Below are 72,089 nucleotides of genomic sequence, written 5' to 3'. Positions count from 1 at the left end.
TTCCTGCACGAAGTTTCAAATAACAAAAAAGAAAACCTGCCGTTAATTTCCATTTACATTAACAGAATAGACTGCTAGCCATAGACAATTGAAATTAGTTTTTGTGGCAATCAATGATAAATATCATCCTACATTCAGGCTTAGATGGTCTTGTGTGTTGAGAGAGCATGTGGGAGCAATAAATATAAATCCGTGGATAAATGAGTACTCAATGAATACATTCAGAAATTACTCCGGAGATTTCTTCTAAAATTGCAGGAATTTTTTCGAAAATTCTTCAATAAATTTTCCAGTTCTCAAAGAACTTATCAAAGGATGAATCTAGAGTTATTTTCAGTAATTGTTTTTGTAACTTCTCTGATACAATTCTATGTAGTTCTCCTAAACTATTAATCCTGTTTAATGTACCTAAAATAAATAAAAAAACCAAATGAAATTATAACAAGAATGTACTAAATTAAACTTCATGGTAAGTTTTCTGGTTTTGGTCTCCTGGAAACACGTTTGTCAACATCGACAACATCAAAAATTTGTTTCGGTGCAGAGGTTGCTACGATCCAACTATAAAAAAATTATAGTGTGGGCAAGAAATGTCAGAAAGGGGTGATTCAAAATTTATGGCATACTAGCGTAAAAAGCTGGATAGGGTTGTACTACGGAAAACTGCTTCGAAGTGAAACGTTCCGAAGTCTTGATGCCATATGATTCCATAAGGATCATGTAAAGACATTCTACTGATGTTGAAAAATAAAATTTAAAATATGGATTCCGATTTTGGCACGGTTCCGTTTTTGGCAACTGAAAATTTCGACTTTGTTGCCAAAAACGGAATCCCACTGTAGTTAAAATTTCGTCACCCAAAGGCCTAACACATACACTCCCGTGCATAAGTTTGGGTTCACCCCCTCAAAAACATGCAAAAGTGTTCAGTCCATATCTCTGTGATCACACGTCCAAATGAAACTCTCTAAGCTGCATTCGAAAGGCAAAGAGTTATTCTTACTTCGTATGTATTTTTCCAAAAACATTTTTTGAATTTTGTATACTAAATTTTTACTTAAAGTTGTGACATTTTTCAAAAAACACACTGAAAGTTCATATCAAAATTCCTCAGCATTGGATCGACCAAAATTTTAAATCAAAGTTTCTTTGGAATCGTAATCTTATATTCTTTGAAGAGACCCCACGAAATTTTGGCGGAAAAATCTGGAAAGTATTCAAAATCAATGGAACAGTCAGTCAAGTCATCGTGCAAAAGTTTGGGTTCACCCCTCAGTATGGTGTATCGTGCAAAAGTTTGGGTTCACTTGAGCCGCACGCACAATAACTCTTTGCCTTTCGAATGCGGCTTAAAGAGTTTCATTTGGACGAGTAATCACAGAGATATAGACAGAACACTTTTGTATGTTTTTGAGGGGGTGAACCCAAACTTTTGCACGGGAGTGTAGGGGCTAAATAAATAACAAATCGGCTAGCTAGGGCTATACGAAGTACTGCTCAGCAAACACCAGTTGAAGGGAATATCGAGGTAGTTATGAAAATCATTGTTTTCTATGATTCTATATTGAGATAGAGAATATCGAGTTATGAATAGCTGACTGTATTACCTACACCGCTCTCTTGTCTGTCATTTGGAAGCAGTTGGAAATTAATGATTGCTTGGACGGTGCCAAGCCCTATCTTCCAATCTATCGTCTGGTTGGTTGGTTGGCTGGAATGGTCTAATCCACCGGTGTACTAAATTCACTCGGTCTGAGAATTGTGACACTTGAGCGGGGCACGCTCCCGTATGATCCCCACGTGGTCTGGACCCGCTCTTGTGTCAAAATTCTTCGACCGAGTCAGTTTAGTACACCAGTGGATAAGACCATGGACTTATCCACCGCTGTACTAAACTCACTCGGTTCAAGAAATTTGACACTAGAGCGGGTCCAGATCACGTGGTGATCATACGGGAGCGTGCCCCGCTCAAGTGTCACAATTCTCAGACGGAGTTAATTTAGTACACCGGTGGATTAGACCATAGAGGCTGGAAATCAATAATGTTTCAATGATGGAAGAAACGAGAAGCTCTCCGCTCAATGAGCGTCCAGTCAGTGTTATTTATTCAGGCAAGATCGATTGATTACTTTGTGATCATCGCTGATTACTGTGAGTTTTCAATTGTCTGGAAACTGATACAGCGGGAGATACCAACTGTCTGAAAGTTGCAGAGGAAAATTCAAGTTTTGCTTCGAAAATTCATATAAAGATTGTTGCAGCATAGTATAGGCCATAGAATAACTGTACATTAGTGTGGGACAAAATTTAGATTCTCACTCCAGTCTTTCACATTTATAAGGTTTAATCACCGCATGACTTTATTATTATGAAAATTTTATTGGCTTTTTTCGGTGAATAACAATACCTATACTCAGAGTGAAAGGGAGTAACGAAAGTAATGAAATGACAAGATGGATAGAATCGCAAGCGAGCGACGAGAGAAATGAATAGAAGTTGAAAATTTGTTTTAACAGAGGGCCATATGTGTGAACAACACAATCGAAACGACAAATCGTTGCCTAACGTCCTGGTCTTGAACGGCTAGATGTTGTAGTGCACTTTTTGGATTGCGTTTAGGTCCCATAACAACTATGCAAAATTTTCAGCTTGATCAGGGCAACTATATTTTAGCGCCAGCCGTTCAAAGTTTGTATGGGATTTACTATGGGAAAACTTAATTTTACAAAAAAAAAATCGCCAGAGGTCACCCATTATCCTCTATAAAAATTCTGAACATAGACCTCGATAGGTATTTTTACGATGAAGAATATTGCCGAAGACCGCGAAACAATCCGACACTTGTGAAAAAAGTTATTCAATGAAAACCTATTGGCAAGGCGACGTTGATTAACACGTATAGGAATAACAATAATAACAAAATCGGGCAAAATTTCCGAAAAGTCTATGCTTTATAACTTTTTTCATAAGCATCGGATTGCTTTGCGGTCTTCGGCAATGTTGTTCATCGTAGAACTACCTATCGAGATCTGAGTTCTGAATTTTTATAGAGGACAATGGGCGATCTCTGGCGATTTTTCTTTGCAAAAGTAAGTTCTCCCATAGTAAATCCCATACAAACTTTGAACGGCTGGCGCCAAAATATAGTTTCTCTGAACGAGCTGAAATTTTGCACAGTTGTCATGGGACCTAAATGCAATCCAAAAAGTGGACTGGAGCGAGAATCTATTTTTTTCATATAACCGTGTCCCAGGCTACTGTACATGTTAATGGTTTCTACTCCAAGTTTGATCCGAACTGATAAAAATACACTTTGATACAAGTGCTTAAGTACTCTCGAAATGCACATTTTAGCAGAACTCATATTATTGACCAATAACAGCGTCGGATAAATCCTTACAATCAATTGGGATGGGGAAGGAATGTTAGGGTGTAATGATTGTTGCTTATAGAAAACGAGAATACCTCTGCATCTTCACAATCACCATTAGAAGAGTGTTTATTGGTGAGGGAGGAAAACAGAGCTGGTCGGGGAAGCGATCCATGAATAAGGAGCAAAATACGACTCTTACTTAAAACTAGTTTTGCATTTTCGTCTCGAAACGAAAAGATATTGGTAGAAGATGAAAAACCACGTCGACATTCATACTGTCAAACTATCCAGTGGTTATTTTTTAGTATTGATGAAAAGAGAGGTACAGTGACCCCACGCAGTTGAATCACCCACAATTTATGAATCAGCTGACTTCAAAAGACAAAATTATTATCAAACTTGTCACAAAACATCACAGAATTATTTTTACTGATAAGAAACTATGTGTAAAAATAATTCTGTGATGTTTTGTGACAAGTTTGATAATAATTTTGTCTTTTGAAAACAGCTGATTCATAAATTGTGGGTGATTCAATTGCGTGGGGTCACTGTATTTGAAGATTAAAACTATATATGTAAAACAGAAATAAGGATCTATACCAACACTTGTAGTGAAGAACTATCAAATTTTGTTATCATAAGAATGAAACGAGCTCACCAGTAGGTAATTCATCCTCGACTAAGCACGAACAACTGTTTTTTAGTTTCTTCTATAATTTTAAATTTCAATTAATCAATTCTTATATTATACAATTTAATTTTCAATTACAATTACTTACCAAGAATAGAGGAAGATGCGATTGTATGCATTATGAGAGACTTGGCAGAATATAGATAAGGTAAAATATATGTATGCATAAACGAACTTTTTTGTTTGTACAGAAAATTAATTCAATTCAATCCTAGGAGGCACATGATTCCGAAAGTAAAAACATAACTCAGCTTGTTGATGTTTTTTGGGAAGAGTAGATGTGTTTTCATTATGTTGAAAGCAGTTCGTCAGTTAGTCTTTCAAACTCGTTCAAAATTCAAAAATAAAATAGCGTGATCGGAAAAGTGTATTTTGCTTTAGATGTAAAATCAGCTATTTCATAAGGCTGGTCACTGCATAAACGACGATAAATGCACTTTTAGTTTATGTGCTAATTACAACACTACTAAGTAATTCAAAATGCAATTCTGCATGCACATCGAACCAATCAATGAGATGCATCTTGACTGAGATTTCTTCTTGCATGTTGCAGCAAGGCCTTCTTTGCGTGCGATCGTGTCTTGCGTATGGACAGAGAACGCAAGAGAAATCAACAAAAACAACCAGAAAACCCCCACACTTGATCCAAGCAACCACCACCGCGCGTACGGCCTCCTCTGATGCAAAACGAAATCGGCAAACGACACACCACATGAGCGTATTTGCTGTCTGGGGGTGCTGCAAAGCACACCACCCATGCTTTCTAGGGTGGCACATAATGAAAATGGTCCAAACTACAAAAATTTAAAAATACATCCCCTCCCCCAAATTTGTTCATTGGGACCCCCAGATGCTACTGTGAAGAGCGCAATCCGTCAACTCTGCTAAACGCGCTTGTAGTTTGTATAGAGAATATCGACCAACCTTATAAGAAAATATGATCCATCTAAATTTTCAATTTGGTTTTCCCGCAGAGTGAAACAGGCAGGTCTGCAGTAAGGTAACTTAAAAAAACAAACATTGTCCAAAATACTTGGCCGGATACTATTCTTAGCACTTTTGATTAACTTCGGCAGTGGGTCTTTTAAAAGCCACAGTGCTCATATTTGTCCACAACATGCGTCGTATTGAAGTGCTTCTATAATATTGTAATTTTTCAGGCAATTCGAACGATAAAAACCCTCCATGGATGTGAAAATGAATCATGGAGGTGCCCAAGTAGCTCTGCATCTGTATTTATTATATTATTTAAGGTGTTCTTGTATCGGTTTGGGAGGTCAAAAAATTGATTTTTTCTACCCTTTTCACCCTGGTAGAAAACCGAATTTAATTGTACCAACATGGTCAAAATTGAAGTAGTAATAGTTTTCCTAATATGTTTGATCGATTTTCTTCATATAAACTTCAAGCCGTACTAGAGTTGACGGATTTCGCTCAAATTTTGACACCAGCTTCTGGGGGTCTAACATAACGAATTTGGGGGGTTTAACTTAATCCTCTACATAATACCCATTCCCGCCTTTAGATAGGGCACACTTAAAGGGAGCAGGAATAAATTCTTGGCATTTTTAATTCTTTTCGACCGTGGAGTTTTTAAAAGCTCTTGAGCTCATAGGGCAGGCTAATGAACAAACATTGAAAGAAGAGAAATCATTAGAAATATACAATAGTTTGAACAACTTCAGCAATAAAAAAAAATTAAAATTGAATAAAAGCAACGCTAAATTTAAAACTAGCAATAAAAATCAATCAATATTCCCATAAAAAATTGTAAATAAGCAAAAGAACAAATGAAAATTCGCAACTAAATATTCGAAAAAGTGAGCACCAAAAATCAAAAAGTTCAAATTAAAACTGCAAAAAAAATGCTAATAAATTATATAAGCTTGTGCATTTTTTATTTGTTTAGATAAGTGCAATTTATATATATTTTTTTTAATATTCTAGTCGCTTGTTATGATATATTTCATTGGCTGGTTTCGAATAAATTGTTCGGTGTAATATTTGGAATGTTTCTTATTCCTAATGGGAAAATGCAAAAATAATATTCGTTTTCATTGTTTTTGCGTATATTCTTCAAAACAGCACGCCCAAACTATCAAACTTTGTTGAATGCGGCTTGGTTTCCATAAAAAGCGAAAAAAAAACTGAATAATCTTCAATCAACATTTATTAAGACAATTTTACATCCACAAATGCCAAATCATAACAGTGTGCCCTTATTTGTGTATTTATGGCGAGAAAATAGCATTTGTCGATGACAATCTGCCAATTATGGTTCCGCCATATTATTTGCACTCCGGTCTCCACAATTTCACTATTTTCAAATCAAATTATTTCCATGAATTCGCTCATAAGATGCTATGGTATGATGATTAAACTGACTAAATAGGAGACTTCAGAGGAGCACACGCAATTTTACTTCTTTTTCATCACATTTCACAGTAAATCTCACTCGGCACTAAAGATTTGAGTACTAGGGTTTTGTTCTACTTCGTCGTAAGCGCTACTATTCGTCGTATCAAACTTTAAATGTTCCACTACGGCGGATATTCAAACTTACCTGCAACATAGATTCATTATCCAAGTGTAATTTTATGAAAGCTGTTATGGTTTGTACACTTGTACACCAAAAATGCAATAAAACTACTGTATTTCGGTAAATAACTTCTGTTCAATTATCCACTTTACACTTTTTCACCGAAATCGCATGGACGAACACGATTTGAGAGAAATGCTTAGCGATCGACTGAGCCACACCGCTTTCCAACACAAGTTTCTTCCCACCTCCGTGGGTGACTTACTTCGCCGGGCACTTATTTTCACTATGGAAAACCTTCGTACTTCTTCACTGAAGGATTTCATTCCAATCACACGCAGTAAAACTTTAATAAATCACCAAATTTTACGAAATTTCCTCAACCGCCGCGTATTGAGAATGTAAACAAAGTTCAATCCAACGTACTGAGAAAAAAAAGCTTGTGCGCATCAATGTGTGCGCTACGCTCGACGTAAAAATACGGTTCCTTTGATTGTGTTCTTTTCGCTGTACTGTGAGCAAATGCCATAATGCTACGGTCAAAAGGAATTGTGTTCATATGTTCGGGCTGAATTTTGATAACGAACAATTAATTTTAAAGGAAATTAGTATATTCCATCATGCTGAAGGAACGGAGGGAGATGCCCGTAGATCTATATATTCTAGTAAAACATTTTATTATAGCGTTGATAAGTTGTGTTTTAACCACTCAATACACACAGTGAGCCGTAAGTTGTGAGACAAATCTGGAAACTGATTACAACGGAGTTGAAAACGATACGACGGATTGAGTATACGATAAGATGCATTTTCTTTGCATTATTTCCAAAACGAGATCAACATTTATCAAAATGTTATTGTACAATGCTAAAGCCGTTTTGAGAAAGAACTGTTTGGCATCGGTTTGTATCAGCATCATTCACTGCAATACTGGGAAAATTGCAGTTCTCACTGATCAATGCTTAATACGATGGATACTAGCACATCACCCTATATCAAAACAAATCACTTCAAATATTTAATAAGCACTGCGAAACAAATTATCACAGACGAGTTTTCAATCTTATTTTGTTTTGTTTACGTTGGAATAAATCCGACAAGAACGACGTTATGATAAAATCATTTTCAAGATGAAGCGACGTTCATCTAGAACAGGTGGCTTATTTGTGTGACATAAATATACACTTTATAGCTTCTTTTAGTACTTTTAGGGAGTTGTCAAATCGACATCGGATTACCTACATACGTCATTTTTTGAATTGCTAAGAATTTCTCATTGACGGAGTTAACTGAATTCTGATTCTACATCCATTTGACAAACCGGATTCGAATCGTAAAATCAGAAACTGCAGAGATGCATTTTGACCGCTCATGATCTGTGAGCGTTCGCCAATGTTCATTTTCTTGCTCTCGTGTTCATGTTTTGAACACACGCGACACCACGAGGAACCGACTTTCATTATCAAATGAGGCCTGTTTTCGGAAATATGCCTTGTGACCATGTGATTAAATAGGTGTTATATTTTGCATATTAAATATACTTAATGTTGTGACATTCATTTTGAAACTTTTCACTGTATATATGGTAAAAAAACAGGTGCATTTCGTAACGCGACACCATCGCTGAAATGCACTTTTTTAAACATCACTCTATAATCGCCTATATCTGCTATAAATTTTACAATCCGGGTTTGTTCTAGGCAATCCTTCTATGTATTGATTTGAACTAGAGTATGAGAGTGTCAGATTGTACGACATTTCCCAGAATGACGTTCCCCAGAACGGCATTCCCCAGAACGCCATTCCTAGAATGGGACATTCCCCAGAATGGGACATTCCCCAGAATGGGACATTCCCCAGAATGGGACATTCCCCAGAATGGGACATTCCCCAGAAAAATATTCCCCAGAATGGGACATTCCCCAGAAAAAAAATAACAGGATAGTTTTGGGGTGTTAAAATCCAGTTAAATGGTAAATAGTAAATAATGAACGCATTTAACTGGAAAATTCGAGGAAAACCAGATTAAAGTTTTCATAGGTAAAACATTTTCCTATATTGTTTAACGACAGGTTTTTTGCAGTTTTTCATTTATTGACTGGGGAATCTTTAAATCAAAATTCTAGAAATTAATCAAATACAGCGCCACCTATGGTCGGAAATGTAATTCGAACCGTTTGGACAAATTTTATATATTTTAGTATTTTATTGTGGTCTGATTAATATGGGCCACCATAGTACACACAGACTACGATAATTGGTAGCTATTTTGTTTTGCTATAAAAGGAAATTACCAAAGACAATTGAAATGTTCCATTAATCTACATAATTACGAAGACAATAAACCTAGGAAGAATAACATATGTCCAAAAGAAGGGAGAATATGCTATGAAAGCAGAAAAACAAATTCCATCAATTTATTTTGTACATATAAAGAATATTACACTATACAATACACTCTTTGAAAATAAAATTAGAAAGAACAGACAATTTATTTAAAAAAGGGAGAATAACTATGAAAACAAGAAAATCCAACAGTCTGGGTCATGTTTGATCATAAAACATAGTACGACATATGTAAGACCAGCTTATCTTAAACAGTTGTGCTACTTTTCCTCGAATGTCGGTTCCCCAAATGTCGTTTCCCCGAATGCCAGTGCCCCAAACAACCCATTTCCCGGAATAACCTTTTTCTCGAAAAGTTTTTAGCTCTTATAATTGCCATTACTTTTTGTGTTACAAAGTGGTGAACGAACCGGTCATATGATATGCACCCTTGTACACTTAATTGGCGGTTCTTTCGAGTTTCACCATCATCGGCATTTTTGGCAAGATGTATTAAGTCGAGGAAGACGTTATAATCTATATAGTCTTCTTCTTTTAATTGCTTATCATTAATTGTAGTTCAGCACACAGTCCTTAAAGACTATTCTTGCACCTGTTTGAACTGCATCACTTTTCGGGAAAACGAGTCATTCGGGGAAATGTCTTTTGGGGAAACGAGTCATTCCAAGAGGTGGCATTCCGGGAAACTATAGTAGCACAATCATTTTAAGTAGATGTAAAATTGTTAAACAGCATTTTCCCCTTAAGATTTTGGTTGGGTTTGCCGGTGAACCACGTAGTCATTTATTTTGGATTTTCAAAACCACCTCCTGCCCCCTTCGTAATCTTTCGTCAGTACAAACGTTTTGAAATTTGCAAGGGCCGTGGTCTTTGGCCAAACCATGCCCCCCATAGATGATCAAGTGGTTTATGGACAGCCCCTTAGATGGTTTGCCTGAGACAAGGGAAGCAAACATTCGCTGTTTAAAAGGTTTTTTTGAACTCAATTCCTATTTTATTCGCGAGATCCATAATAACGATTTTGGCAACATAATATTTTGGCTTATTTGCCGTCTGTGTCCGGAATTCGAAGCTTCTGGGAATTCGAATCAATTCAGTAGGTACATTTTTCAACAAAAAAAACTAAATAACCAAATTTATCTTTTCCACTCTTTAAAAACGTACAGAAACGATTCTGGGGAATGTCCCATTCTGGGGAATGTACCATTCTGGGGAATGGCTTTCTGGGAAACGTCCCATTCTGGAGAATGGGTTTCTGGGGAATGACATTCTGGGGAATGTTGTTCTGGGGTTTGACTTTCTGAGAAATGTCCTACAACCGAGTGTCAAACTGGTAGGAAATATTGAATAATTGCAGTATCTCATTGTTTTCATTTTATGAGCGCCACGTTACGTTTATCTTCCAACAGGGTTCGCACTAAGTGACCAGCCCACTGAAGTCTGCCGTATTTTACACGATTGATAATATTCGCATCTTTGTATACTTGATACAACTCGTGATTCATGCGTCTGCGCCACACACCATTTTCGAGTTTCCCACCGCGTATTGTCCGCAGCACTTTACGCTCAAAAACCCCGAGAGCTTTCCGGTCTGACTCTTTCAACGTCCACGCTTCGTGCCCGTAGAGAGCCACCGGAAGAATCAATGTTTTATACAGGGCGAATTTTGTTTCCGTTTGCAAGCTGCGGGACCTAAGCTGGTTACGTAGTCCGTAAAAGGCCCTACTCGCAGCCGCAACACGTCTTCTCACTTCGCGGGAAACGTCGTTGTCACATGTCACAAGTGTTCCAAGGTAAACAAATTCTTCAACAACTTCAAACACATCCCCATCAAACACTACCTCAGCACCTACACCACCATGCCTGACTCTATCTCTACCTGCAACCATGTACTTCGTTTTGGTAGAATTAATGGTCAGGCCTATCCTCACTGTCTCCCTCTTCAGAGGCACGGAGGCCTCTTCCACTGACCTGCGATCGATTCCAATTAGATCTATATCGTCCGCAAAGCCAAGGAGCATGTGCGACCTTGTGATAATAGTGCCATTTCTCTGCACGCCAGATCTCCTAATAGCACCCTCGAGTGCAATGTTGAACAGTAAATTCGAAAGTGCGTCTCCCTGCTTCAATCCGTCTAACGTCACGAACGAGGTTGACACCTCGTCTGCGATCCGAACACTTGATTTCGAACCATTCAGCGTAGCACGTATCAGCCTAATTAGTTTCGCCGGAAAACCATTTTCAGACATTATCTACCAAAGCTCATTTCTTTTCACTGAGTCGTACACCGCCTTGAAATCAATAAACAGATGGTGAGTCTGCAAGTTGTACTCCCGGAAATTGTCTAGGATCATTCGCAAGCTAAACATCTGGTCCGTTGTCGAACGGCCCTCACGAAAACCAGCTTGGTATTCACCGACGAAGGACTCCTCGAGCGGTCTCAGTCTGTTAAACAGGATGCGTGACAGAATTTTATACGCCAAATTCAGCAGGGTAATTTCTCTGTACTTGGCACACTCCAGTCTGTGCCCTTTCTTGTAGATAGGGCGGATGAGGCCATCCAACCAGCCGAATCATTGGGTGAATATTTGTAATTCAATCTTTGTAATTATCGTAAAAACCTTTAAGATTCCGTTGATCTCCAGTTCGGTTGAAATTTCAAAGCACAGCTTTAATATAAACCACGGTAAATATTTCCTAGAATTCAATGGGGTTTTTGTGAAATTGATAAAAACAATGTAATAATTTTAAAGGGAATCCCGCTAACGAGTACCAACGGAGTCACTACAGTTCCCATAAAAATCTCTACATTCCAAATTCTAGAAATTCCAAGGATACTATCAGAAACCCCACCGAAATAACGATAATATCACAGAAACACTTAGAACTTCCGGAATTCAACATGCTGCTAAGAAAACACACGGGGAGCATAAAAATTCTACTACAATTTCACCAGAACCTCAGTACTGGAGCTCAGGAATATGTGGTTTCTAATATGATAGCTGTAATCTCAAGATCTCTTCATAGATGTTAAGCTAAAATTAAAAAAAAAAATCATCAATCACTGGCGTTGGCGAAGACCGAAAACCACCCAGAAAATTCTTTGATGTACCATCATCATAAAATCATACACATAAAGAGAATACCAGACTAGTCGCAAAATTACACTACAAATCTTGTCAAATTACAGCAGCTTCATGATTTTGGGCAAATGGCGCAAAATGGGTGGCAGCGTCTAATAGGAGACCTGACTGTTATTATATATCGTATGCTGAAATGTACAATAATTTGAAGGATCTTTGCACAATTATGGGTAAAGCGAAGTATGCACTTCAACAGAAAAGTAATCGGCTATTTCGATGCGTGGAAAATTTCTTGCAAGAAATGGCCAAGAAAAGCATTTTTCTTTGATGGCAGTACGCAGTTGAAAAGAAATGTCATTTCAAATGGAGCTCACTGTAGAATATTTCTTGACCATTTCTTCCGCAGAAATTTTTACTTTTCTTGGGCGAAACAGCATACTTTAATTACAGATTATTTTTTTTCATATAAAAATGAACCACCCCAAAGCTCCCGATGGGTGGCTCGTGGGGTGGTACGTGGTAGCTGGCAGAAAAGCGCGCTCGCTCAGCTGAGCTGAACCGATGATGCGAAGACGACGACTGACGTCGCGACGGCGACCACGACGGGGAGAGAGCTTTGCGGGAAATCACCTGCGGCGGAGGCCGGCCCCTTGTCGATGGGAGACAGTCTTTGCGCCTCGCCGCCGTCCGTCAGTCAGTCGATTGCAAGCTTTTGTGCGGGAAACAACGCAACGCGTCGGTGCCCACGTTGTCGTCGGTTCGATATATTTTGAACGAAAATAAAGTGCAACATTTTCAGGTTCGTCAAAAAAAAAAAAAAACGGTCGGGAATCAAATCGCGAACAAAAGTCGCGGGTTACACCACCGGAAAGGTCAATTTATGGGAGAAGCCGGCCGCGAGCAATTCCAGATCGAGCAAAAGGTGTGTGAATGTGGTCAAAGTTCTATCATACGGCCAATGTATGGCCTGACATCTCTATAATAGCCCTATGTTAGTACGCAAGGCGAATCAAAGTGCCAATCGGATTCGGTTACTTGGATGCTTTCGGTGATATGTCAATCAATCGATTGGCATTAATAATTATGCTGGGAAAAAGTGAAATGTTCACCGCTGGTCGCAGCAACCCGGGGGGATGGCGTGACTGTGTGATTAGGAGGCGGTGAATAAATAACGAGCATTAGTACCCGCTTACTTTGGTTATTGAAAAATCGATAGTTATGGGAATCCGAAATGTGTGTTCTTTGTATGAACGAGAGACTCATCCGATGCGATGCGATTGGTTTAGTGATCGAGAAACGGTGCTTGGAAAGAGTATTGAAATCGTCCGTTGCAGCCAACGACACTGGCGAAAAATGAAAACAAAAACTTTCACAAAACCAGTTTCTTTCGCGCCTTGGACGAATGCGATCTGCGTGGTGAGATTATGCGGTTGCTTGCTCGCTTGCTTGCGACGACGGTGACAGCGAGCAGTCACGATTTGCATATGTAACAACATCAACAACACGGCATTACGGTTACGTGTAGGAGAATGGCAACAGCCGATCGGTCCATCGATTGAATACCTTATACCATACCATGCATCCGACTGTCTGACTTAATAGATATACCTTTGCGATGCCTATACGTTAGCACCGGGAGATGTATAGCTATTTTGCAATGTTGCCGTGACCGAGCCGCGAACGATGATCATCTTTGGGCTGCTGCACATTGGTTCAGAACCCGAAAAACGTGCATTTGTTTAGTTTTCGATGTCTAACAACTATTTAGAAGGATGATGGCTTCTGAATAGTAGGTGTTCCATGTACTTGATTTTGATAAAAAAAATGATCTATCCACGGACGCATTTACGAAGGGGGGAGGGAATGGTGGCACAGATCATGGGCCTCCACAAATCTAGAAAAAAAAGTATTACTTTATTAATCTAGAAAAACATATTTGCTTTTTGGAATCGCATCATATGAATTGAAAGATTCTATTATTTTTAATAAATACGAAATAATAAAGGAAATTTATGCAAAAAACCTTAAAAAAATTAAGAAGGTATTAGAACAAAAAACAAAGAAAATTAGGGAAGATTCAAAAATGATTTGGATAAACAAGTAGAGTGCCACCCGTTTTTTTTTATTCCTAAAGATTTTCCTTCTGTAACAAATGCTTTCTCAACAAAATTTAAGGCTAGATTCGAATGCAATTTACATATCTGCAGATCATAATTTAATTATTTAAATATTCATTTTGCAAAAAGAGACCGGAAATGGGCCAAACAGGAAACAGAAAAACAATACGTAACCCAACAGAAACCACAAGATAAAAGTTTAATTCTTCGTCATAGAATCAGGTCTAAGAAGAAAATATTCCTAATGAGTTCATCCTAGAATTTTGTTTCGGATATTTCAAGAATATAAGCTGGCTCTTTTCCAAGGATAACCATAGAAATTATCTTAGAGAATTCATCAGGAATTTCTCCAACAAATATTTTAGACATTTTTCAAGGAAGTTCTAAGTCCTCCAGGATTTTATCCGGCGATTTTTCCATCGATTTCCTTAGTAAATCCTTTACGATTTACGTTTAGAATATCTTCAAAAAATCCTTGTGAGCTCTCCTAGAAAAGCAAATGTAGAACTCGGATCAGTGAAAATATATCTGGAGGAATTCCTAGTTTATTCTTGGAAAAAAACTTGGGGTAACTCATGAAGAAATTACTGGAGGTAGTTGGAGTGCTCAAGGATTTCGTAAAGAAAATTCTGGATAATATCTTCTGAGCATCCTTTGAAAAATCGCTGGAAGAATTTCTGGGAGAATTTGTGTAGAAATATCTAGAAGAATTTCTAAAGTGATCCTTGTATGAGATCCTGTATGAAATCTGTGAACAAATTACTAGAAGATTCCTTAAAGTTTTTCCTCAAGAACAGTGGGAATGGTAATAGTAGTAGGCTTGAATTTCACGAAAATCAAGTGGCTCTTCCCAGTACAGTAGTTCAAAAACGTGAATCTCATCAAGTGACCTCTGTTGGGTGCATGAATTTTCTAAATCATCAGAGTCATTGAAGGCCCTAAATGCAGGAAATGCAGCGGAAAATAGAACATTTACTACAGTAATTTTGGGTTGCCCTTAGCAACGGGTGTTTTGCTATTTTCAAGGCTTTTTGCCTACAGTAGCGATAGGCGTGAGTTTCACTGGCTCCGCTGACTGTGATTAGCCTTGCTTGGCTACCGTAGAGTGAATTTCAAGATTTTTCCCAACCCTGCTTGCAACATTGCTCTGAGAAGTTGCTTACTAAAAACTTATGTACATTTGAAAGTGAAAGTATGTCTTGGTCATCGCGAGAAATTTCAAGTTACAAACCAGAATGGCTATTTTCTCTGTATTATACGTAAATTTGGGAAGATAGTTTGATTCTTTTCAAGATAAATTACCAAAAAGTTTTCACATTCTAATGTCTTATAAGATTGCGCTCATTTTAAGCAAAAAATATGTATAGATCTTCGCGATAAAAAGAAAGTTATTACAGTCAAACCTCCATGATTCGATATTGAAGGGACCATCGACTTAGAAATATCGATTCATGGAACAAGAATCCTTTGGAAAGCTGTTTCGAGGGATTATCATAGTAACCATGAAATTTAGTTTTTAGTATGGTTCCATGAATCGATATCGAGTCATAGAAAATCGACTCATAGAGGTTTAACTGTATCAAAAAATTATGTATTTTGTATTGATATTTTTTTGTTTCATTCTGAATGTAACAATTAATTTGAAAACTGAAAATATTGAGTTATAGCGAAGAAATGATCTACCGAAAGCTCAGTAAAATTTACTGTCTTTCAATATTTTCCTATGGTTACTTTGTGTTACCGCACTTGAAGCTCAGTTAGACTGGATTTGCACGACAAACGCAAACAGCAATACTGAAAGTGGTACCCATTCTGAACCCGACTACTATGTTTCGTCTCTGGTCTCCATACAAAATTCTTCGTTTCTCTTATATGGCAAAGTACAATTTTTTTTTGAAAACATCAAAAAATATTTTTTTAGCATAAAAAAATATTGTTTGAGCATCAAAAATATTATGAACTTTATTGATAAGTATTGTTATACACATAAAGTTTGAATTCTATAGTAAATAAACAAAAAAAAACTATCATACAAGCAGACAAACTTGCATACAAGTTAGCTGAAATATATAAATTTTGCATTTTCAACAGTCATTATTTCAAAAACTAGACGTGCTATGATATTTCTGAGAACGATAATAAATTCTGCAATCCTTAATTCAGGAGATAACTTGAGACAAAAACGTGTTCCGCAAGGTTATATGAGCCTTTGTACGTGTCATAAATTCATTTGTTCTTTTGACTTTTACTGTGCGCCGTGTGTTGGTGCTGTCTCGCTCTCTCTCTCTCTTACGGGCATTTTGAAAACAGGGCGCACAGTAAAAGTCAAACGTTTTATAGCAAGCATAATCTCATTCAGTCGTTGGAAATTTTTCTCACCTCTTTCATCTAGGGGAACTTACGTATTGTCGGCAGCCTAAGTAGCTGAAGAGGGCAATTTTACGCAACAATAGAGAACAACAATTAGCACAACCTTAACTACACTTGAGCACTCTTCATTTGTTAATTATTATACACAAAACACTTTTTTTTTCTTAATCTTCTATTTTTCATTACCAAAGTCACGAGGCACTTGTTCTTTTATCGGCAAAAACTAGTGTATGTATTGGTAACATTTCGTATTTGTTGACAAATTCTGAAATTAAACGTCACTCATTATGTTCTACTCGTTAAAAGGGCCAATGCAGAAAAATACAGACTACACTGAGAACAGAATTGCAGTTATAAATAGAATAGCGAGTCCCAAAGAGTCAAATTGAATACACAACGCCACTAAATTTATGCAGACTAAGGCACCGTCCACAAATTACGTAACGCTCTAGGGGTAGGGGGAGTAGGCTCAAATGCTGCGGCTCAAACACAAAATTTATTTTTTTCATGCAAAGACCGTTGCGGAGGGGGAATGATCGAAAATTGTACATTTTAACGTTATGTCATAAATGGACGCTGCCTAATTTCGTCTTAATTTATTTTATCGAATATTTTTTGTATTTAATCTCACTATGGCAGCATTTCGGCTGTAAAAATTGCCATGTCATGGTCTTGCAGCAAGTGCGAATCCAGCCTACAAGTTGCAACGTGACGTCATGGTTAATTAATTCATAATATTGTGCTCTACAAGAAAAATCCACGCAACACGATTATCGGATTACTTGAATTTCAGAGTTGCGTTTGGGTTACATGCATGTCCCTATTTGCTACTCACACTACTGTTTATTAGGGTGCGGCTTATTTTTCAAAACCTCTCAAAACCAACAATTCTTGTACTCTTATGAATTCGAATCATATTAGAAGAGAAACCTCAAAGTTTAAGCCAAAAATATTAAGATTTAGAGGGGGGGGGGGGGCAAGCGTCTTGAAGGTTAACTTTCAAATTATAAAATGGCCTTCAGTGAAGTCACCAAAACTTCGGTAATTTCTAACCAATTTTGAAACTTTCAGCACCATTATCTTAAAAACTAAACATAAGTAGTTTACTCCAAATGTTTCCTCATTTTACTAAAATAATATCTTTGTTTGACCATAACTTCATGAATATTCAACCGATTCCAAATCTTTTTGCATGGTTTAGAAGCTTACTTAATCAATTTCATACTTTTCATTCGACACATTTAACTAAAAAAATTATTTGAATAACGAACAAAAACTGCACAAAACCATGATTTATTAACGAAAAACGTCAGTGTTTTTGTCAGTTTAACAATATTTTTAAAGCTGAAACTGGTTTTGATAAACCTTTGAAAAGGACTTGTCAACAATTTTTAAATAATTTTGAAACAATAATATTTTTGCACATGTTAAAAAGATATATGCACTATTCAACTCGTAATTAAAACAAAATGCTTTATAAACACATTTTTTATAGGAAATATGTAATTTTTGGTGAAAAAAAACATAAATAATCCAAAGAAATTCTTTAAAAAATCATGTTTTTGAGTAGTTTTTGTTAAAAAACTAAGCCAAAACCATGTTCAGAAACATATGTTGTATGAACAGTATGAAAATAACTATTTTTTGCTTCAAAAACATGTACAGTCGAAGCTCGTTATAACGATCACTTTAATAGCGACAAAAGCTCTCTATAGCGACATTTTCGGTCCCTTGAAAAAGATTTTAATGTTATCACTATTCTCTATAACGACATTTCTCTATTACGACGCTCCCTTGCCATGTCGTTATAACAAGCTTCGACTGTACAAATATTTGAAATAGGTTGAGTATTTATGAAGTTATGGTCAAACAAATATGAATTTTCCAGTAAAATGAAGAAAATTTTTGAGAAAACTACTTTTATTTCGATTTAAGAAAAATTTGATGTTCTACAAAGTTTTCATGCATTTAATTTTGAAAACAATGATGCTAAAAGATTTGAAATTGGTGATAAATAACCGAAGTTATGGTGACTTCACTGAAGGCCATTTTTTATAACTTGAAAATTTACCTTCAAGACGCATGCGCCACCCCTAAATTGTTAATAGGATAAGAGATAGAATTTAAGTAAAGTACATAATATTAAGTTTTCAGTCTGTGTGACATGTAGTGAAAGACGGCGAATAAATAAATATATAAATCTTAATATTTTTGGCTGACTTGACACAAAAACAACATCCTCTGATTGCCTGTAGAGCAACAGGAGTGTTGCCAAAATAGTTTACCTATTGAAAGACGTATATTTTATATGTTTCTCAGTATATTGAAGTTTATGCGCTACAATCTTCAGATAAGGAAAGTATTTAAAGGCTCAATTATTACCAATGCATGCTTTGTTGCCTAATTCCAATGAATTAATTAGTTGTGTTCGATTTTTTTCAATGAATTTAAAGTGTGAATAAAAAATACACCGCTATTGAATATGGTTTTCTGGCAACCTATTCCCGTAATAAAAAGTGATTGCCGAGGAAAGCATAATGCATTATTTTTAATTTGTGTTTGAAGCATAAAAATTCAGTATTTTCGAGTGCTATATAGACAAATCAAAAGTTTAATAGTGCATGAGTGATCGGTGCGTGACTTTTGTGACAAATTGGTATTGGAGCGGAGAATTGGACCTTTCAAAGTGGTGAGTTTTTCTTAAGCTGTTCTTGTGTTGTATTATTCGGCAGCTCACGAATGACGATAATTTCGTAAGTAATTATTTCATTCAATGATAAAAACCATGTTATATCATGATTTTGTGAAAGATGAGGTTAACATGGAAGATTATAGTTCAAGGAATATATTGAGTACATTGAAGGTAACTCTTGTTCCGTAGATAAATTTTAACAAGGACGATAAGTTAGTGCTGCCGAAAATACCCTCAGGGTGCCGAAGCCATCATTTATAAGCTGTTTCTGTTGCGTTGCGAGCGCTTCTGTAAGTAGATGTGAGGACAAATATAAAATGTATGCGCTTGCAAGGACGTAACTAGATGTGTAAAGAGGAGTGAGTTAAATGCATTGCACATTTTAGCAAAATATGCAATGTAAGTGAATATGATCATCTTTGCAACTTCACCTACAGTTTGTGCATTAACCCGTATAGGCCTGAGTGAAAGCAAAAATACTAAAACACTCACCGCTCAGCGAATGCTTAGGGGATTCAAATGATTTTTTGTCAGTATACTGGCCAACATTTCTAGTTTGTATAGAAGTGGTGAGAGGAACTCGGAAATATTCATGTGGCCGGAGTTATTCCGGTGGATTACTGGGTCAAGTCAGGTAAAAAACGGCTATTTTTGGGACATGCCAAGTAATCTTTATTTATTTGCAATTGCATTCATTAAAATTTACATAAATTATTATGATATTCAACATTATAAATAGAGAGTTTTGGACCGTTTAGAATGCACCGGATGTGGCCATTCGGATCGAATGCCCGGAAGAACCGGCTATATATTTGTTGGATACCAAACCATTTCAATTCTCGAAAAGTAGAGATTAAGCATAATAGTTCACTAAAACACGTTCCCATAAGCTTGGCGCAGATGTTTACATCAAAATTGGCCATTTTATCATAAATTCGAGGTGTCCCGGGACGCGAAAATGGACATTCATAGGATCAATCAAATGCAATAAATATGGTTATCCAAATCAATCGTTTCTCAAAAAGTTCACACTGTTGCGATTTTGTTTGATTTCCTTAATATAGTGGCCACATTATAGCCGATTCCGGAAATTATCTGTTACTTGAAATTTGCCTACCTCCAGGGGCAGAAACGCACAGCACCCTTTGCACCTGACCTGACCTAGTGATCCACCGGAATAACTCCGGGCATAGGAATATTCCCGAGATCCTCTGGCCACTTTTCGTAACTAGATATGTGTGCGAGTATGCTGACAAAAAATGATTGAAATCCGTTAGGTATTCGCTGAGCGGTGTTACTAGTGGCTTTTCGTACTCATGTTGCGTACACGAAAAATAAGGGACGGCCTAGTGTTCCTGCTGATGCTATACTGAAAAAACGATTTGCTTACTGCTCTGCTAGGTGGATAGGTCAAAAGCTTGTGAGGAATTTTTAGGAAGCCCTCCCGTTGCTAAAATCACGTTTAGACATGGAAAACTAAAAAGGTGCACGTTTTTCAGTTTCTGAACCAGTGTGCGCTGCTGAAAACTCGTGAAGAGACGCAAACAAATAACTAACCACGTGAAAGGTCACACGCTGAAACCATTAGTGGCAGAAGCTTCGATTAACTTATCAACAGCAACGACATTAGTTTTCTTATACCGAGAATGTGGAGAACAATGCATAATTTAATGATTGATATTCTAAGCACAAGGAACTTGGTAAACACAAATTAAGTGACGTACATATAGGCAGCAATTGCACCCTTGCCCGACGACGGAGTAGATTTCCAGGGTAATTATATAGGGGGAATCCTCTGTGTGACGGTGGTGTCCAACTAGCGACGATCGGGTGCTGCGTGTTTAGTGCATGCGTAAGCGGATTCTGGAATTGTTTACGATGCGTCACTCGTCTGAAACGCATCAGCTTGAGCGGTGCGCGCGTTTGCACTTTTGCGGCTCAATGCGACAAAATGCCCGGGAGGCCAAAGTAATTATTTTCAAATTATACTGGTAAACTGGTACGGTGATTTGTCAGACTCTTAGGTAGTAGTTGTGCTGTGGAAATGAGATTCTCCTCTTAATTATCAGGCCCTCAAGTTGAATGTACAAAACTACCGATGATTATTTGTTTTCTTGGTAAAATTATTTATCAGAAAGTAAGTTAAGGTGCCAAGGTTCTCATCAGAATAGGCGATGTTTAACGATCTCAAATGTTTGCATAAGCAATTTATGCCCTATTGAAATGTTGTAACCAAATCTTATCAGATTGATCTGATGAGCATTAGGTTATCTTCTAGTACCTAACTATTTACCAGAGAATGCTTTAGAAGTGATCACTTTAGAAAAAATCTTCTCAAGTGATTTAGAAGGAAAAATCATAAATTTTGGGAAAAATCCATAAAGAAATGTTGAAGTAGTGCTAGAAAAAATATTTTCAACAAATTCTAATGTTATTCCTCTAGATTTTTTTCAATGCTTATACGCATTTAAGTTGCTGGTCCATGAATATGAATAATAATAATTATTACTAGAGCTTATGGTTACCTACTTGGGTTAATCGTTAATATGATTTCTATGGGAGGGTTCGAATCTCGCTCCAATTTGTGCATGTTTTTTGATAATTATTCAATACATGGTTTTTGATACTTTGGCGCCCTACATGATGTTATCATAGATTTTATATACACTTAATATCAAATTATAATTTCTTTTGCAATTTGTACCCAATTACAGTACAAAGTACGTTAGATATCCCCGGTTAAACAACATCTGATAACATTAAGCACCTCCATTTGGAAAGTGAACGCAATAACCCTTGCGGATATTGACATAACCGATAATCAAGCACCATTTTGCTCGCAACCGCATAACCGAGTCTGGGATCGCTCAAATTACACGCTATTTGCCCGCACTGATTACGTTATACTCATCACGCCCGAAACACAATGCCAAGGCAGTTAGTTTTCCGTAATACTTTCCTCCCTTTTTTCGTTCCACAACAACAAGGCCGCAGCATAGTGCCCGAAAAATAACGCAAACAAACATACCCACTTTGGCTAATTTTCTCGAACTTCAAGTGGAACCCGCTCGGAAATTGACCCGACGTCGAATGATGGCGGTGGTGGCGGTTCGCGCATACGTAACCGATTACCTGGTCGCGTCTTCAAAACCCGTTCGCTCCCGCCAACATGAATGCCCATTCACGGCCGAACGATCGATCGATGCATGAATCACAATGACATTACAAATGTCGTGCGGCGATATGTCGGCTCCCACGCGGAATAAGCGCGACACGGAGAGGATTCGCCGTCATGAATAATTGCACAATACTAAACAGTAGGCGACGGCGACGCTGCATAGTGTGTCCTGCGGCATGAATTCGTAGTCGAAATGGTTATGTGTCCGAAAAGATGGTTTTAGAGATACCGTAAAATGGAGTCTCCTTGATAATGAGGGTTGCTTTAATAGTGCGATACCCACAGCTCACTGAAACAAATAACATAAATTTCCTAGCAATACTTTCTTCTCTTTCTGCTCAGAAATAATAATAATACCTCTTGAAACTAATCAAAGTTGTCAATAAGAAAGAATAGGGGTGATAAACTAATTAAAATTAATACATTCTTGGGTTATAGAGACCCTAACAAGGACATCAGTAACCTGTAACACGAGTTCAGACCTCAAGAAACACTGTGCGGGTTATCGACAGTGCAAGCTTTCATTCATTGAACTGTTTCATAATTTATTGGGCGCGAGTTAAGTTTTTTGTGAGCCCACCGTCTCCTACTGTGGGGCGATTGACGACAATGACAAGATAAACACTCGCATGTTTGTGCCGCCGCCAGGGGCCACCGTCAGACAGTGTCGGAAAACCGGATAAACGAAGAAAAAAATGCTCATTTTTGGTGAAGTGTGAGGAGGTGCTACACACGCGCCGTCCTTGAAATACTGGGCCAGCACCGCATAAGAGTACAAGCGTGGACCAAATGACTGTGATAAATGTTCAATGCCTTCAGCCCATCATGAAATATTTATGGAAGTAACAATACTTGAAATTTCAAGGCCAAGCGCGATACTCATCTGAGAGAGACCACAAGAGTGAAAGATGAGATTGTAGTTTGTCCAAAGCCGACTATGATTGCATCTTTAGGTATCGTGATCGCTGTGGTCTAATGTTTCCCTGTTTGTTTCGATTTTCATGGTTGCTGTGTGATGAATAGGGTTCGCAAAGCACGTGCCAGTCTTGACGGCGGAAACGGTCGAGAAGAAGCGCCCGGAAGAGAAGAAGAAAGTCGTCACCTGAGAAGCCGGAAGAACTGTTACTGGCGACGTTCGTCATGAATATGCTGCGGTGGGGTACTTCCAAGAATTTGACCCGCTTTCTGCTGATCCTGCTGAGTGGGGTGCTGACGCTGCTCACGACGGCCAAAGCGAAACCGACGCTCAGCTTCGAACTGTCGAAGATTCCGGGCTTTACGCAGATCGTAGAACGGAGGCTGCAGGATGCGATGAAGAGTTACAGGTGAGTTTGTCATGTATATATTTTGAAAAAGTCACATGGTATCAAATAAGCCAGCATTTGCTCGCTAGTCTAACTAGTCGTTCAAAAATTTCTCCTGGTCAGGGGTTGAATTTTGAGAAAATTGATAATATCTCACTAATCGCTCACTGTAACAATCATAATCTACAAAACATCATGAGAGTCTGTTTATCGTCTATAGCAACTGCCATTAGCGTAGCTAGGATTTTTTTATTGAGGGGGGCTAGAGGGGGCCTTGTTTTACAAAAGTAATGTCGATAGCAATAATCACGATTTTCACAAATTTCGTAAATATAACAGATTTGTATTGATTTGTTATTTTGTTTCATTTTGCGGTACATCAGCGATATTTGTAAATTTCAATTTTCACCACGGAAAAGATTCATTCTTTTTGTAATCCAGTCAAAAATTCTTCAAGAATTCTAGAAATAAAAACTCACAAGAAATGTCCTTTGAGATTCTTTCACGAACTTTTCAGGTATTTAAACATGTGCTATGAAGAGATCTTCTGAGAATTCCTGCGGGGATTTCTTCATGAATTATTTTCGTGGGTTACAGTGCTTTTTCAAGAACTCATTTACCAGTTTTCACGGAGTTCATCCAGGGATTCCCACGGAAAGTCATTCCCAGACTTTCTGAACTCACCAGAAAATTTCTTCAAAAATCTCTTGAAAATATCCGCTAGAAAATGCATTAGAAATTCTTTTAATGATTTCACCTGAAAGGTCCTCTACGTACTTATTACATATACATTCTAACTCTCACATAACTTGTGATCTCAAGTAGCTTGTTGTTTCTACACGTTTTTTGAACAACGCTACTATGAAGAGAAGATTCTCCTCTATCTCCCAGTGGTGATATTTTTCATCCTGGTCCATTAATTTGCTTAGAAACAAGGAGCTACACACTCGGTTACCAATGGCTTTAAGAGTGAGATCACAAGTTATGCGAGAATTGTATGCTTAAAGAATCCTCCAGTAGTTCAATAATAATTTGTTTAAGATTTTCTGGAATTACTGAAGATTTCTCCAAAAAATAGTACAATAAATTCTAGCAGTTTCACATTATTACTTCTAGATCACTAAGCAAGGATTCATTCTACGAATTTGTCCAAACCCTCTAAAATAAACGTTCCTATGAAGTTCCTAGCGGAATACGTTCAATTGTTCTTTTACTCTTCCGCGAAAATACTCAAAGATTTTCCGAGTAATTTGTTCAAGGATTTCTTAGAGAATTATATTATTGTTACCCTAAGATTCTTCCGAAAAATTTACCAGAGATTCGTTTAAATATTTTCCAGAGATTATTTTCTTTAAATTTTAATTAGCGATTGGGAATTTTCTAAAGTAATTTTTCGTCAGAGTTTCAGTTTCATCAAGTATTCCTTCGGGCTCTAGAAAACTCCAATTTTTTTTCGAATGAAAATCTCAGGATTCTTCCATAAATAACATTTGAAAATGTATCCACACTCACACTTGCTTTACAAACTTCTCTATGAATCACTCCATAAAAAATACACAGGAAATGCAGCGGGAAATAGAACATTTTTCTACAGTAATTTTGGGTTGCCCTCAGCAACGGGTGTTTTGCAATTTCCAAGGCTCTTTGCCTACAGCAGCGATAAGCGTGAGTTTCACTGGCTTCACTGACTGCGATTGGCTTTGGTTGGCTACTGTAGAATGAATTTCAGATTTTTTCCCAACCCTGCTACCACATATTTCATCCAGACGATCAATTCATGAAACAAATAAGTTTGAATCTCTTTTGAGTTTTGGTCCAGGTTTCAAAAAGTTTCTGTTTTGACCGCTATAAAACAACAATTTCTTGCCTACCGATTTTATAGTAAGATCTTAGAAGACAGAGATTTGTGCTTGTTGAGTCCTGTCAAGAATTTTCACTTTTCATTCATTTTTTCGTACCTATCAAGGCTCTTAGAAATTTATCGTTTTGCAAATTAATACATTTCTTTTTTGATTTTAGGTTCTCAATCGAAGGGGTTTTTCAATCTTATGCTGCATTATCTTTTGAATAGAAATCATTGTACTTCCAAGTACTTCCAAGATAGAGCATAATATGTAGAACATTCATAATATGTAGAGCGCTGTGTAAAAAATTTCGCAAGGTGTCGGAAGAATATGTGGTCAGCATTTTAAAATGAGCCTCACCGACATATGAGGTTTACTTTTGTCAGGGTTACGTCAGTTTGAATACAGGTTAAAAACAAATTCAATATGTGGGGCTATTCCGTTAGTCGCTTAACCGTCGAATGACATAAAGCGAGTAATGTTAATAAAATGGAAGCAAGTCGACTTTATCACCTCGTCCTACAACTGAGCCAACCAACTCACAGATTAGCTAGCTTTTGGCCAATATTTTCCCTGCATCAAAACAATTTCTAGATGCATACATTTAATAGTCCATTGCAAATCATATATCTAAATATGTCTCAATTTAATGTGCCATATCAATATGGACGACGAATGCTTCAATAAATTTTTGCACCATTCTTTTCACCAACTTCGTATTTTTTGTTAAGCGGTTCTAACTGGCCTGTTTTCCAGTATTCCATTTGTATTTATTTCACAATAAATCAGTTTGTAGATTTTATTTGCCTGGTTTAGCAACTCTAAACTCCTAGCTTATAAACCTGAAAAGAAAGGCAAAATGTTATAAAATAATAGTTTCTAATTAGGATCACTTGAAAGACAAAGTTGAAAACATCTGGCATTGAATAAGTTGAACTGAATCACAAAGCTTGCTTCGATTGAACTATAGAAAAATATAGTGTAGGCTAGAAATGTCAAAAGGCAGTGATTCAAAATTAATAGCAAGCTAGCGTATAAAACTGGATTACCTGTTAGAATAGTAAACCATAGACAAATTCAAAAGGCTCGTTCACTTTACACTCCAAATAACGAGCATTCCATTTCAAAATGTTCAATTACTGTTTCGGATTCATTAGAGAAACATAATCCAACAACAATTTGATTTGTAAATTTCACGTACACATAATTCGTCCGTATCCGCCAAATTCAAGAGCTATATAATGAATTTTGAATAATTTTGTTGTATTGTGAAAAAAAAATCAAAAAATACACAGATAAAAATATTTAAATTTCAATGTACCGTAAACACAAGAGAATTGTAAAAATAAATCAAATTAATTTATTGTTACAGCATTACGTATAATTTTGAACTAAAGATGCTTGAATGTTACATGATCGTGTAAATTTAAAGTGGATTTGATTGAAAAATAAGCTATTGTCGTTGACATTTCAGTTTATTTTGATGCTCCAAATATGTGCATGAAAATAAACTGAAATTTACAACATATTTTTAGCTGTGTAGGCTGAAAATTTTAAGAGTGGTGCTATAAGATTGTGAATTTTTGTATGTTCAAAATACGTTGAAGACGCAAAGATTAATCATTTATTTGTAACATCTTTTAGCGCCAAAAATGGGGCAGCTTATTATTTCTTCATTGATGAAATGTTTCAATTGCAATCGGAGTGCATAGCGGAGATGCATATCTGTTATATGATAGATTTTTTTATTTAGTTCATTCACTTGAGGATGAATCGTGTTAAACGCTTTACAGAGCCGAAAATATTGTTTGTACTTAAGGTGAAGATGCATCGAAGCCAAACCTCGAATTTTCAAGAGCACAAATCTAGAGAACCTGACAACCGTTCGTGCTGAAAATCTAATCGATTGGTCACCACCAGCGAATGACCAGTGAGTAGCAATTTCAGCACAAACGGTTGTCTGGTTCTCTAGATTTGTGCTTTTGAAAATTCGAGGTTCGGCTTGGATGCATCTTCACGTTAACTATAAATAATTTACTTCTAATGTACTAAATTTTGTATTGGATGGAGCCAGAGTACTCGTATATGATAGAATATTATTCCAGCCTTAAAACTTTTATGTTAACCTGATTTACAGTTATGCGTTTAATAACATTTGCACTAGAAAAAAAACCTTTCCCACAGCAAAATCCAATTTTCCGGTCGTTTACAAATCATACGAGGAGAAATGTCTAGGGTCACATCCGACAACGACATCGTCGTCATCGTCCTCCATCTATCTATCCGTGAAGCGTGAATTGTAAAAGCAGCGCCATAAAACGTCAAAAACGAACAACGACCGCAGGGCATTCGTTGCCGTCGGGGCTCAGCTTCCTGAAACTGCCATAGACAAAGTTCAACCATCACATAAAAGCACCGCTTAATGGGGGGCGCTGTTTTTGTTTCAGTTTGTTGTCGATGAGATCGCAGTTACCTGCGGTGGTGGTGTCTTACAAAAAGATCGCGAACTTATCCCAGCCTTCGCCGTCGCCGCCAGCTTGTTCGCGGTCGCCCGGTGGCTTGCTTGGATGGACCCCATGAAGGCATAAGCAAAAAGGGGAGAAAAAGCGGTATAAAACCGAAAGTGATGGGTGGCAAACGGTAATTACAAAAGCCATCAAAACAAATGCAGTCGGTAGAGGCGCTCTACTGAAAGAGCATCTGCAATCTGCAAAGTTGAATCATGCGCCAAAACAATTGAGGTAACATAAGTGTAAACAATGCGCAGCATTGCTCATGAGCGTAGCCAAAGAGGTCTTTGATGGACATTCTCCCTGGTATTTCAGCAAAGATTTGAGTTCATTCACAAATTTCATAACGCCGAAAATCACCATTTTTGACACCCACCTACCGCTTTTTGTATGAATATTTTACGAATTTTGTATGAGCTGTAACATTCTTAGGACACATACTCACTAAGGCGGTTCAACATTTAAAAAAGTTTGGAAATCCAATCTCCTATATGTTCCTTACCATCCTTACCATAAAAATAGTGTTCTGTGAAATTTTCAGCTTTCTAGGTGGTGATTTAAAGGTGGCCCAAAGACAATGTAGGAATATGGAACAATATGGAAATTATTATGGAGAAATTTTGAAAATTGTTAGTAAAAACGCAAACACTGGAATGTACAGTGCTGTTTTGAATAATAGCAGCGCATGTAGATTTTCATACAAAATGCTCAACTTTGACATGCTGTAGTTTTGTTCCCTTTCAAGCAATCGAGCTGAAATTTTCTCCACAGAACTACAAATATGATCAATTTTGTAACTACAAAATTTCAGTTTTTTCTGAGTCCCTGCCGAAAAGTGAGACACTAGGTGAAATTTTTCGAAAAAATAGCAGTTTTTCATTTAAAATTTTTCTTCTACAAATATTTTAAACATTTTCGGTTTAGGTGTAGGTTTGATAAGTAGGAGGAGATTGTTCCAATGGTAAGTGATATACAATTTAAAACTATAATGTCAAGCCGAAATTCAAATTTTTAAAACTGCTATTTTTTCGAACAATTTCACCTAGTATCTCACTTTCCGGCAGGGGCTTAGAAAATTTTGAAATTTTGTGTTTACAAAATTGGGCATATTTGTAGTACTGTGGAGAAAATTTCAGCTCGATTGCTTGAAAGGGAACAAAACTACAGCATGTCAAAGTTGAGCATTTTGTATGAAAATCGACATGCGCTGCTATTATTCAGAACAGCACTGTAAGTACGAACTAAGCATCCCATAGTAAAAGTTCATTCGTCAAGCCACAATAAAGAAATGTTGTGAAGAGGGAGATTTAATCCGACGGATAGCAGAAGAGAATGAGTTTGTTTTCTATTATTTGGCTTAATATGTGATAATAGCCCTGCAAACATCTACAAAAATCGCAAACAAAATTATCTCAAAAAGGATTTGTTTCTTTAGCAACATCCTTCATTAAGGTTTGAAGAATAAGTTTTCTCTATGGGATGTTAAGTTTGTACTCAAATAACAATACTAGCGTATTTGGAACATTTCTCAAACGTTCTCCATAATAATTTCCATATAAACCTACATTGTCTTTGGGCCACCTTTAAATCACCTCCAAAAAAGCTGAAAATTTTACAGAACACTATATTTATGGTAAGGGTGGTAAGGAACATATGGGAGATTGGATTTTCAAACATTTTTAAATTTCGAATCATCCTAATACTCACCCACTTCAGCGTTATAAAATTTGTGAACAGGTCCTTTCTTCATAATCAACTTAACGGATTTCTTCAGGAATTTCCCAAATACCGTTTTGTCTCAAATTTTGAACATTACTTATATACGGAACACTCGACTTGACCAATCTTAGAAATTTCTTCACAGGGTCATGTATAATGAACAGAAGCCCAGATAGTCGTACCGGTGAATGCGCAGATATTCAGCAATACCAAGCTGAGGGTCGTGGGTTCGAATCTCACCGGTCGAGAATCTTTTTTGGGTTGGAAATTTTCTTGACTTCCCAGAACATAGATAGTATCTTCGAAGCAGGATATCGTACCTGCATGCAAAAATCAACTCAATTGGCAAATAAAGCTCTCAGTTAATAACTGTGGAAGTGCTCAGGCTTTATCCCAGTTGAGACATAACGCCAGAAAGAAGAAAAAGATAATTAACAATACCTATTGAAAATATTCGATTTAATCTTCAAAATCGTTCTAGATTTGAGACAAAACGGTACTTCATTAAGAGGAAAGTAACCATCATCGTTTTACAACTTTTCAAAACCAGTTTTTTTTTGCTCAAAATTTAAGCAATGTTCAGGAAAATCTATCATTGCATTACACTGGCTATCTGGATCCCAGACAACCAGAAGTCGCATGAAAGTTCACGTTATAACTCGTTTATTCATACTAATTACATCAAACCCGCAAAACATCGTGGATAAACTCGTCCGATTGATGAGTTTCCTCGCATAAAACACTTTTTTTCTAAGTTATTTGTACATTTTGTTACGTCTCGTACACTCGTACAAAGTAAGTCGAATCAATCCGTAGCAGCTGTCAAATCAACATTTGTTATCATAAGTTATGTCGCATAAGATCACAGGTTAGTTCGGTTGAATATTTATACACTCGCATTGTATGTTATTATTCATCACATAATATATGCACGCATATCGCCTCCACTCTTGTACGTAGAAGGCCTTTTCGAATTGTGAAGGCCTTCAAAGATCAAAACTGCGTCCTTTGAAATGCGGATGCCTTGCAGTCATCCCATAGTTGTGAATCCTTTGTGATCAATTTCTAGGAGAAAACTTGATTAAACGATCAGCATAACAATGCCTTAAAGCGCCTTTATTAGCTTTATGTCAACTTCTGCGACCATAGAGCAAAACCATGCTGATGGATCATTTCGTTTTCTTCATCTTCTTGGCCATGAAGCATAATTGTGTATCGTGCACAAATGAGAATACAAAATGGCTACTTTGGCAAAGCAAACTTTTGGTTAATAACTGGTGAAGTGCTCCTAGAACACTAAGCTAAGAATCTAAGTTGGGGCGTAACGCCTCTTTTGTATTTTGGTTGTACAAATATAATTGGCAATTTTTCATTAGAGATTATTCCCTCATTGAATTGAAGGCTGTTATTTATAGTTATAATGTCATCAAAATAATTAGAGTAAGTGCTTGGGGTATACTCTTGCAAAGCATTGGCATGGGTGTAGCCAACGCACAGTATTTCGATCGGCCGAAATCGTGAACTTAATTCTGTAGCACCTTTAAACGTGATTTTTTCGGAATGGTGTCTTCGGACGAAAATTTTCTTAAAATATAGCCCATATATTGACGGTAAATGTTAGTTCACAACTTTGCCACAGGCGCCACTATCTTTAAATATGATGTCTTCGGCAAAGTTTAGCCGCATTTCCAAAACACGGGAGTATTTTATGAACGACCCACTCAAACTAGTTTTTCTCGTATATTTTGAAAATGCGAAGTTTTCGGTAGCAACAATGTTCTACAAAATTGTGAAAACGGTCAAAATGAATCATTTTCTAGAGACACTAGGTATCAAAAGATCAAGGAAAGCAGTTGTAACCATTTAAGTGCAAATATCAGTCAATTTTGGGATCCGTATATTTATTCGGGTGGCAGGTGGTGGCAGATGAAACCTAGTAGGATTCATAATTGTGCTTATTCTGCACGGCGTGTGAGGTGACGTCTCGACTCACACGCCGCGCAGAATAAGCACAAATGTATCATTAGTAGTTGTAAATGTCGATAGTGTTATTAGTATTGTTAATCACGGCTAGCCCCGTGGCTACACCCACTCAGGGTCGGCGTTTGCTTGCTTCGGGAGGACACACTAACCTTTTCACCGGGCAGACCCACAGGCAGGCAGACCCACAGGCAGGCAGACCCACTGAAAGGGAAACCAAGGCGGTCTTCAATAGAGTAGAGTGGCACAGAACACAGTGAAATTTTACTTAAACATATGTTTTTTAAAGAAGTTACATTGATAAGGGGGGGGGGGGGAGAGCGAGAGAGAGAGAGGAGAGATTTTTTTGGGATTACTCGCCGAAGCGCTATTTCGTCAATCAACGTGCTTGGTCCTGTGGGTTCTTCGGGGCGTCATCTTGGCTGGGCGGGTTCGGTTCCAGCAGCTGGGACTTCAGGGCTCGATCTTCGTCGTGGGTTGAAACTTCAGTCAGGGACGTTCGTGGGTTTTTCCCGGCCTTTGACCGACGTCCGAACGCTCACCTACGGGGCTGTGACTCATCGGATTTTGAGCTACGGTAAGCGGGGTACTCCCACGGGTCTCACCGTCGCTCTCACCTCCAAAGCATCCGTCACTGTAACCCTCGTGGCGTGTGATCCAGTGATAGCGTGGCTCACTGACCACCAGCATTGGGCTCGCCGATATCCAACGTGCTGTCTCGTCGCAAAGCTCCTGCAAGGTTGTAGGTTCGTCGGACCATCCAGGGTAGTTCCAGGCTTGTAGGTGGATCCCGTGGACACTTATCACACTTATTTCCGCGTACTTTGTACTTGTTTCTTTCACTTGCTTGCAGAGGCGCGTCCACGTTCGAAACCATGGGTAGGACAAACGTTGGTAAATATTTTGCCTTAGGATACCTCAAGAGTTCAGGTTAGAATTTCTCAAAAAGTACCACAGATATGGAATTTCTTCAAAGATTATTTCGGAAATCATAAAAATTTCTTCAAAAATTCTTTGAGAAATTTTTCAAGAAAGTCATAGTTTCTCCAAAATTGTATCCAGTGATTCATCCATAGATTTTCCTGGGACATCCTCCAAGATTCCTGGCACTTCCTGTTCAAAACATCTTCTCAAATTCGATCAATAACTACTCCAGAAATGCCGTCAAGAATTTCCAGAGGTTTCCTATGAAATTGTCTTTCAGGATCTATATAAAATGTCAACTAAAAATTTTCTGTAGTTATCGTAATCCGCGGGCAAATTGATCACTGGGGTGAATTTGGTCAGGTCGGTTCCAAATAACATTTCCTTTCAAGGATCCTTAATACTTCGTTGCCATCACATTCCATGTTTTCTAGTGAATAGGTGTCTTTGGATGGTTTTAAACTATTTCATTTTTATTAAGGTCAGTTTTGCATAGAAATATCCACAGTTTTTGAAGGTGTTAGCAATACTGTTGGAAATGTTGGTAATAAACAATCCGCTGGTGCAAAGCCTTCATGTAAACTTTGAGTGTTAAAAATGTTGTGTTAGCTTCAGTGTGAACTACTGAACTCATTTTTGAAATCGCGCAGCTTTACAAGAATAGTTTTTTTTTTTGCTCATAAAACCGTTTATTGTTGAATAACGTGCTTATTTCAAGGGAACTTGCATACATTTAGGTGTATGAGTCAGATTTACAAAGTTTAATTTTGTAAGAGTTGTAAGAATTTTGACATCATTTCCAGATTCAGGAGACCCAAATTAATTTTACATATTAAAATTTGATTTATTATGTAGTGATCAATTTCGCCCCAAATGCGTCATTTTCAATTTTTAATAAAGATTAATAAAGATCAATGAAGTACTGATTTTACCGAAAAAAAATGACAATTTTTGGATTCCAAAGGAAATTATGGCAAAAAGTTGTGAAAAAGTGATCAATTTGCCCCCGGATTACGGTACCTTCAGAAATTATCCCAGAGATTCCTACTACGATTTCTACAGAAATTCTTCCACTGATTCTTTGAGATTTTTTAAAGTAAGTCTTGAAAGTTTTTTTTTACTCTTCTAGGAATGTCTTCAGGAAAACCTCGGGAAAGTATTTCGCATGACTTTCTCAAGGATTTTTTCGAAAAACATTGGACAGAATCTCGAAAGGAATTCGTGCAGGAATGATTGGGAAAATGACTGTATACAGTACTATAGTATTAACTGGTGTAAAAACTTAAAACCCATTTTGACGATTGTATGGAAATGTTTTGAAAAACTTTTAAAGAAATGTTTCGAAAAAAACTGCAGGGGTGATATTTGGATAAAATGCTGGAGATATTCCTAGAAAACAAAAATCGATTTGTTTGAAGAACCCCTCAAGGAATTCTGGATTCATGAGAGTAAACGTGAACGAATTCTAGAAGGAATCCACATGAACAGACGGAAGAACTTTTGTTGGATTTCTAGAAAAAATCCTTAAACTAAAAACTCTGGAATAAACCTTTGTGGATTTCTTCGAAAGAAATTCTGTGGAAATCTTTGGAAGATCTCCTACAGTAACATCTGGTGAATTTGGTTGAAGAATTGGTGAGAAAATATTTGGATGAAATTCTAGGATAGATTTTGACAAAATGAGGAAATCACTGGAGGCCAAAGCTTTGGAGTTTTCATTTCCGGGAGGAAATTCTGGAGAAAATTTTCTAACCATGATTTGTAAAATAGCTGGAAGAATTTCTGGGATAATTGGAAGAGAAATCTCCAGATGAGTTTCAGAAGAGATCCTTCTAACAGACCCTGAAAGTATAAAATAACTATGATAATTTCTGAAGCTTTTCCTCGGGGAATTTGAACCGAAATTCTTGAAGACTTTGTTGAACCCGATAGAGTCCCTGGAGACTTGTCTGGAGTCAATTTTGCATCAGGATTTGATGCAAGCATAATAAGGTAAAACAGAGACTTTAAAGACCATTTTGGTTTAAACAGAGACTTGCAGAGATAAAGTAGAAACTTTTTAAAGACTTGCATTAAAATAGAGACCAGAAATCTTTTTAAAATAGAGACCAGGAATATTATGAAATATTTTTTTTTTAAGAATTAACTAAGGACTACTTCCACAAATTTCTACGGCATTTGTGAATCAGCCAAGAATTCCATGGCACTCTGGAACTTCTGTATAGGAATTGTTCTGAAAATCATCAAGAGATTCAGCAATGCTTTGATAATATAATCTATGAGTGATCGAACGTAAAGAAATCGCTAGCACACTCGTGCCTTAATACAAAACAACAGGTCTTAGATTAGTCCATAGCTTCTTCCAAAGATTCTTCAAGAATATTTGATAATTTTATATGGATGTTCCAAATAACTTCTTATAAATTACTTCCAGAAATGCTAACGAAAATTTCTCCCATATGTAGGGTTGGTCGTTGATATCAGATTCATTCATTCAGATATGCTATAGAAGATTGTTCCATATTTTTTTCCAACGATTAAAGAAGTTTCTAATAACAAGTTTCCCAAGATTTTCGCTATAGATATTCTCAACCGTTCTTCACACGAGCCAGACTTTGTTGGGGGTCATGCATAGGCATGAGAATAACAATAACTACGACGTTTATCGAGTTTGTATGTTTATTGATCAGTTGATAAACAGTTTACTTTATTTTTCGAGCTTTCTGGTGATTTTGTTTTTGTTGAATCGTGGGTAGGACAATCCTTTGACTGTCCTACCCAGGTTTTTTTGTGCGTAGTACATGTCCTGCCTGTCCTACCCACTTCCCGCGCCACTGCTTGCTTGTATCTTCGACTCTCAATCTATCCCACTCACAACCCTTGTTATATAACAATCTGAATCTAGGGTGACTCGGCCAGATGGACCTTGTCACCGGGGTACCCCTGACTTCTGGTCACGGCCACGGAAGTCGTCTGGGGCGGGTAACAACCACCACTTTTCCCAGGGCCGGCTCTTCACTTTTTCACTGATCAGGGAACAAAGTAACACAATGACACTGTTAACTTTTATACAGATTTATTACCTTCTTTTCGTGTGTCGTGTGTGAGGTGTAGTGTATGCTGGCCAGCTATGACGGGATCTTCGGGGCGATACGGATTGGTGGGCGGTTCGGCGTGGGATGATGCTGTCGCGTGGTCTCCAGACCAAGATGGCGGGTTGGGCGGCTATGCCTATTGGCTAACCGGCGGCTATGCCGATCTACTTGGTTGGCCGATCTTGTGCTCTGAACATATTAGCTGACCTCCCCAGATCTTCATCCTCTTCTCCGAGCTCCCACTGTTCCACAAACCCTTTTCCCATATCCTTTTCTCAATTCCAACGCCCCCCTAATCCTTATGTCATCCCGCTGTTAGTGTTGTCATGTAAAGTGTTGAATATGTGGGGTGTACTAATAATAATTACCTAGTTTTTGATTTGGCGGTTGTCTTACTGGGAGTGGCTTACCTATATATTTCAATTTTATAACTGTTATACATATGTATCCTTTATCTGATACATTGCGAATTCTAGTATGGCAACACACATATTTTCTCTCCTACTGTTTCTCTAGCTCAGGATTGATGTTATAGGGTAAACGTACCAGAATGGTAACACCCTTCTCGTTCATAGCAAACGCGGACAAGAAACCATTTCCCTATGCTTTAGCCTATCATCATTATAGCACGCCTTTTCTTACGCCTGATACATAGGCAGTCTGCTAACCAAATAGCAAACCTCTCTGCCATGCCTTTCCTCCAACCCATACATTCCCGCATGAACTGGAGTTGACGTAGTGGTATATACGGTCTACGTTGGAGCCAGTTTAAGGTGATTATATAACGAAGCCAAACTTTGAATTTTTAATTGCACAAGACGAGAGTATCTGACAACAGTTCGCGTTGAAAACCAATCAACTTGCTTGCTGGCTGGTGGTGACCAATGGGATAGATTTTTAACGCGAAGCGGTGTTTGGTTCTCAAGTCTTGTGCTTTTGAAAATTTGAGGTATGGCTTCGTTCTATAATCACCTTAATGCATCATCAATTCCTCCCCCTTTCCCTCATTTGTTGTCTGCATTCTGACGTGGCAGACGCCATTGTTGCCTAAAAATATAAGATCACCAGCACTTATACATTGAGGGTGTCTGTTGGTCCCAAGCAGTCATTCGGTTGGTTCCTTGTGTAGGTGCAGCTGATCTGGCTATACTGGAGTAGCAACCATGGGCGGCCAATCAAGCTCAAGCTCAAGCGCAACTTTGCCGAAGACATCATATTTAAAGATCGTCTTTTCAAAAAAATTAATTTCGCGGCGCCGCCTGTGGCAAAGTTACGAACTAACATTTACCACCAATATATGTGCTATATTTTAAGAAAATGTTCGCCCGAAGACACCATTCCGAAAATATTACGTTTAAAGGTGCTACAGAATTAAGTTCACGATTTCGGCTGATCGAAATACTGTGCAACGGTTTTCCAGACTCTAGAACATGTTGGATTTGAAAAGATGGCGGCTTCGCATACTGGTCCCCAACGCACAATGCAGAAATGTGTTTTTGGTCACCTCATCCTGAGCAGGTGTAAAAAAAGCTGACCAAGATTAGAGTTTGTTGTTCTAAAGTAACTACTGACGATCATAATCAGCTATTGGTTTGTTGGAGAAGAGAGTTAAAGATCAAACATAATATCAAAAATTTATATGGAGCAGTATTGAACAATAACAATAAGATATTATAAGATCAAAACAATATCTGGCACGTTTATGGATTGACCAAAAAATCAATATCAAAATATGATCTGACAGATGGCGAAGAATAAAAATAATCAAAAAGTCGGCAACTAGGATCGAACCCTCGACCTTCAGATCTATATACAGTGATGCTAATTAATCGGCTATGCCATTCAGCTGGAAGATCGAGGAAATCAAAGCATAATTCTTTTCGCTTTCTGATACTATATTTTGCTCCTAGAGGTCTTCCTGATGTTACACTGTTCAGTCCCGCCATTTTGTATTTTGTTTCATGTCAAAGTACTAATTTTGATCTTGTTTACATATTTTCAGATGTTGAGCTATAGCGCTGAGATTTATAAAAATTTCGAACATCTTTTCAATATCAAATTGAGATATGCGATCATAATTTTCAAGATGTGATTTCCATTTTTCCGTCTGCCCGGGGAGGCTGTGTACATTGTGTATAATTACATTGAATTTTACGACCTCTTGGCCACCCCCTCCCCCCTGAAGGAAATCCTGGCTACACCCATGCCACCGCTGACTGAAAGGGTTTTCTTAATGGCTGTTACAGTTTTTCTCGTGTGCTTTGCGATTTCCCACCGAGCAACAGCTGATCCCCTCCCTCGTCAACAACTACTGTTTTTCTTGCTTTGCGGAGGATCACGATTGGAAAGGTGCTATGTAAGCGTGTTATAAGCTGTCCGGAGTAATACGGAGAAACCGCCAGAAAAAAGGAAGCACCTAACAGAGTTCACCCAGCTGGACTGGGAGTGAAGAGGCCACAAATTAGCTTACGTACATGTAGCTTACGGTTACGACGAAAATGCAAAAAAACGAACGTTGAAAGCTTACAGTTGCACTAGCTAGAGGCAACAAACCGAATGACAGAGGCTGAGAGGGTGAAAGCTCAGTCCCTCACGTGTGTCGAGGTTCATTGATCACGGGCGCGTAGTTTTTTTTTACGTAGCTACCCTGAGGTAACTCTTGTGTCTCTAGACACCAGCTGAGACTCCCGTAGACTCAAGACGAGAGTAGCTAAATGTCTAGGAGAAACGATCAATTACGGAGGTTATCAAGCAGAGACCAATGCAAACTCGATCGCGATCGTCAAACCAAATGCGTTGGATCTGCGCGAGCTCTGCGGGCGGTCTACGGACACGCCCTAAGCCCCCTTTTGTGGCGTGATTACTTAATAATTGTGCCCTCTGCGGATAACAGCAGCCTTGCGCTCCATGCTGGTTTTTCACTTTCCCTGCAAATCACTTCGCTGCATGTGACTTCGATAAGTGCCAACTAGAGACACGAGCGATGGGCTAAGCGACGAACGCATCCTGAAAGATCGATCGGAACGATTGCATTTTGTATTTGCTATGTACCTATTTCGTAGATCGAGCTGAAATTTTCAGGTTTGAGTTATTAGGCTACTGAAATTCAATTTATAAGGGGCATAGTGAGCACCCTGCATTATCACCGTAAATTTTCTTCCATTTAGTCCATCAAATTAAATTGTAATTGGTTCAGTATAATCAATGCTATCAATTAGCGTTGGGCTAATTTAACCAGAACATCAATGTTACTGAATCGATTCAAATTCGAAATGTCGAATCGATTCACCGATTTAATCGAATAATTTCAATCGTTGTTTTTGAATCGATTCACTATTCAAGATCATATTAAAATTGACAAAAAAAAACTCCCAAAATAAGACCAAATGCTATTGTATTTAATTATTTAATTCCTTCAATCAAATAACGTTTGAAATTGATTATTAATTCAATGCTTCAAAACTAGGTCTAAGATTCATCAACTCATTGAAAAATTGTAATCAATTTTACACTTTTCAATCGAAACAAATGAATAAAATCGATTCACTCAATTTTGAGTGATCCTTACATCGATTCAAAAAATCGATTAATTGAAACGAAAAAATCGATGTTCGGAACATCGATTCAAAATCGCCCATCACTACTATCAATGGTAGGTATAATTTTCTACGAAAAGTATAATGACACTTCAATGGTTTAATATACCCGTTACATCATTCCACACAGCTAGTAGCAATAAAGCTTTGAAATAAAAACTTTTAGTTTGTTTGTATGTTTATTTAATAAAATCACATATTTGCGCATTTTGTAGAAATATATTACCTTTCAACAATTAACTTGTTATGTAATTGTTTAATAAGTGTTTATTGAAACATTCTCCTCTACGTTAACCACGCTATCATCACCTACTTTGATCTTTATGTGCTTTATTACCAATCCGTACCACAAAGATAGTCAAAACATGCAGACTTGCGACACCCAATCGGTTATTCCACGGGACGACCTTATGCACTATTCACGATACAGCAATCTGAACGTACGTCCACGCCGCACCATAATTGGCATTCATGTCAACGAAGAACGAGTTTTTCAAAATTACTATCAATATCCATATCGACCGGACCGAATGGCACCCATTGCCATCAACCTCCATTTTTAACAGCTTTGCTTGCAGTACGGCTGACCACCAAGCTAGAAGGAGGCCGTACAGCGCTCTTCGCCAGATAATTGCCTGGTGATGCAGTCGAACCACACCCCAATCGAAATTGATTCGCCAAAGTGGCCACACACACGACGGTTCACCTCGACACATTGTGTGCCCCCACAATTGACCAGCGGTAGATATCCATTAGAGTGGTTCAAAAAATCGTTTTTGCTCCACACCGCTTATTCGATTCTAGATCAAATTCTGAGTGTCATCCCAAAATTTGAGCCCATTTGGATGAAAACTGAGACTGCACAAGCCCTTTAAAGTTTATATGGGAATTACTATGTGAAAAGCAACCAATTACTTCAATCGGTCATAGTATTTGCCCATGTGCTCTTGGAGATTAGAACTACATTGATACTGTGAGATACAATAATCAGCTACAAATTTGCCGAAGACCGTTTTCAAATCGGACGCCTCAGTAATTAGTTATTGATTTATATCCAGTCACAAAATCTTCAGCAGTGCTCATTCAACTTCTGAACAGGCAACATTGCTGCACCTGGCGCGAAAGATAGCACGCAAAAACCATGGCTACTATGTTTTACTGCATATATCCAGTGATGCCTGCAGAGCAGCCCAATAATTATAGCCAAAGTTTTACAACTCATTCAAAAATCAATAACTAATTACTGGGGCGTCCGATGAAAAAACCGTCTTCGGCAAAGTTGCAGCTGATTATTATATCTCACAGTAACAACGTATTTCTAATCTCCAAGAGCACATGGGCAAACACTATGACCGATTGAATGAATTGCTTGCTTTTCCCATAGTAATTCCCATATAAACTTTAGAGGGCTTGTGCAGTCTCAGTTTTCATCCAAATGAGCTCAAATTTTGGGAGGACACTCATAATTTGATCTAGAATCGAATTAGCGGTGTGGAGCAAAAACGATTTTTTGAACCACTCTAATATCCATGGCTTGTTTGTACCGTCGTACAACAACTCATGGATGTTGGGCATACTTTTTGAGTTAATGCAACGTATCAAGCTAAAATGCATAAGCTCTGCAGTCAACGATATCAGATTCACTAAAGCCAAGACTTCGTAAATTGTTATACTTAGATTTTTGACGAAGCTCTCGCATTGGGTTGAAACGATCCTATGAAAATAATTGACTGGAATGATAATTTGCGCTGAATTAATTTAAATTTTCTTGAGTTCATCGAGAATAATGCCATCAAACAAAAAGCCTATCATTAGTCATGTAGCATTTGTAGTTCCCTGAATTTAATAATCTGTTGTACCGTGATGCATCAATACCCGGACACTTAAGCTGCCATGAATGTTTAACATCAGTTTTGAATAGGTTTTCTTCAAAAAATATCAATGTGTTTTATTGAAACGAATACTTCCATGTTTAATCTAAACAAAAATGATCAATCTTTCGATAAAATTTTAGATTTTACCATACCGTGCTGCATCAATACCCGGACGCTTAAGAAGAATCAAATGTCCAATCTCTCTTTTAAACAATTTGTTTGCAAGTTAGAACGAAATAACCTTTGGCAACACGCAGTTTTATCTTTATATTTGACGAGAATAACAAATTTTAACTGAAATATTATGATAACATTATGAAAATCATCGAAACAATCATGCTTGTCTTGTCTTTATACCCGGACACTTGTAACATTTGTTGTCTATATTCCCGGACGCTATTGAATCAAAATCTGGACAGCGCTATTATGAAACGAAATATTGGAATAAAATCCATGAAAAGTCCGTTCAAATTTAATCGTTTGTCACATTTATGAACCGTTGATGCAGGTATCTGCTTTATGATACTTTAGAGAATGAAATATTTGCAAATTGGTGGTTCGGTTTCCTATATGAATCGAAACATAAGCGATTTGGTACTTGTTGTTTGTATTTTAGCAATAATTTACTCAAATGGTTTTTCTAAGCATAAAACTACCTTCTAATCACTCACAACACTTAAACAACAGCATTTTCCAGTTTTTTCTTAACACTTCAGTCGTCGCGATGTTGTATTTTATACAACCCTGTTGAAAAAACCTCGCTTTTCGTGCACAACAGCAGCGTGATGGATCTGACGGTGGCGAACCGCGCGACGACTGGAAGGTTAAATTTTCTAGCGTTAGCGTTAGCCTTAGCGTAGTTACGATATACTTCGTAGATTGGATACTAGCTATATTCAGGTTTTTTCTTTGATAAGCTCATCTAGATTGCTTTCAGGAACAAGGCTTGGGAGTTAACCTTTATCCAATCTTAAACAAGAGTACCAAAACCATGAATACTGCTATTCCCGGCCACGCCCATCTTTACCGTAACTTGGGATAGTGAAAGGAAATGTTGATGTAACACTTACTTAATGAGAGGCCACCGACTAAGCGACACCCTCATAAGTGCTACGGAGTTGGAGGTTAGGAGGTGTTTCAGATCAGGATTCGCCTGAGAAGCTAGCGATAGACACAGATCATTGGATGTTTAATTGCTTTTAATTTAATATCTTGAATGCCGACAATCAAGAGGGAAACAATATGTTATTTACAGTAGGTAGTAGTTTTCTGCTTTTTTACCAGTAAAAATAAAACCGATCCCTCAAAGATCATCGAATTAAAAAAAAAAAAAAGAACATTTGACCGACCGGAACGTGCGAACTGAAAAAAGCCGCAAACAGAAAAAAAAATGCTGGCACGAATAACGTGTGGCCAATTCCACGACACGCGACGAGCTACAACGGGTAAATCATCGCACTCCGAATAAGTAAAAAAAAACTTTTCGTTCACAAAGCATAGTTTGCTCCGTATCATCCGATGGCCATACAAGCCTACACGAGAACCGAAGAAACATAGAGCACTCCAAAGCGCGAGAATCTGGTCACAACTCGTTACAACTAAAACAATTTTGAGGTTTCTTTTGAAAAGGAACGAACTCACCAGATGCTTGCAGAATCCTAAAAACTTTGCTCAATCCGTGCTTGTCCGTCGTTCAACTTCCAGCACGCTCTTTATCGAAATACTGCACTGTAGCCAAACATACATACTCCGTTTCCGCTAACCTTATTTTAATAATTTCCACTGAATACCACTAACACGCGGAAGAGGAGCAAGAAGAAGAGTTGCTGAAGAAAATTGCCACGTCTTTTTCACTTTCACAAATCTATTAATTGAGAACGATTGAAACAGCCGCACTATTTTTGTTCGAATAACTGTGCCCGGAACCAAAAAAACGTGACAGTAGGTTTAAGGCGAAGTAGGCCGTCAGTGAAATTTGTACGCGTCGTTGATGATTATTGCTAATTCATCTCACGAATTCAAATCAAAGAAAATCAGTTGGTTTTGTACTGACACAGCTGAAAAAGTATCAGCATACTTAATGCATGTTAGAGCGTACAGTGATACTTTTTCAAGTCAATATAAACTATCAAGACTGAGTTTTATCACTTTGAATTTCATGCTGAAAAATCATCATTGTTGCCAAAACGAATGACGGGCTACTTAGCCTTAAAGCACAACCACTCGCACGCGCGGTTTACTGCGATCCGACGACTGGAAGGTTAAATTTTCTTCTCAAATATTTACTCACTGATGTAAAACAAAGTGCTTTGGAATGATGTCCGGATTTAAAGCCATTTGTTCGTTATCCCGGGCAGTCTATTTTAATCCTTTGAACTCATAATTAAATAATAATTTACGATGGTAGTGATTCAGAATACATAAACTTATAAGTCAGATGTGAAAATATTGTATAATATTGGTCCCAAAATGCTGCCTTGGGGAACACCAGCTCTTACAGGAAGTCTTTCAGATCTTGAGTTCTGATAATTAATCTGAAGTGTACGATTTGACAGATAACTTTGAATTATTCTAACAATGTATGTTAGAAAATTTAAGTTTTTTAATTTTACAATCAAGTCTTCATGCCAAACACTGTCGAATGCTTTTTCTATGTCTAGAAGAGCAAGAGCAGTAGAATTGCCTTCAGGTTTGTTGGAACGGATCAAATTTGGTACACGTAAAAGTTGATGAGTGGTCGAATGTCCATGGTGGAATCCGAACTGTTCATTGGCAAAAATTGAATTTTCGTTGATGTGGACCATCTTTTTGTTCAAAATAACCTTTTCAAAAAGTTTACTGATGAAGGAAAGCAAACTGATTGGACGATAGCTAGAAGCTTCTGCAGGATTTTTGTCTGGTTTCAAAATTGGTACAACCTTAGCATTTTTCCATTTGTCAGGAAAATATGCTAATTGAAAACATTTGTTAAATATTTCAACTAAGCATGATAAGCTACTTTCTGGAAGTTTCTTGATGAGGATGTAGAAAATTCCATCATCGCCAGGAGCTTTCATATTTTTGAATTTTTTAAATAGTTCTCACTTCTTCCAAATCAGTCTCCCAGGAATTTTCGAAAAAGTTCTCTTGATTGAGAATATTTTCGAAGTCCTGAGTAACTTGATTTTCAATTGGACTAGTAAGTCCTAAATTAAAATTATGTGCGCTTTCAAACTGCATAGCAAGTTTTTTAGCTTTTTCGCAATTGATTAGTAATAATTTATTTTGTTCTTCAATGCCGGTATAGGCTTCTGAGGTTTTTTCAAAATTTTAGATAATTTCCAAAATAGCTTAGAGCCAGGGTCCAATTGAGAAATTTTATTTTCAAAATTTTTGTTTCTTAATTGTGAAAAACGTTTTTGGATTTCTTTCTGCAAATCCTGCCATATTATTTTCATAGCAGGATCGCGAATGCGTTGAAATTGCCTTCTCCTCACGTTTTTAGGACGGATCAAGAGTTTAAGATCATCGTCTATAATCACGGATTCAAATTTTACTTGACATTTTGGAATTGCAATGCTCATGGCTTCAACAATGGAATTTGTTAAAGTTTCAAGAGCATTGTCAATATCAAGTTTTGTTTGTAAAGAAATGTTAACATCAAGATTAGACTCAATATACGTTTCATATATATTTCAGTCGGCTCAAAAATAATTGAAAGTTGAGCTGATAGGATTGAGAATCGCTCCATGGGATATTTTAAATGTAACAGGGACATGATCAGACTCAAAATCAGCATGAGTAACTAATTGGCTATAAAGATGACTAGAGTCGGTTAAGACCAAATCAATCGTAGAAGGATTTCTAGAAGAGGAAAAACACGTATGGCTATCAGGGTATTGAATTGAGAAATATCCTGAAGAGCACTCATCAACCTCGAAATTGTGATTATCGCCACTCCTTTAGGTGACAATTGATCAAACAACTTCTACGAATGCGATTTTTCATCATTCGTCAATATTATGCATAAATACTTGAATATGTTGAATGTTGCTTCGTTTTAGGTTATCCAGCTTTTTACGCTCGCTATAAAACAACGAGGGATAATTCATATTTGACATTTTTGGCTTTATAGATACATCTTAGTAGGCTGTTATTTGAGATTGTTGATTTAGTTGTCAAATTTTTTCATCAATGGACCGATGCACAAGTTCACTATTTGACGTTTGAGCGGTGCCGTGTTATTTACGGGACCATGGCAACGAGTGAATTCGGCACCGCTCAAACGTCAAATTAGTGAACTCGTGCATTGATCCATATTGTATTCATGGGTATCTTTAAAATTTCATTTTTCCTTCATTTAATAATAATCATTTGTGTTTTTAGGTACAATAATACTATAGAAATTTTTCAACTCAAGTGGTGAGAGGACTACGCTAACAAAACTCATAGAAAAGATGAAATTATAACGATTCTAAGACAGCTTGCCAATGACGTGCCGCTTCATGCATATCACACGAATTCTCTGCTGTAGATAGTGTCGACTTGGTTCATAAAACTTTGCAAACTATTATAATGGAAAATCCTGACATTTATTCCTTGACCACTGGCCAATGGAATTTAGTATAGCGCTCTCAATAAAGTATACTTTCCCTTGCGCACTACTCAGACGTTTTGATCAACCTAACTTCCAATCTCAAAAACCTCCACATTTATGATAAACAGTACATTAGTTTCAAGTTAAGTTTCTGAAAATTGTTTTCTGAATATTCAATGAATAAATGGTATCCAAACAGGACACTCTTTTATCTAATTTTATCTATTCTATCTAATGACTTAAAGTTCGACAGTCCGGAGATGGTGGCTTTGAAGCCGTAGGTCCAAGACAGAAGTTCTAGTCATATTAAAGGCATAATTTGATCACCTACAGCGCTTACATTAGCAAATAATAGGATAGTTAACTCGAGTCCTGAATAAAGAATCTCGTGTAGAAATTCCTACAACATTCTGCACAAATGTTGGTGTGATGTGAATAACTTTTCCAAGCCTAACAGTCAAATTCAGGCTTCGGTCATAAAATAATACACGATGAATCTCACAGCGCGTAATAAACAACTCTTCCAGGGCTTAAAAAGAAACAATATTTTAATAAATACCGTAGTGAATCAAAATCCAGACGGTACCAATATCCGGACACTTTAATTATATTAATTAATTACAGATAAAATTAAGTGATTATATGTCTGGTTTTCATTCATCCCCTTTTAAATATACAATGCTGATCATTTTAAATTTATTTCTGATCTACTAACCACTGCTAAATAATTAATAAAAATAAAAACAAATTATTTGTTAATGTTGGACGTCATTTCGTCGCGATTTAACTTCAACTCGAGTTGAACGATCGATGCACGCGCGAACAACGTTTGTTTGAAGTAAAAGTTAGTAAAATATATCTTTATAGAATTTTTATCAAAAACTCTTCAAAAGAAGATATTTTGGAAGTTCGGTGACTCCACTATCATTAAAAAAATTGGAAATATACATTTATCGGTGTGCAAAACGACTGTCCGGGAGTATGAGCCAGTGTTTTCAGATCCGGACATCGTGTAATGGACCACTGTTTTACTAGTGTAAGTGAGATTCCCGAAAGAAATTTGAAAATTTGAAAAACAACTGTGGGTAGTGTAGTGAGTATTCGGAGTGCAATTGATTATTGGATATATTGTATTTATCTTCAATAATAGCTGTTCGAGCCGCGTCGAATGCAGTGCAAGCTACGCGTGCTTCAGCTCAGGTAATCAAACCAGTTTAATTACAAACGTGTTATTTGTTTTGCCATTGTGGGACAATCGTGGACATCAAGTTTATTAAAGATTGTTATTTAATTGCGTGTTGACATTATTTTCATTGAAATTTAACGCTATAACACCTTTGTCCGGATTTCGATCCAAATGTGTCCGGAATTAAAGACATCATTTGTCTAAGGTGTCCGGATTTAAAGACAAGACATGCTTCAATATTTGATTGATTTTTGTGTTAAAATCATGATTTTTATCAAAAATTTCATCACTTTCATGAAGATCTGGCTTGAAACAATCTATCAAGTAATATTACATCGAGGATTTTCTAAAACAACACGCTCATATTGAAGTAAGAACATTTGTGGCACCTTAAGCGTCCGGGTATTGATGCACCACGGTAATGAATTATTCAGTAAAAATGCATTCAACAAAGTCATTTTTGGAGAATGTTTTGTAGATTTTGAACGTTGCTTGATGTTTCAATGTTTTCATAATTTTTCCAACTTGTAACAGTTTGCTGAGATGCAACCATAAAAATTATAGTATAGGCAAGGAAAGTCATGTGGGGGTGGTTCAAAAGTTTATGGCAATCTCGCGTAAAAAGCTGAATATTCATACTTCCACACTGATACTATTGCAAAACTAGTACTACACGTACACTAACACAAGCAAACTTGTTAGGGGTCGTCCATAAATGACGTAGCTTTTTAGGGGGGAGGGGGGACTTCACGAATTTGTGACGATGTGTGACGAGGGGGAGGGAGGGGTCCTAGCTAGTGGACGTAGCATTTTGAATCACGTCGGTAATATGAGGGACGCTGATAAAAATGACACACAATTTTTTTTTATCGAACTTCTTTTTTCTTCTTTCTGTTTGACTTATAAAATAATGATTCAGCTTCTAAACATTCGTATTACAAGATTGAAAATGTTCTAAGAAATTTAAGATTTTCTTGATAAGTGCAATCAAACAGATTTTTGAAATGCTGTAAATATATATATATATATATATATATATATATATATATATATATATATATATATTCATGTATTAATAAATTAATTTATAAATAAACAAATTGAAAGTTAAATAAAGTAATTAAAAATCAACGCTTTAACTACTTAGAAAACATTGTTTATGTTTTATTCATATTTTCTGTTAAAGCTTATTTCTTAAAAAAAAAACAGTTGTTCGTTTTGGCACGTATCACATTAAAACAAGATATTTATTCCGTGAATAATGCTTTCAATGTTGCAGAAGATCTCCACCCAATCATTTCATCGATTTGTTTTGATATATCAATGCTCTTAATGGAATAGCCAGAATACAACTTGATGGAAAAGCCTGGACAACAGATTCGAGTGTTATCGAAATTGTTTTACCATTAAATTTTCTTAATAACTCGATAATTTGATGGAATTTTTTTTGTATTTAATTGTTTCGTTACAGGCTGTGTAAGATTATTTCAGTATGGGGAACAATAATGAAGTTAAGCTGAAATCTTAATAAAGATGAATAATTTGTATAATAATAGCTAGGATTTTCTGAACAATCCAAATATTACAAGTGTAATCTTTTTTACATCTGATACTGATACTGATTGCTAAATGGATTTGGATTTGGATAATAATGACGAATATTCATTTCAATTTAAGATATGTTGCTGATCATTTTCCTCGAAATATATTCCCTAACAATGAATTATTAAAAAACAGTCCTCTAATATAACGAAATTTGTTTTCAACATATTATAAAATCTAACCCTAACTCGTTACTCTTAGCTTCATCAATCCAATCCAAGATTTTTCCTCTTTTTTCCTATATTTTCAGCTGTAAACTTGTTTTTCATGGTAACAACAGATAAAGTAATACAATTTAGCCAACAACTTACAGAGGAAAATTTTTATTTAAAACTGTTTTCCAAATTACTTTTGAGCGCTACTGCATTTCAAACTTTTATTCGTTAGATTATCCTTACATTTCAGTCAGTAATTAATATCAAACTTTGAATTGAACTTCTGAATTTAATTTTTTTGTTTTAACCCAATTATTAAGAAAAACAAATAAAAAAAATATGGAGGGGGGGGGGGGTTGCTTGATATGCTACGTATTTTCCAAGGGGGGTATCAGCATTTGTGACGAAATGCTACGAGGGGGGAGGGGGGTGTAAGAAATCAGTGAAAAAATGCTACGTCATTTATGGACGGCCCCTTAGCTGCAAAAATTTATTTATTTGAAAATTGTTTTCCATCAATCAAAAATCCATTGTATCTTTGTTTAAAATCAAATACTATTAGTTTTTTCGACACATGGTGAGCATTTCAGTTTTATTCGAATGAATCACAATGAAAAATATATGATTTTTATAAATAAATGCAGATATATTGTACATGGTACACTTACCCCTACATTTTAATAGGGTGGGTGGGGTAAGTGGATCAAATATTTTAATCATTTATTGACAGACTGCTTACGAGAATTAATTAAAGTTTTAATATGCGCAAATGTTGTTTTCCTCTAACTTTTTTCATTCCCAGCTTAAATTTGTTAAATTGATCATAGAATATTTGAATCAATCCACCTTAATGTTTTTTTTTAACCTTCCTGGCATAAACAAATATAAAAGAAAGATAATTTCAAAATTTTAACCAAATTTTTCGTGGTTTATCTAAGCTGAGTTGCAAAAGAGCAAAATGAACAAATTTTCCAATTGAAAGCATATTGTCGTACCTATGAATTGTTCTAGACAGATGATACAAATATATTCATAAATAGACTAAAAGGATTTCAGTTTGAAATTCAAAAGTAAGTGTAACTAATATTTTTGAACTACGAGTGTTTTTCGAAAACATCATTGGGAATAATCCTACAATACTTCTGTTTAACTTATGTATATAAATGGATCAATTTTCTCCAAAATATTCCAGAAACAATGTTTTTTTTTCCTCCGAATTACTGTACTAATGTATACATATTTTCAATGATATTTTGATTAAATAAAGATATTTTTTTCAATTTTAAAGCATTAATATGTAACATAACTAGCACTAATAACAAGAACGAGAGTGATGTCATTCTTACTATACATAATTACACCACATTTGTTTAGAGAACATTTTATACTTATTGGTGATCCACTTACCCCACCATGGTGGGGCAAGTGGATCATTTGGCATTTCAATTTTTAAGTTCTCCATACTCAATACATAACAATCGAAATAAATGACGGTTTGAAGTATATTAGTCCCTCATAAGTTATCCACAGAAAAAAGTTTGAATTACATTATTCACGTTAGCTGTACATAACAATGAAGTTGACTATTGATATTTCTGTATCCACTTACCCCACGGTACCTTATATGAATAGTTGAAGAGGACTCCTATGTACGTAGAATGGAACAAAGAGCAAAGAAATAGAGTGAAAGAAGAATAAAAAAACACAGAGTAATGTAAAGTGGGGCGGGTTAAACAGGTGGGAGGGTGTTTATAATAATTTAACATGGGGAAACTAGACAACATCTGGGTTTTACGCGTGAGAAAATAAGTTCCTTTAGAAAACGATGATTATGTTAATTGTTATATATCCAATGTTAGCTCTTTTAGAAACATCTTGAGCAAATTTTCTTCAACACTTCAAAAAGAAGTTTCATCACTTTTGGTACCTATGGTAATACCTGCCCATTTGTTTACTCATATATACAATGAATACTGCTTTATTTCGATAATTTCTTGCATTTCCTTAATAAGTGGCGAGTTCAACACGGGCGAAGAGTCTCGTTAATAAACATGAATAATAATAATAATAATTCCTTAATGTTCATAGAAATTCCTCTGAAAAGACCGCTGCAAAACATACCTGCTAGAAATCCTGCATATGCGTAGTATTTGAGGAAACTTTAAACTAAATCGTGTGCTAGTTGGTGCATGAAATTCTGTTGCAGTTCCTATAAAAAGTTGTAAAAGATCTTTGAAGACTTCATTGAGAGATCTGAGGTGCTTTATCTTCTTCTTCTTCTTCTTCTTCTTCTTCTTCTTCTTCTTCTTCTTCTTCTTCTTCTTCTTCTTCTTCTTCTTCTTCTTCTTCTTCTTATTCTTCTTCTTTTTCTTCTTCTTATTCTTCTTCTTCTTCTTGGCATTGACGTCCCCACTGGAACACAGCCTGCACCTCAGCTTAATGTTCAATGAGCACTTCCACAGTTATTAACTGAGAGTTTTCAAAGTTGCCATATTCGCATTCGTATATCGTGTGGCAGGTACGATGATACTCCATGCCCAGGGAAGTCAATGAAATTTACATTACAAAAAGATCCTGGACCGACCGGGAATCGAATCCGGACACCTTCAACATGGCTTTGCTTTGTAGCCGCGGACTCTAACCACTCGGCTACGGAAGGCCCCTCATCTGTACAACTTCGATTATTCTAGTCAATCACGGAGTGCAACTTCCAAGCGGTCATCCATGCTCATGATTATGGTCATGAGGTTCCTGTGTAGGGGTTGTAAATGAACAAATTAAGTCATGCTCAAAGGGGGGGATTAAGCCAAGCGTGACAAGTCTTACAAGATTTTTGGAGGTCTCTTGCTAAAAGTGTGAAAGGGGGGGGAGTCGAAAGAGTTGAAATTTAGCGTGACATGATTTGTGTACCATCCCTAGTACAATAAACTACCATAGCTCGCAACAAGTTAACAAATTATTCTATGTTCGCACGTGGGCTTATCTGCCCAACAACACCCATTTTGATGCTAATGAGCCGCGTTTTGTCCGAAGCATAATGCCCAGACCTTGATGTTGCGGGATTTTTTGAATGCCGAATTCCTCATCGAAATCGTCGTTGTACCGATCAAAACAAAAATACTCGATAATTGGCACATGGTGCTGCTGCCGCTTCGGCTTTTTCTTCTGTTTCTCCTCTTTTGTGCTCGGTTGCGCGCTTTATTTTTTTGGCCAATCTAGGCGAACCCGATTGATTAAATTTGCTGACCTTGCTTGGCTATATCTTCCAATTATAATGAGATGATTGCTTTGTGCTTTTGTTTTTGTGACTATTACACACTTTCCTGTTTCAGCCGATTAATTTCCGACTTTTTCTTATGGATTGTCTATTTTTTTTTTCTCTTATGTTTGCATTTGCAGTCAACGACGCCTTGATACAGCGTCTTTGCGGATGGTCTATTTCCACGATCAGACAGTGGCCGTCGTCGAGCTGGGACCGGAGAAGAAACTGATCGGATGCGAGCTGATTGAAATCTAGTAAGTATTCAAGTTAATCAAGCTTTTTCCTTAGCACAAATAATATCGGGTGTATTGAAAAATTTTCATTTTCGTGGTTCTCTGGTTACTTCTTCAGTTTTATATCCTATGTTAATAGGGTAGGTGTACCAATTATGGATGCAATATGTCAACTGGATGGATAAAAATCAAGTTTAAACCGCGTTTCTAAGACGTAAGCATGACTTGTTGGTGTTAATTACTAGTTTGAAGCCTTGCAAAACAGTTGAAATAAGCAGTTTTAGTACTGAATTGACTTTTAGCTTCTAAAAATTGGTTTTAAAAAACGTTGTCTTTGTACCAATTATGGCAATAGTGTTCCTAGCATTCGACATAAAAGTGTACCAATTATGGACTATCGAATGATTGCACGAAATGAACTCAAACGCCATCCAGAACGAATGATAATGCAACGCTAATATGTAATGAAGTGATTGCACATAAAATTTTCCAAAAAAAATTGTGTTAAATAGATGTTAAATCAATTTATTGCAATGGGTTCATGTGAGCAAATAATTTTTTGAAAATATGTCTAAATGTAGTGAAAATGCAAATTATTATACAAAACAGCATTAATGAACTCATTACCTTTCCAGCGCCTAATTTTAACGAAAAAGTAGGGAAAAATCAAAAATCGAGTGTCGCTGAAAACCCCTTTCTACCATGAAATTAGCATCTTCCGCTTACGAACGTTTTCGAACGTGTGATTAAAAAATGTTAGTAATTGAGTACAAAATATGAAGATAATGCCTTACCGAACCGTCCCGTCGTGGAAGTCACCCGTAAAATAGCTTTACTTCTTTTATTTCACTGATCAAAAAATGTAAACAAACCACCTCCAGAGTATAGCCATAATTGGGCTCTCATACACTCTTTGTACCAGTTATCGACATAGTGGAAATAATACGATTTCCAACTTAAAACAGTAGATGTGATTGCTCACCAGGTAAATCTATTCATTTGTTTTCACTAGGCAACATACGTTTATCGGCTGAAGCAGTTTTTCCGGATGAAAACATGAATTTCGTAACGGGTGTTCTTTAACAAACTGCTAAGAAGGTGTTATATGTGTGAGGCAAAATTTTCAAATGTTCATTTCTCGAAGCTTATTGCACGAATGATCTCATCAAGGTTTAGTTACCATCAAATACAAATAGATTTATCATTCCTGTGAATATTAGCCGTTATATTCTAGTGAAACAATAAGAAAAATCTCTTTTTGTCCCACTATTGCCATAATTGATGCTATAGCCATAATTGGTACTTCTACCCTATATGTTAAAAATTTAAGTAAAAAGTTATGAACAAAAATGATTTTAAACACAAATTTGTGTACCTTATGTTAAAAAATTCGTAACTCTTTTAAAAGATTTTTAACAGTTTTCATGTCTTCTACAAAGTTGTTAAACATCTTAAATCGCGTGTTTTTGCTGAACATCGCACCTCTCTATCTCTTAAAGTAAAATAATTATCAGTCAATTTCGTTTTAATAAGGCTTATTTGTTTGATAGCAAAAACCCATGCAAAGACGCTTAAAGACAAAAGTTTTTACCAAATGCCGAAAGAGGAGATACGGTACTTTCATGATTTGAAAGAGTTGTCTGCGCCATTTTGCGCCGTAGCCAGTTATAGAGGCCTAAATTAGCCCTTGAAAAAAGAGTAATTCATGAATATTACTATTATTATTATTATATTATTATTTTTTATTGAAATAGACCTGTTCATATTTGAAAAAATGTCTGGAAATCTTCCGGTCAAGCAGTATTCCGAATTCTCATGCTAAGAACAATGTCTGGTCAAATTTTCAGCTCATTTGATAAAGATTTCACTATGCTTCAAGTTGAAAATGTGTTTTTATGCTCATTTTAAGGTTTGAAAAATCATAACTCAATACTCATATATCAAAATCACTTGCTATTACCACCAATTGAGAGCTAAATTTATTCTGTTAAAGTTTGTCGAACACGCCAATAAGATTCAATTAAGTTTAAACATCCACAGTACCCAGAAATCACGGTTTTCTGAACATGTATGCTCTAAAAAACACACATTGGCATTATTTTTCCAGGCCCTAGTCAACGGAAAACAAACATAATAAATCTATGAAATCATTAACCATTAACAGCTTACATGTTGCTTTAGGAAATAAATTACAAAAAATGTCCAAAGATCGAACAACCCATCCCAACCTGATGATAGTTAAATCGTGCATGACACATGTACATTCGAATGAATGAATTGAACAAGTTAGCATTGCTTTTTCTTTCCGAGTAGGGTCGGTGTTCCCTTAGTGGACAGTCCCCTATAGTCGCACTAGTGGCTATTTACGGCCGTTTCGCTAGTAATCGTAGCAAAATATTTTTTGACATGCAGGTCAGTTGCTATTTATCTAAGTACCATTGACACACAGCTCGATTTTGTTCAAAAAATTATCGAAATAAATAGTTTTGCTTAAAATTTAAGCTCCCTTGCACCTATAGTTAACCTATTGTTCCTATAGTAGCACTACTAAGAGAAACTATTTTTTATTAAACAAAATAGTTCATAAATTGAGAACTTTTTTACATTAATCGAAAGCTTTTGATCTACACTTTAAAGGAAAAATATAAAAGTTTTGTAATAATACGGTTTTGATTTGTGTTTTGCCTACTCCGTGAGGCTAGTGCTACTATAGGAACAGAAATTAGGAATAGTGCTACTATAGGCACATGTGTTCCTATAGTGGCACAAGCGATAATAAATACAAAAACATGTCTTTTCGTATGTTTTATAATTTTTCCTTAAAGCCAATATAAAAAGCTTTCAGATGATGTAAAAATAATGCCACTGGCTTTATTTTTCGATTTTATACGAATATTTGTTCTTAGCTATGCGGCTATTGGTACATCGACCCTAATGATTGTTTTGATCATATTTCACTGACTATTCAGAACGATTTGAAAACAATCATTATCATCGACTGTGAAAAAGCAGTGCTAACGTGTTCATTTTTTACATTCCTTGAAGCTCACGGTTGTGTTCTTGGGTCACCCACAGCGGATTTACGAATATGCTTCCTTATTACCTATTTGTTACAATTTATCTTCGTAAGATAAAAGGTATCTTTAAACGGGATTGAGTTTCAGAAACACATAGTCATCATGTTCTGGAAATTTAAAATCCAAAAGATTTATATTGATATGTTTTTCAGGGAGAACACTCCCTAAAAATAGTGATTTTCAAGAACCTTGAAGCACAAACCTCAGCCAAACTATAAACTTGCTCCAATCATAAAACCGTGTTCGACAAAAGTTCATAGAATTAAATAAACTACTATGTAGAGGTATTTCCAATAAGTTTTAATGTTCCGTTCAGTAGTTATGAATTTTCAAAGCTTGAAAATAGTCCAAAAACACATAATTGATTTGAAGCACATCTAAATTTTCTCCAAATTGACTGAAATTTTGACCAGAAGTTCATTTTAACATGAAAAATCGAAATTTTGGTTGACTTAGGAACTTCCAGACATTTGAATAGGTCTAATGAATAACTTTGTTTCTTCAAAAGATAGGATGATGATATGTTGAGCCAAAACACGGGGTTTTCGATAACAAACAACTTTGTAGAAAACCCAAAAAATGTTAGAAATCTTGGAAAAATGTTATGATAAGAAGTATGATATTTAGGGGCCATTCACATACAACCGCATATATCTCAAAAAGTATAAGAGATAGAAAAATCGTGTCTTCGACAAAGTTGTTTCAAATTACCAATTCTACAACTCTAGAAAGATTCGCGAATTAGGCGAAACTGACAAAATGTACACAATTTAAGAAACTATAGCGGTGAAATTGTAGCTTGATTGTCTATTCACTGCACTTGAACTTTTCCCCTTTCGATAATTTAACTATTCAAAAAACGCAAATTTGTAGAAGACGAAACTTCACCTGATGCAAAACCACACACTGTATTGGTTACGCCTGTGTTTTTGTTTATCAAAGTGATGGGCGCATCTGAAATCGAAATCAAAACACGGCGAGAGTAAACGGCGACACTGCAAACAAAAAATAAACAAGGCGTACATGGCGGGCTTAATTGAAACCAGAATGAAAACACGGCGCAAAAGTAATAGGCGACACTGAAAATAATATCGATTACAGGCTCATAGCATTGGGCGATACTGGCATTCTTGAGAGCGTTTAAGGCGAAACCTTATAATATTTTTTTTTATTACGAAATAGCTAGGAAAATTGAAGGAGATGTGTGTGGTATTGATGAGAATTTTGAAACTAGGTTTATGAAATGTGTATTAAAGTGAAATAGTTAAAGTTGGAGTATATTTTCTCCAATTGGGATTAAAAATTGCACATGAAAATTTCATTGGTTATTTTCTCATTGTTATTGATTTGTCAGATAGGCCCTTATCGCGAATCCCTCTCGAACTGTGCCGAAGAAATCATATGTCTATCTAAATGTTTTGAAAAAATAGTTTTTCTATCTCACTGCTAGGTGGATTGATCACAAAACTTTTTTCGTCAAAAGTTTCACTTTAATATACCAAGAAACTTCTCCGAACAAACTATATCGCTAAAGCAAACGGTTTCACCATTATGGAAAAAATGAAGCGTTTCAAACGTAGTAGAGCCAATTATACTAATATTAGACTAAAATAAGATAACGCAAATTGGCAATCTGTTTTGAGAAATCAAGATAATATTGAATGTGCAATAGAAATCTTTTACAATTTATTGTGGGAAACCATTAGGGAGGAAGCACCTGTTAAGAAGAGACGAAGGAATCACAACTCAAAAAATCCAATTTGGTTCAACAAGCAAATCATAAATTTGAAAAATCGAAAACAAAAAGCTCACAAAGTTTACAGAAGATATAAAAAACCAGACGATTTAGAAAAATATTTGGTTATTTGCGACCAACTCAATTTAGCCATTTCTACAGCACTTACCGAGTACAACATAAAAACTGAAAATGAAATAAAGTCATGTCCAAAGAATGTTTTCAATTACGTTAAGACAAAACTCAAATCGTGCAGCTTTCCATCAACAATGACTTTGGATGAAAAAGTAGGAAATAATTCTGAAGATATTGGCAATCTATTCGCAAATTTTTTTCAAGAAAATTATTCAACATTTTCGGAAAACGATCGAGATCATTCTTACTTTTCATATTTTGCTGACTTTCCGAGTGATGTTGGCGTTAATTCTATAAATGTTCAAGACATTTTGTTTTGTCTTAAAAATTTGGACGCCACAAAATGATCAGAGCCAGATGAAATTCCACCCGGATTCATATAAAAATTAGCAACTGAACTTACAACTCCATTATTTTGGTTATTCAATATGTCTCTTCAAACTGGTCAATTTCCAAAGGTATGGAAAAAAAACATGCCTCATACCAATATATAAATCAGGTAAGATATCGGACATTCGACATTATCGCGGTATTGCTATTATGTCATGTATTCCAAAACTTGTCGAGTCAATTGTAAACAAAAATATGTTTGCCCAAATAAAAACTCGTATAACAAATGCTCAACACGGATTTTTTAAAGGTCGTTCGACCACTACGAACCTTCTGGAATTTGTAAGTTACTCACTGAGTGCAATGGATAAAGGTTACTTCGTAGAAGCTCTTCACACTGACTTTAGTGAAGCATTTGATAAACTTGACATTCCAATGTTGACTTTCAAGCCGGAAAAAATGGGAATCGAAATGAGTATCCGTAAGTGGATCAAGTCCTATTTGAACGACCGTCAGCAAATAGTAAAATTCAATGGAAAAAGATCAAATCCAATGCATGTTACATCTGGAGTACCTCAAGGCTCACACTTAGGCCCTCTTCTTTTTATTTTATATGTTAATGACGTTTCTTATATTCTAAACAAACTGAGGGTCCTTATATATGCTGACGACATGAAGCTATTTTTAGAAATAAAGAATGATGACGATTATAATGTTTTAAGAATGAGATACAAATTTTCTACACGTGGTGCTGAAAAAGTTTATTGGAATTGAATATAAAAAAATGCAACCTCATAAGTTATAGCAGAAAACGAACTACACCAAATATTTCTATTGTTTTAGGAATCGAACATGTAAAAAAATGTGATAAAATAAGAGTCTTAGGAGTTATCTTAGACTCAAAACTATCATTTGTAGATCACTATTGTGATGATTTGGCATACTATCGAGTAGGCTGTGCTTATCTGAAGGATAAGAATTATAAAACTGTCAAGCAGTGAAGACACGAAAACTCCACAATGGCGACGAGAGATCCTGGGTGTAGCAGTAAGGAGAATATTCTTCAAATTGAATTCAAAAATGGAAGCTCTTTAATTGCCAGCATATTGAAGAAAAGGAAGTAGCCGTCGAAATTATGCAGTTCAGAGTGTGAGTTGAAACTAAAAAAAAACTCGTTGTAAAACGGGTTGCCGTAGCGTCGGCGGAAGTGTTCAAGCTCACCTTAGAAGTGGGCTACCGTAGCGACGGATTTTATCCGTCGGGTCCGGCGGAAACGGAAGCTCGCCATATTTGGGGGCTGCCGTAGCGACAGATTTGATCTGTTGGGTCCGGCGGTAAAAAAAAAACGAATCAAGCTCGCCTTAGAAGGGAGCTGCCGAAGCGACAGATTTGGTCTGTTGGGTCCGGCGATAAAAAGAACCAAGCTCGCCTTAGAAGGGGGCTGCCGTAGCGACGGATTCTATCCGTTGGGTCCGGCGAAATAAAAACAGATAGGGTCAGTGTTCCCTTAGTGGACAGTCCCCTATAGTCGCACTAGTGGCTTTTTACGGCCGTTTTGCTATAAACCTTTTCAATACATTTTTTGACATGAAGGTCAGGGGCTATTTATCTAAGTACCATTGATACGCAGCTTGATTTTGTTCAAAAAATGATCGAAATAATTTGTTTTGCTTAAAATTTGAGCTCCCTTGCGCCTATAGTAAACCTATTGTTCCTATAGTAGCACTACTGAGAGAAACTATTTTTTTATTATACGAAATAGTTAATAAATTACAAACTTTTTTACATCAAACGAAAGCTTTTGGTCCATACTTTGAAGGAAAAATAAAAAAGATTTGTAAAAATATGATGTTGATTAGTGTTTTGCCAACGCCGTGATGCTAATGCTACTATAGGAACAGAAATTAGAAATAGTGCTACTATAGGCACATGTATTCCTATAGTGGCACACGCGATAATAAATGCAAACATTTGAGTTTTCGTAGTTTTCATATTTTTCCCACAAAACCAAGATAAAAAGCTTTCAGATGATAAAAAAATAATGACGATAGCGTTATTTTTCGATTTTATACGAATTTTTGTTCTTAGCTATGCGGCTATTGGTACATCGACCCTATAGATCTGTTGGATCCGGCGGAAAAAATCAAGCTCGCCTTATGAAGGGGCTGCCGTAGCAACGGATTCTACCCAAGTAACCACAAGCATTATAACATTGCACGTATTCTACTGCATATCAACACCATTGATGCAACATTGCTTTTAATCAACAAATTTCAAGAGCTGTCAAGCAATAAAGCATTAACCCTACATTACAAATGTATCAATGCACTATCATCACTTTATAAATTGTACTGCTGCATTAATATTACTTTATAAGTTGCTTCATTGCTTTATCGTCCTTTTTGCATTAATTTAACTGTAAAAGTGCCCTTTTCCACTTTTAAACTACTTTAATGGTAGGCTTACGGCAATGCAGCTGCATTATATATGCAATTATATAATGCTCCATGGTTACTTGGGTATCCGTTAGGTCCGGCGGATAAAGATATTGCTGTTTATAAGAGGAAGGTAATATCGTAATATAGAGGTGGACTCAGCCTCTATTAAAATGAGTACACTAAAACCTCAATTTACGAAGTCTTTTTTTACGCTACCTCAATTTAAGTCACTTTTTTACGAAGTAAACTCAATTTAAGTCACTTTTTTCACGCAGTGCGTAAATTGCGTTTTGACAATTCTGTGGGAAATCATTGACCTCTGGTTTGGGAAAACCGTTGGAAACCCATACAATATGGGTATTTTCGGAACCGGCACGACGAGGAGATTACGAAAATCGATGTCCGACGCCATTTTGGAATCCAATATATCGACCTCCGGTTTCAGAAAATCGTTTGAAATTCATGCAATATGGGTATTTTCTGAACGGGCACTGCGAGTGGATGACGAAAATCGATGTCCGACGCCATTTTGGAATCCAAGTTGGCGACCTCTGGTTTGGGAAAATCGTTGGAAACCCATACAATATGGGTATTTTCGGAACGGGCACGACGAGGAGATGACGAAAATCGATGTCCGACGCCATTTTGGAATCCAAGATGGCGACCTCCGGCTTCAGAAAATCGTTTGAAATTCATGCAATATGGGTATTTTCTGAACGGGCACTGCGAGTGGATGACGAAAATCGATGTCCGACGCCATTTTGAAATCCAAGATGGCGACCTACTTTTGGTGAATAAAATCGATGTCCGACGCCATTTTTAAATTAAATTCACTCAAACCTCAATCAACGAAGTCTGTTTTTACGCAAATTCAATAGACGTCACTTGTTTAACGAAGTAAATTCATGAACATCAGTACAGATCAGTACATTGATCCATTTGCTTATATTAAGGCGGAGTAGGCCGTCATTGAAATTTGTAGTGGGCATCGATGATTGTGGCCAAACCGTCTCACGATTGCGAATTAAAGAAAATCACTAGGTTTTGACTGACATTGCTGAAAATGTATCAGCATATTTTCTATATGTAAGCTCAAGTAGTGATACTTTAATGAATCAATATTACTTAAGATGACTGAGTTTTATCACTTTGAAATTGCAATCTGGAAAATCAACAAGGCTACCAAACCGAATGACGGGCTACTTAGCCTTAAGAGGTAATATTTTATGCTATAAATAAGCATCATCAATGTACAACTACTTAAGTTTGTAGATACTCAGGTCTATATATCGTGGAGTCCACGGAAGTTTAAAAATATCGACACAACTCAATACAACACTTCGTTTGCAAATATGGACAGTAAGAGGCCTTTGCAATATTGAAAAACTATCTATTGAAGATTGGTTACGCTTGTACATCCTAATGCCCATATTCGATAGAGATTTTGAAGGACCAAGGGCATCCGCACAAATTCATACAATAAACCGTTTACCCACAGAAATGGTAAGGGGCCTTTGGAGTATTTGAAATCTATCTTTTAATCACTTATTATGGCCGTAGATCCAAAGGGTTTTATTCAATGGAGTCCTTGGAGTACCAAAAACATCCGTATAAATTAATAAAATACTTCGTTGACTTAAATGAATGGTTAAGAGACTGTGCCATATTGAAAAACTACCTATAGACCATTGATCACGTTTGTAGATTCAAAGGCCTCTATTCAATGAAGTCTTTGGTGGACCTAGGATATCGGTACAAATTATAACAATACTAATTTTACTAATTACATATAGATAAGGGCCTGTGCCATATGAAAAAAGCATCTATTGATAATTGGGTACGCTTGTAGATCCTAAGACCTATATTCGATATAGATCTTGGAGGACCTAGCACATCCGCACAAATTATTACAATACACCGTTTACTCACATGAATGGTTAGGGGCCTGTGGAGTAATTGAAAAGTAACTTCTAATATCTTATTACGATCGTAGATCCCAAGGCCTATATTCAATGGTGTCCTTGGAGGACCTAGGACATCCGCACAAATTATTACAATGCACCGTTTACTCACATTAATGGTTAGGGGCCTGTGGAGTAAATGAAAAGTAACCTCTAATATCTTATAATTGTCGTAGATCCCAAGGCCTATATTCAAAATGGAGTCCTTGGAGGACCTAGGGCATCCACACAAATTATTACAATTCACCGTTTACTCAGATGAATAGTTAGGGGCCTGTAGAGTAATTGAAAAGTAACCTCTAATCTCTTATTACGGTCGTAGATCCAAAGGCCTATATTCAATGGAGTTCTTGGAGGACCTAGGACATCGGCACAAATTATAAATATACTCATTTTACTACTATGAATAGATAAGGGCCTGTGCCATATCAAAAAAAAAACATCAAAGGATCGCTAAATATACCAGTACATTGCAGGCATATATTCCAGGAAGTTTTTGGATGAACTAGAACACATCACTACTCACTTAATTACCAAAACTTGGATCTGACAATACAAACGCTTCTTAAAAATATAACAATCTTCTAGGGTCCAGTATTGTGAGACATTCTTCTACATAGAAATGATAAATTGGCAAAACCTCGTTTTACGAGCTAAGCTCCCTCGTTTTACGCACTGACTCAATTTACGCACCAACTCAATTTGCGCACCCCCGATCTAGTTCGTAAATTGAGGTTACAGTGTACAAATGAAATGGCTGTCTTGAAAAGGCAAACATTCTACACTGAGGCAAAAATACTTAGGTTATCCATAAATCAAGACTTATGAACCAGCCAAATTATGGTTTCATTGCACGCTTAAACATTTCGAAAATGGGATCATAAGTTTCATAAGTGAGAGCTTTGAATTCTTTAACAACAATTACTTGAAATAATTATCATGGCAATCGCTAAGAGAACTACTCCGCTTTCGATGTTGACTACAAGTTAATCGAAAACAGATCACATGTTGTCAAAACATGTGAATTTTGTGCACGCCTGAAAATAAAGGCGAACAACATTATTGATTGATAGTTCGATTTGGGTTATTATCATTGCGTTTATTACCGAATTTCATTGATTGACTTATGAAATTCATTACTGAAATTCTTCACCAAAATCATAAGTAAAACTTACAAATTTCAACAATAATCGTTGTGGCGCCAAATCATAATTATTCCTTAAGAAATTATTAAGTTTTTTTGCCTCAGTGTAACACAATGAGTTTTTGTTAACTATCTTTACAGATATTGGATAATCGTCAATAAAGAGTGCTGCACCATGCTTTTTCAGCCTCAAATAGGAAAACAGGTCCTCAATGCAATGGATCTATTGAAGTTCAGACCAGCAGAAATCGGTGGACAGTGAGTTGCTTAGTTTGACGGCCGAAGTGAATTCAACAATAGGCCTATTCAAATGACGTCTCAAATCAGCTGATCGGGAAGCACTTTGACATTTCTTCTATGAAAATGACAGGCCCGTGTTAGCACCGGTCCTCCGCCGATGTAAACAAATGCATAGACGGATCTGTCACATTCTTCTTCTTCTTTCTGGCGTTACGTCCCCACTGGGACAGAGCCTGCTTCTCAGCTTAGTGTTCTTATGAGCACTTCCACAGTTATCAACTGAGAGCTTACTATGCCAATGACCATTTTTGCATGGGTATATCGTGTGGCAGGTACGAAGATACTCTAGGCCCTGGAAAGTCGAGAAAATTTCCAACCCGAAAAGATCCTCGACCGGTGGGATTCGAACCCACGACCCTCAGCTTGGTCTTGCTGAATAGCTGCGCGTTTACCGCTACGGCTATCTGGACCCCGGATCTGTCACATGAAAAGGCCTATTATAGCAGTTCACGAAATCTGTTTCTCGCAGATAAAGGCGGCAATTAATAATTAATTGTCGGGTTGCTTGAAAAATGCCTATTTTCGTCTCATTTCCGCGATACTTTCATTCACTGTATGAATCACGATGCATGCTTATCAATATGAAATCACTGAAAGTGCGTCGTGATTATGCTATGGTTTCTTTTGTTAACGATATTGTTTCACAGCGCATTGATTCTGCTGATATACTTTCAAAACTGAATTTTTATACTTCAACTCGTTACTTGCGCAATCGTTACTTGTTCACAGTAGGTCATCATCGCACGAACTACGCTAAATTTGGTCCGTTGAATCAGATGATGACTATATATAATCAGCATTGTGAAATGATTGATGTTAACATGTCTCGAACAAATCTGAAAAAAATACTTTTTTGATATACAAAACAATAGTAACTGAGGAATGTATTATGAATCGAGTATACTCAACAAATTTATAATATACTAGTGGTCCCGGCAAACTTCGTCTTGCCATCAAGTAGGCTGTTGAAAAACGCTTTTGATCGTCCCATATAAAATGACAGTTTCGTTCGCGCTCGTTTTTTCAACTTTCCCGGTGAATATCCTGGGATTTTTATACACACGAACACGTCGGAACCCCTGACGAACAAAACTGAGAAAGAATCATTCAAATCCGTTGACCCGTTCGTAAGCCATTTCGTGACATACAAACACCATTCCATTTTTATTTATATAGATAGATAGATAAACAAGAACACAATGTAATTTAAAATGGTCTACAAAATGCTAAACAACAGGTGGTCCAAGGGTTCGCAGTCGGCTACGTAGGTCATACCGGTGCCCTACGGTCGAAATCGACCCTTACGGCGATTAAGTGGCCGCGGGGAGAACATCCTGGTAGCGTTGCTGTCTTGGCACCGGTCTACTGGGTTGGATCCGAGCCTTTGGTTGTTCGTAAGGGTCGGGGCAGGTGGAGGCCCCCTTCGTCAGCAATCCCAACTGGTGCTAGTTGATATGGCCTGAGCCTTCAGCAGGTCAAATAACGGAGCACGCGGTATCAGTTCTTGATACTTGCAGAGCAGCTGGGCGCGGGCGTTGTGGTTGACCCTGTCCACCTTCAGAGGACAATGGGAGTGGTAAGGACCACCCGGGAAGCTGGCAAAGCGCCAGCATGCTACCTTGGTGGACCCCCCTAAGTGTGTCATCGATGTTCGTTGCTGCATGGCAATGCAGCTAACCTTGAGGTTGCGACGTGCAATAGCCCCTCTCCGAAGCAATGCCTTCTTGGTGGTCCCGGAGAGACGAAGGGTTTGGCGGCAATGGGAATGGTTTAGTGAGTCGGGGATGTAGTCCTGTCTGCTGCTTTGCATGTAGTAAACGGTCCCCAACCCCACACTCGTGGACCTTCAGGGTCCGGGTGTCTGTTGAGCATTGCTAAGGAAAAAAAAATGCACTGGCTCCTCCCCGCACTCTGCACGCCACTTACTTAGTTGTTCGTCGGTGGTGTGGCATCCCCACACTCCCTGAGTTATCTTCTCAGAGGTCTGATTGTATCCCTTTTCTATTAAAAAAACATACAACAGCATTTTGATTGCATCTAATGTGTTACCTACCTCCTAATTCACAGCAAAGACTCCGAAGGCCACGAACTGCTGCGGAATCTTTCCTCCGTCAACCGACCGTTGGAGATTTCGTTCCGGGACATGATCAAACTGATGGACCAGTGCGAACAGGTGGACCGGATCAACGCCAAGAACAATCAACGCGCTACTTCGTCACCTCCGCAGTCCAAGACGCTGGACAACGTCGGCTACCGGTTGAATGACGATGCCGACGATGATGGCGACTCGGTGGATGCCACCACTAGCAGCTCGATCAGCATATTCCAACTGCTGACCAATGGCGGTGGCACGGGCCAGGGCATCAGCAAGCGAGGAATCTTCAACACGAGTCCGTTCTCGCTGTTCAGCGGTATCATACCGGGGACGAAGTGGTGCGGAACTGGGGACATTGCCGACACCTACCACGACCTGGGCGAAGACGCCACCATGGATCGGTGCTGCCGGACGCACGATCTCTGCCCGATGAAGGTCCGAGCGTACCAGAAGCGGTACAATCTCAGCAATAATTCTATCTACACGAAGTAAGTCTGCGGCGGGAGGACGTCGACCTTCAATAGGGTAAGATGACTTTGTTGAACTGTTCGGTTCTGTTTCGTTCCAGATCTCACTGCAAGTGTGACGATATGCTGTTCGAATGTCTCAAGAAGACCAACACCTCGGCGGCACAGGTCATGGGTATGTACCGGAGCAGTGATGCCAGCGTGGCCCGGTCGCTAATCATTTTATAATTTCTCCACAGGTTCCATTTACTTCAACCTGGTGCAGGTGCCCTGCGTTGAGGAGACTCCCAAGGGAATGAATTTCCGGAAGGCGCGCGAAGGCTTCTGATTCCGAGGGTGGAAGCAAACCAAAACTCAAGTGCCTACTAGATGGACAGGGTTGGCAACCCTGTCTTCGTCCGAACAAATGTTAAAATATCTAATTTAAATTGTCGAAAGGAACAATGAGCAAGCGCCGTTGTGATTTATGTGATCGTTTAGGAAATCTCTTTCTTACTCTTAGTAGTTGTAGTAGTACGAAACACGAGTCTCTTTATACATATATACGTAAGTAGTGGGTGGAATGCGCAGGATCCATCCGGACAAGGTGGAAATTGTTTCCGTTTTGGAAAGTTTCGCCCCCCGCTGTAGACGACCATGTCCAACAAATCGGAAAACTGTTCGATGTTCGATTCAAACCTCACGCACGTTTCTCAAGCCGGTTCAGCTTGAAGCGAATTGAGATTTTTTACTAACTTTAGCTATACCTAACAGTACACACGTACCACACCTCGCATGTGTGCAATCGAAATCGATGAATGGAAACTTTATCCCACGCGAACCACGTGGTCAATCTCACGGTGAGATAGAGATCACCTCTTTTCATTGAACAACATAAGTATAAATTGTTGAATCGAAAACATAACCGGCGGTCTGAGATGAGGAGGGGAATAATGTTCTCACCCGTTGGGAAACGGTGTCTCGTTGGACACTTGAACAAGACAGCGAACTCGAAAGTAGTATTAGTCATTGTTTTGTTTTTCTTTTTTTCTGCTAGGGAAACAAAAAGCGCCAGCCATTTGATTGGTGCAGCAATAAATCAGACATGTAGGGGTACGTAAAGCAAACTACTCATGGTTGTAAAACGTCTAGTGTTAAGTTTAAGTATTTATTATTACACGTTGTGATCGTTCAGGAGCTGTTGTAATTTTTTTATGTTGAAAGAAAAATTCCCTGGTCTTCTGTTTTATAGGTGTTTTTGTGTTGAAAAGGTAAAACAAATTAACAAGGAATATACCAAATATTATAGAACGAAAAAGCAACACGAGGCGTCATTTTGCGACTGATCTTCTCATATATCACAGCGTAACAGAAATTTCAGCACGTCACAATTTTGAGCTACAACTCACCAAAGTGGTATGAAACACTGGTTTCATTAATTAATTAACATAACATTTAAAGTATGATTGATCAAACTTTTTATTGATTTGAACCGGCCTTCCTTAGCAGAGTGGTGAGTCCGCGGCTGCAAATCAAAGCCATGCTGAAGGTGTCTGGGTTCGATTCCCGATATGTCCAGGATCTTTTGGTAATTGAAATTTCCTTGACTTCCCCTGGCATGCAGTATCGTCGTACCTGTCACACGATATACGAATGCGAAAATGACAACTTTGGTAAAGAAAGCTTTTAGTTAATAACTTTTTTTAATAAATTGTTTGCACTTCTAGTAAAGGTAGAAAATTTCACCTAATCTGGTTATCTGTGGAGTACATGGGGTTTAGGCGCTGTGGTCCTCACTCACCGGTCTATTACGGTAACAGAGACATAAAAAGTGGAAAACAACTCTGTACCACGCCACCTTTCTTTGGCTTGGGCTACAACTCCGATGTCCCCCTGGAACTACCTCATGCTTCTACGATGCCTCTACGCATTTTTGTCACCTCTTGCTCTATTTGATCTATCTGATCTGCAATGTGTCTCTTCGACTTCACTGAATTTTGGGGCCGGCCACACGCCTGGGACATGTGAGACGTTTTCCTATAGTTGCTACTGTAGACACAGGTTGGTGCGCTTTGCCCCATGACTCTGCTCGTCACGCTCAACGGGCGGACTGGTTGGATGCCGAGGTCGGTCTTGCGATTCCGGTTGAGGGGTGACTTCCGGTTCGCAAGCGCCTCGACGACCCAAAGCCGGCGGTTCGTCGTGAAGCTTGTCGACGGTGATGCTAGCCTACTCCGATGAAGAGTACCCCGACGGATGAATATCTCCCGAAACCGGTAACGTTACACGTTGTTCATACTCCGTTGTTCGCCAGAAGTTGGCCCAGCAATTCCGGTTGGAGGATGGCTTCCGGTTCATTGGCACTCCGTCCACTCAAGCCGGTGATACGCTCGTACTACTCAGAATAGCCCCCGACGGTGGATCTATCCTACTCCGACGAAGATTTACCCGGCGGCGGAAGATCTTCGGAACCGGTGCTATCCGGGCAGATGCCGAGATCGGTCCTGCGATTCCAGTGAAAGGAAGCTTTCGGTTCACAGGCGCCCCGACGATCATTTTCTGGTGCTGTTTCGCGATATACTCAGATAGTCCCCGGCGGATGATCTAAACTACGACTCGAATGTGGTCGGCCAAGTCTCAGGGTCGGTTAGAGGGTGACTTCCGGTTTGCAGGCGTCTCGACACTAAGTTACGCTCGTTCTACTCGGTCTAGTCCCCGACGAAGGATCTAGCCTACTACGATCGCACCCGATGGTCTCCTCTCATGAACAGACTGACTTGTCGAGTGCCAAGATCGGTCCGACGATTGGCTTCCGGTTTATCAGCGCTCCGACAACCCGCTGCTCTCTGCGTCTCGTTTCGCTACTCTGCTCGTCATTTGCTAGTAAAAAGCAGCCGCCACCAAGTTTCGTGCTATGTTGAACCTCGAGCAGTCGAAGACAACATATTCTGGCGTTTCTTCAATCTCCATACGCTCAGGACAGAATGGTAAAGACGCATGGCCTAATCGATGCAGATATTGCTTGAAGCAGTCGTGACCTGACAGGCCGATAGATTCGGAATGAGCCTGTGGGTCCACCTTCCTTTCTCGGAGGCATCCCGTTCTTGCTGCCACTTAGCCAGCGAATGAATTCTTGCCAACTTCCTCATCTGTTGTTTCCTCCATGTAGGACGGTGCCTTTCCTCAGTTGTAATTGATCCGAATCTAAAGACCCGGTGGAGGCTTGTGAGTGGTACCATTCTACATGCGGGAATGCTGTTTATATGGGCAGAGCACGACCTTACACTAGCTTTTTCGCCATTCATAAGATGTTTGCACGCTCTGTATGAAAATTCGAAAATTTGCACAACATGTTTGTAGATCAAAAATAATAGTCCTTTCCCCTAGTAGGTGGTATTTCTGAGAATAGCAATCTCGCTGCTTTTGTTAATGTTCGATATTTGCATACTAACATCACCTGCAGATAAAGAACTGGATCCTATTCTTGGCACTTTTGATTCACTTCGGCAATGGGGGTTTTTAAAAGCTACTGAGCTCATATTTGACCAAAATATGCATGTTTCTTACTGAAAAGTTTCAGACAATTCGGCCCCCATGCCAAAGTGAATCATGATAGTGCCCAAGTAGTACTGCACCCTACCCACTGATTGTACCAGAGCGTCACAGAGAACCCAGAGAACAGACATGGAGGCTCGAACAAAATTCCATCAAAATCATGTGTAAAGGTTGGACAATCATCAGCGCCGCCAACGCAGACAGCGCGACATACAAACACGTTTCGACCACAAGATGGCACTAGTGAACGTCAACATACATTGGCACACAAGGCAATGCTAGCGACAAGTGGCAATTTTTGATAGGGAAGCTCATATATTCTGATGACAGCGCCGCGTAACATGAGCATTAGCCTGGTACACGGTTAAATGAAAAATTTAGATTCTCGCTCCAGTCCACTTTTTAGATTGCGTTTAGGTCCCATAACAACTGTGCAAAATTTCAGCTCGATCGGAGAAACTATATTTTAGCGATCGAGCTGAAATTTTGCACAGTTGTTATGGGACCCAAATGCAATCCAAAAAGTGGACTGGAGCGAGAATCTAAATTTTGTCCCACACTAATGAGCATACCGACATACCGTAAACCCCAGTTAATTTGAACGATACCTCATGCAAACCATCGGGGTTCATTTTTAATTTGAACATCTAGTCACCCTAGGGTCGTGTTTCTGGTCACCTCTTTCACTGTTTTGTTTTGATTCTGCGTTCCGTTTTACAGCGTTCCATTTCACTTTACTCCGTTCCAGAAGCTGAATGACGTTTGAACCATTTTTAATTTGAACGATGTGCAAATTAGCGGGGTACAAATTAAAAAGTGTTCAAATTAAATGTGGTCAAACCAACGGGGGTACCCGGTACTTTGAAATGTCCCGTAGCAAGCTTTACACACGCTGACGATTAGAGATGAACGTCTGTTCTCTGTCCTAATGTCATAATTGCTGAAACGGTTTTCAGATATTGTTCCTTCTTTAAACCATAAGCTGTTCTTCATAGTTTTACGACGATCAATTCTATTACTGGAAATAGAAGTTGCTTAAATAATCCTAAAGTTAACCCTTCTTTCATGGTATGCTGTTATTTCGAGTCATAATGTTACTGTTATGTATTGGCATTGTATCTATAAATATTTCCATCAGAAATTTTCCTTCTTACCAGCTTTTGAATGATTATGTAGATTCCACTGACTTTTGAATGATTATGTAGATTCTGACTGACTCATTATTCGAATTCATATCTAACTCTTTGCTAGCTCGTAATCAATTGAAAATCAGCAATAAAATATTGGCTGAGAAGGCTAGCTCTGAATGCATACATACGCCAAGAACATAACCAGAAAACCATAGTGGAAGATGGTATTGCCTGTCATGTTGATTGTTTGATTGATTATGCTCGATATTACATGCAAATATAATGTACACACTTAAACGGATTCGCCGAGAACCCAACAGCTGATATCTTGGTAATAATTTAACGATTCTCGGTAAAACTTTTACCGAGATCTTGGTAAACGTTTACCGAATCTCGGTAACGTTCGCCAAGATCTCGTCAAAAAATTGGAATTGGAAAAGTTTTACTGAGGTCGGTGAAATAATTTAAGTGTGTATTCACGGAAACAAATTGCGAGTGAACATCACATAAATTACTGATAATTTAGAAAACAATGGGTGCGGCTGCATTTTAAAATGGCAACAACAATCAAATTGCCTGCGACTTCTTCATTCAAAAATTTACTACTACAAAAAACATCCTTGGGACACCTACCCAGCCCCTCTAGCGTTATGCCCTGGAGAGATGCAGCGAGTATTGTGGCGTGAAATATTTGATTCGGTGTAATCTGTTTAGATGTTATCTAACCACTACCGAAAAACTAAACATTAAATATATTTTGCAGGTGAATTAATTGGACAAATTGTCGTGAAATGTTGCTAAAAAATTCACTTCTTCTCATTGAAAATCGAACTCACGACTCCCTGTTCCCTAGATAGGGCGCGTAACCCCCTACGCCATGAACGCAGAAGTTAACCTAAATTCGATTTCATCTCAATAATCACGTGGTCCTCTTTCGCAAAGCGTACCTCTTTTGGAAGAATTAGACGCCCATCCCCCGTTAATTTGAACGATACCTCATGCAAACTGTAGTGTTCAAGCCGATTTATAAACACCGTTCACATAATTTTCTAATCAATATCGCGCGCCAACCAAACTGCTCGTCACAAAACTACTTTCAAGACTGAAGTTCTTTTTCTCCTTCTCCTCGACCGAAAACTCACACACAAATCGGTCAATCGTTTTTTTCTTTCTCGCTCTCTCTGATCATCCTCTTCCATTCGTCTACCTGTTCGGAGCTTTCGATGCACCCATACAACTATAGCCATTCATCATCATTATTCATCAAGTCCTGTCACGCCATTTGAATGATGATCACACTCTCACAAAGTTCTCTTCAGATCTAACTGTTCGAATGCAAGTTAAACAATGTTTAATCAATGGATCATTGAAGGTAGTTTTTGTAAGTGTTCACCGCATCAAAACAAAGGCGCCACTATATATGGGATTTAACATTGTGACAGCATTGCTGTTCTGTCAAACACACAAGGCTACGGTGGCGCAATCTTTGCTTTC

General features: G+C 37.6%; 1 protein-coding gene across 1 annotated transcript; it reads left to right on the top strand.

Moving 5' to 3' along the window:
• Positions 1-12,718: 12,718 nt before the first annotated feature.
• LOC5572540 lies at positions 12,719-67,107 on the top strand. The gene is made up of 6 exons (XM_001660426.2): positions 12,719-12,954; positions 23,413-23,714; positions 52,154-52,270; positions 65,437-65,952; positions 66,033-66,106; positions 66,171-67,107. Exons 2-6 carry the CDS (start codon positions 23,530-23,532, stop codon positions 66,257-66,259), a joined length of 981 nt encoding a protein of 326 aa, XP_001660476.2. The 5' UTR covers positions 12,719-12,954; positions 23,413-23,529; the 3' UTR covers positions 66,260-67,107.
• Positions 67,108-72,089: the final 4,982 nt, after the last annotated feature.

This window comes from Aedes aegypti, chromosome 1 (genome assembly GCF_002204515.2).
Source record: "Aedes aegypti strain LVP_AGWG chromosome 1, AaegL5.0 Primary Assembly, whole genome shotgun sequence".
Classification (NCBI taxonomy): domain Eukaryota; kingdom Metazoa; phylum Arthropoda; class Insecta; order Diptera; family Culicidae; genus Aedes; species Aedes aegypti.
The sequence above is the reverse complement of the archived record's forward strand: the minus strand, read 5'-3'. Positions and strand labels throughout refer to the sequence as shown.

Coding starts and splice junctions, on each gene's coding strand:
- LOC5572540 (XM_001660426.2), top strand. CDS start 23,530: ATGAATATGCTGCGGTGGGGTACTTCCAAGAATTTGACCCGCTTTCTG. Junction 23,715..52,153: donor GATGCGATGAAGAGTTACAG/GTGAGTTTGTCA, acceptor TTGCATTTGCAG/TCAACGACGCCTTGATACAG. Junction 52,271..65,436: donor TGCGAGCTGATTGAAATCTA/GTAAGTATTCAA, acceptor CCTAATTCACAG/CAAAGACTCCGAAGGCCACG.